A 72,089-nucleotide genomic window follows, 5' to 3' on the forward strand; every position below is an offset into this window, starting at 1 on the left:
GGGGTATTTATACACCCACAGCAGTTACTAAAATATTACACAATAAATACAAGTACTATTATAAACTCAGATTTGTATGTACATATAGTAGCCATTCCATTCAGTGAAAATACAAAACAGACAATTTTAGGTCATGAAGAAAAAAATAAAAGACAGTAGTGCTAACTACATGAAACTGAACTCCAAGGCCTGGGAGTGTAACCTAATAAATGAATAATAAAACCGCCAGACAGATAAGAAGTGCTTTTTTCTTCAGAGTTCTGCAATTCACACAACTTAATCTTTTTAAGGGAGGGAAGTATTGCAAATGCTGCCTAATAGTTTTCTGAAGCTCATGTCCTCTGCAAAAAAACTAGTAACCATGCTGAAATGATTAGAGTGATTGTACCATGAAATGGCTTGGATTTGCTCATCTGGCTTCAAGTTCAGAGGAATGACCAACAAGCTGACTTATGTTCTTAACAGTGTAGACCCAGAAGGGTTCGAGCAGATGTTGCAGGCTTACTCCAGGCAAATACATGAGGTTTTGTGGTTTCTCTTAAGTGTTTGCTAATATCTACCACATTGCAAAGTCAAATGTCCTTTCTCAACAGAGCTGACTATTCATAATACAATACAGATGATTTAATCTGTGGTTAGGACTTTCCATTTCTACTAGAGCTGTATAAAGCCTGAACTGCTCAAACCCGTATTAAATTGACAAAAAAAAAAAAAAAAAAGGGGGCCAAAAATCCCAATCAGTTCCAACCTCTCAAACGCTTAACAGTTCACACCTCTGGCTGGGTTATGTTATTATGCTGTCTATGACCCCATGCATGTCTGTATGCTACTATGACATTTCTCCTTCAAGTCCATAACTGGATGAGTTGAGAAGATTTTTTTAAGAAAATTTTTGAAACAGTTAGAAATTAGTCTATTTTCAGAGCTAAAGACACCAGGATTTTGACTGCAGTTTATTCTGCATTTGCATTAAAATATTGCTCCACACTTCTATCTTGTTTGTGACTTGTCTACAAAAAAAAAAAGGCAAATTTTCACATTGAAGATATTAGATGAATCTCTCTATAAGTTGAACTAGCTTTAATATGACCATTATTTCTTTCAAAGCTAATTTAAATTCTTCTTGAAATCTTGATCACATTAATATCCTGAAGAGATTTGTGTTAGTTTTTGTTTTTGTTGTTCTTGTCCCCAAAAAATAGTTTTATTCCAAAAACGTGAAGTTCCTGAAGAATTAATGTTATTCCCTTTTGAGTTTGGTGAGTGCTTTGGACAAAAACACTGGGGAATAGGAGATTTAGAAAACCCTGAACAATTTGTTTTGACATCTTTAAACAAAGACATTTAATTGTTTTTGCTTGAAAAAACTGTTTTCATTAATAAATGAAGACAGAATCCTTAGAGATTCAAGACTCACAAACAATACACTTTGTGTCAGAAGAAATACCTCTGCTGACAAAAAAAAGTATTATGAGTTTTTGTTGTTTTAGCAAAACAAACAATGGGTTTGGGTCGACTGGAGAAGATTCCACCCCCCACACACACACACACATTTTGGACAGAAGACTAAAAAGAAAAAAAAAGTATTCAGCACTATGCCTGAGTAACTCTCAGATCAAGGTAAAATTAAATAACGTTTATATCTTGGTTGAGATGCTGGCCCCTTTGAAATCAATGGCAGAATTCCCATTAATTTCAGTGGGGTCAGGGTTTCACCTTCATCTTTAACTTACAGCTCAGTTTTCCTTCATTATACATTGCAGAAGTGAAGGAGGCTTCTTTCTGGTCAAATCACTGCTAGTGAATCTGTCCCAAGAGAAACATGCAATACACATTTCTTATTTCTATCCTAAAAGAGCACTGGAAAAAGCACATTTCTCCAAATTTTATAATGTATATGGGCGTTTTCAAATGTATCGTAATGGCTTTGTCTATAGTAAGCCCCGTTTAAGATGCTAATAATTTTTGACAAGCACTTCCCTTGTGTCTGGATTTTGAAAGGAAAACCTAGAGCATAAATTGGCCTTGTTCTAGTCATGCAGTGGATTGAAACCAGCAGAAGCTGATAGCAAACAGCTTTTCTCAAAATGTAAGTTCAGTTTGCTTTCCCATGGATTTATATTTTCCTTTTTGCTGCAAATTGGCAACACTATTTAAAAAGACAGAAACAAAATCAAACTCAGAAAACTCCCTCAAATACCAATCTGTTGTCCAATTTTTTCAGCTATACTTTCTCCCTACATCCAAAGAGTAAGGAAATAAAATTTATCTTGTTAAAAAAAGTCTTTGGATAACTTTGTTTCAAGTGGAGAGCAAAACAGAGGACTCCCAGAGGGGAAGTTTGTGCCCTAGAGTCAGAGCAGTGAATTCCGTGGCAGGGCAGCCCAGCATCATACACCTCCAACTCTTTCTGTTTACTGTGCTAATGGCAAGTCATAGGAAATATTCACTTTTCACCCATGTCAGAGAATAAAGCATCATTAAGTGGATCAGAGCCTTATCTATATGCAACTCCAAAGCTGTGATGAAAGTTTTTGAAAATTCAGATATTTTTGTGACAGGTATGGATGCAATGTATTTCCTAGGACTAAAAAGTCATCATATATTGGCAAGACATGGTAGCTGAGCATGTGCTCAGTCATTGGACCTTGACTGTTTATCTGAGTCCTCAGATTAGTGTTGTGTTTTTTCTATCTTACAAAAACCTGTTGTTGTGGGATAGCAAAACACTTCAGATTCACCTGATTAAGAAAGAGCATTTTTCTTTAATGTGGGCAGGTACATCTGAGAGAGTCACTTCAGTCTTTTGTAAACAGAAGAGCTAGTCAGTGCAGTCAATGGGGAGTAGAGTGGGATTCATCTCGTCACATCCTAAACACCCGTACAAGGTCTCTGGAAGGTGCAAGGCTCTTCCTGGTCTGCAGTGACAATACTGCTGAGATTTTTATCAATAGTGATGGAAACCGAGTCTCCTTGTTCTCATTCAGGAGCCTACCCCTAAGTAATCTCCAGTCTTTCCTCCCTTTCATTTTGGTTGTGGGCATTCTCCAAGGTAAAACTTAAATTAGGTCTAAAAAGCTATTTTATTTTGAATTTGTTATCCATATAACCATGATTTTACCTTTTCTTTTTTTTTTTCTCTGCTGTTATATGTAAATCACACAGGTCTTGCCTGTAGCGAATTTGTTTTTCATTTACTCATGGTAATATGTGTTTAAGTTTTTAAGTAAAATCTCTTGCTGTTTGTGATTGGAGACTCCCCAGGGAGGCAAAGCTGATAACAGCTCTCACCTTAAAACAAATTAGGAGCACAAGTTTCTAAAATGTTGTTAAAAACAACAACAACCAAACAGAACCCAAGGAAAAAAAAGAGTGAAGAAGTGAAGTTTAACTTCCTGTTGAATGAAAAAGATTACAAATTTATTGAAGAAAATACAGGATCATATTCAATCTTCCTGCTATAAATGTTAAGAGGGCACATATCCCACAATAAGAGATAAAATACTTACAAGGCTGAGCAGAATGCTTCTTTAGTGTGGTATACAATTTTAGTTTTGTTAGAAGTCACAAATTAAAATGTACGTGTATGTCTTCTACTGCATATTTCCTCCTCCCTTCCTGCTGAACCAGCCTAGCACTTCTTCGCATGCTTTGCTGCAGCAATGGCTGGGCTTTTCCTTCCCACTTGCTCTGGCAGCTGCAGTCCCACCCTTGTCTCAGTACTGAGCGCACACAGTGATTACATATGTCGATTGCAAATGATCATTTTCCCTTCTGCCTCCCAGCTACAAATTCCCATCACAGTATACCCCTCTTTAAATCTCTTCTTTATTGAGTTTCATCAGCATAAGACCATTGTTAATACATCTGTTTGAAATAAAAAATAATTTCCCTGTGTCTGCCACCTCCTCTCCACTATAGTCTCACCCGATCCCAGGTTCCAGCCATGATTAACTAGCACACATATGTTTCAAATAAAAGCTATCTTCTCTTCACACACACACCCTCCCTCTCTCAGCTGTGGACTTCCCTACTGCGTTATCCTCGTTTGTGACTCTTCTGCCTTGTTTTCTTCTGTGCCCTCTCATCTGCATACTCCCTGTTCTTCATACTTACTTATGGAAGTGTTTAGCATCATTCTTTCAAAAAGAAAGCTCTAGAAAACTAAATAAATATCACAATCTTCATTTTAGATGGGGAAACCAAAGTTTGCAGAGCTGGAGAAATTTGCTGCCTGCTCCAGAGGGGGTATGGCAGGCTCAGAAATGGTGCCTTGGACCAGGTTCTCAACTGGTGTTAACTGGAGCTGTAAATCAACATCTTTGAACTAATGGGTGTGTGCCCTTGTGCTGGATTGATTTTCCTACCTCTTCAAAGATTTTGCTTTTTCTGGAGGTGGGTGTCTTTGGGTAGCATTACCTATCTGTGGGTTATGTACAAGGCTTTCATGGTGCATTCGGGAAGCATTGGGTTTCATCCTACAGACCCAGCTGGGGAAGCCAGCTGGCCCTGGTCTGTTGCCACAGGGTGGTGTGCATCCCGCAGAAAAGTGCAGATGGTTGTAAATAAAACTAACAAGATGGGCAATTTAGATCAGGTTTTCTATTTTTAAATCCTTTCCTCTTCTTGTCCCCTCCTTTCTTTTCTAATGTTTCATTGTGTCCAGAAAAGGGAAGTCTTCTTCGAATATAATACCAAAAGCAGCACCCTCAGCATCAGGCTGCTCAGTGAGTCAGCAGTGCCTGCAGTCCATGGGAGGGGTGGTGGGACAGCTTGAGCCATATCCTGCCCTCAACCTCTGCTAATGTGATGTTCAGCCTGTGACTGTAGAAAAAGTCAAGGGAGACCTGCTGGCTAAAATTAGATAGACTGGTGCTGGCAGAACCCAAATGGAGGAAAAAATGAAGTTCCTAAATCCCAGTCCTAAAACTTCGCAATAAGTCACATGCTGGTTGAGACTTTGAGCCTATGAGCTCCCTTAGAGCTTCAGGGAGGGAGGAAGGAGATCCAGAGCTCAGTGGTTGTATCTCTTTATCAGAGACACAAAATATGGCTCTCTGGGCCCTGAATTCTTAAACGTTTCATCCTTGTTTTTAAACCAAGACTGATTTTGAATAGACGAAAATATCTTTTCAGCTGTGCATGTTATTCAGTGACCAGAGAGAGACTTAAATTTGTGGAAGACTAGGGCACAGGCCCTTTTCTGCTCCCATCTGCACAGCAGATGGCTTGTGCATGTCCCTAGTTTAACCCAGTGGGGCTCTGGGTAATTACCCTGACTGCTTGTGCCTGTTACTGCAATTATTCACACCCAAACTATGTTTCGGTCTACTCTGCAAAAGCTCTCAACACTGAGCTACTTTTCCTTCCTTTGGCTGTGCTGCTGTTAGATACCCAGAATGTGACAGTACAGCCAGTCCTTATGCTTCCTCGTGCTTATATTGTATCCCATAGCTGGCATTGCCAAGCCCAGCTACATAAAAATTATGAGTTATCCTCCAAAGTACTCCCAACACAAAGGAATTAATTAGCAAGCAGTTGTGCTCATTTGTCTGACTTCTTGCCTCTTTATTTGGGTCAATATTTTCAACTTTCCTTTGTGACTGCAGTGCCTAGAAACATAAATCTTTTTTTATTCTTTTTGTAGCTAAAATTCCAGTTTAATCTCTGTCTTTGAGAAGATGGTACTTTAGGAAGGACCCATGTTGTCATGGGTCTTGCTAAATACTTAGAAGAGCTAGGAACATGTTGCAAGACTTAAATGGTTGTTTACAAAGGAAAATTTATATATATACTAGATAACATTCCACCAAAGGTAGAAGTCGACGGTCTTTTGTATTGTGTACATCACTTGATAAATGTCAGGAAGAAAAGTGAAGAAAACCATTCAGAAATTGGTGCTATTTTTCTTTTAAACATTATTTTCAATAAAAATATCTACAGTATTGACAAGTGTTTTATGTATGAAATTATTTATGTATTGTGAAATAAATTTTATGTATTTTTAAAATAATTTCCCAAAGGACAAAGAACTTCAGGGCGGTGAAGTTACCATGGAGTGAGTAGACAGCTGGAAGTACAATATCAGAAAAAAAGGTCTTTCTGACTTTATTGGTAAAATGTATGTAAGTTTTCTGATTTTGCTTTTGTGTATGACCTTTGTTGTTGACAGACTAATAAGAATAAAAATATTTAAATATTAAAGAACTGAATTTAGAAACTATTTAGAATTTCTGAGAGACTGTGTTGATCCACTGCAAAAATACAGTAGCTCAGATATTTTACAATGGTGAAATCTCAGACCTGAACTGATGGAATGTTTGAATGAAGATACATAATTTTTGGTTAAGACTCCAAAGCAAGGCACACTAAAGGAATTATACAAAATGCTGAAGACTGTACATGTTTTCATTGCCAGCTTCTGTATATAACATCTGATTTCTGTAAACATGATAAACCATAAAGTGAAAGAATGTAGAAGGAAATTTTGGATATTACAAAATCCCTTACTTGGATAAGTTGAAACCAAATAATTAACCCAGCTTTCATTTAAAGCCACAGTCCCCAGCCTATGACATCCTGGTAATTTATTTCCTGTAAGACCGTCTTGACATTGCTTGTTCATCAAGAAATAGAAAAAATAAAGCAAGGCTGAGGGAGAGTAAATTGAAAGGCATTTCTTCAACCCAGACCTCTCAAATACATTTTTTACTTAATGTCTGAGACAATCACAACTAACAGTGATAAATGTAACATGGAGGTACATGGAGCAGGAGGAGGTTACTTTTGAGAGAGGGCCAGGCTTGGGATTTTAACAGGCCTGGCACCATTAGTGCATGTGAACTATTGCAGGTCTAGAGAAATGGAAACAGCCCTTGTCTTTATGGCTTCTACTCAGAAAAGAGAAAATAGGAACAATGGCTAACTCCCTGCCCCTTACAAAAAGAGAGAGAGAGAGAGAGAGAAAGAAAGAAATAAGATGTTATTGGGAAGATGGAACTTTGCTTTAACAAATATTTATGACAAAAAAGGGAGTATTTTAAATGTGGAGCCCGACTCAAAGACTTCTTAGACAGGGTCTATCCCTGTGGCCTGAACCAAACTGGGTATAAATCAGCCGCATTTGTCTGAAGCAACAGAACTTGACTTACCTCATCCACACCCTCCCATTCACTTGCCCTAGACTGCTGAAGGTGTCTCAGGGTGCTGAAGGTGTCTCATTATGATGGAAGAGAGGCTGAGCCAAAACCTGAGATTTTTTTGTTTTGTTCTTACCTACAGTAAAAGTGTTTGGACATGAACAACTGATAGGTGGATTTTCAAGAGATAATCCTTTTTTGGATAACTTGTTATTTTCCAAGTTTTGATCAAGATGGACAGTTTAGTCTTAGCTTTAGACTAAGAAATAAAGATGAAGTCAATATTCTCTTTTTCCTTTGCTGCTAGAAAGTAGGACAAAGTGCCATTTCCCTTTTCTGCCTTTTTTTTTTTTTTTTTTTCTGTAGCCTCTTAAAATTCTTTGCATCCACAATGAAGGTTGTGAGGACTTCTTCCACAAACAATCATGTTTTATGGATCTTCCTCTTAAACACTGTTTTCTCACACAATTAGGAAAAGTTTTCAGCCCCAGTATTTGCTCTTGATTCACTGTTCATCCATCCTTCCAGTGACAGGAATGTAAGCAGAAGGCTCTGCAGTCAGCAAGACAGGTCTCTCCCTTCCTGGTCCTGAAAAAATTGGGATAACAGATAAAAACACACAAGCTTTCTGAACTGTGGCTTCAAAGAGAAACATGGATGGATATGCAACATGCTTCCATGTGAAACACACATTCCTTTGCACATGCATGTGCGTGCATTTCCTCAGCTATGCTTATGGAACCAGCACCCATAAGAGGGCTCCTCAGAGCTGCCTTTGTGACACTATAGAAAAGACAATTGTAGTTCTGGCTCATTTGCTGCTAAAAGAATTGTTAACCAAGTTGCAGCAGCAAAGACAAATACTTTTTTGACTTCTCAAAAAAAGAAGCAACCTCTGCAAGGACAGAAGGCTTCTTGGGATCTGATCAAAAGGCAAGAGAGCAACACAAGACTTGAAGAAGTTAGAATTTGCCTCCAACCATCTTTTTTTTCTTTTCTTTTCTTTTTTTTCTTTTTTTTTTTCTTTTTTAAACCACTGGAAATGATGCATCAGCAGGAACCAAAAATAACACAACTGTACAGTCTGACTTTCCAACACCAGCTGAAGTTGCAGGCCTGGCGGTCGAAGTGTTTTATCTCAAATCATTGCTCATAACATTTCCTTGGTTTTGCAGTAGAATTATGAGAAATAAATAAGTGCACACTGCAGGTTTTGCATGATTAGCACACATTTGACAGCCATCAGCCACAACAGCTTCCTTTTCACAAGACTAATGGTGGCCTTTTTTCTTGTATTCCAGCCATAACTGTTAATGTATAAAGAGGTATGACTTGCAACTTGAAGGCATGAATATTTTCATACTGAGTCCTAGATTTGGTTCCCCTCCAATTAGCTCCCATACGGGCAGCTGGTTTCATAGCTGGATTCTTTGCTCTCTAGTAAAGTAGAAATATTTTACAGGATTTTTCTCACAGTTGAGCTGTTCATCTGTGTTCTTCAAAATGTGTGTTCTCTGTCTGGATCCTCTGATAATTAATGAGGGTTGAAATGTTGCTGAAGCCTTTCTGCAACTGGAATTCCTCTACTAATCTATTTTCTTTGCACTAGTACTAGTGCTGCCAATTTCTTTTAAAATTGACCGATAATTCAAAAGCTTGCTAAGGGATAGACACACAGAGAGTATGATTCTTGTTTCTTTGGGAGACTAAACTAAAATTATGTGGTATCTTATTATGCTACTTGAACATCCTTCTCCCTATATAGGAGTGGCTATCATACTCCCTGCACCAGAATCATTCAAGATATGTGCACATCACTGTTAACAACACAACCATGGGGAGGGAACATTTTATGCAATACCAGTGTGGTATTTCACCATAGAGATAGACCTTGTAATTATTTGTCTCTGCAATAGATCCATTTTACAAGTTTCAAGTCTTCTGTGGTTGAAAGCTAAGCAATTCTCATTCATTATAAGATATCTTTGGGCCATTTCGCACCCAGGAGATTTTATTGTCTTTTAGAAATCACTTCACCTTTCTCAATCTGTTTAAAAGTTAGACTTGTAATCTGAGCTAATCAGCCAAGTTTGCTCTATAGCCAAAAAATAAATACCTCCAACAGCCTCTCATCCTAAGAGAAACAAGTAATGCTATGAGCATGCAGTGGTACATTTTTAGACCAGCCAGTCCCGTCTCTCACTGGTTGTAGTGGAAACCTAGAAAACTAACATTTAAGTAGGTGGAATTAGTTGAGATAAAATCTGGACCTTCTTGACTTCACTGGGAATTGCTCACATCATGCAGAGGCAGAGATCTGTCCCCAGGTACTCAGAGAGAGACCACAATATTGAAGTGTTTGGTGGCTGTGCGATACAGATATGTATCCACTAGAGGCTATGATAAGACCACAGAAAATTCCTTTCTGTTTCTGAAGCAAGTATTTTTTTTAAATAGATAGAAACCAAATATTCTTTTCATGTGGTCTAGTCATTTTTCCTCCAGTCAGAAAATTAGGGGTTGTATGGCATTGCTGCAGTCACAGAGGCTTCATTTTGTCTTCACTGCTGGTCTCCAGCTCACTGTCAGAGGTAGGCCAATAACTTAATGTTAACAGCAGAAATTTGTGGGTCATAATTGATCTTGCCATATTTCTCTATATGTTACTATGCATTGATGAGTGTCAAACTGCACAGAAAACATGGTCTCAGTGTTCTCAGTAAAGGACTGCTGAAATATTTGACGAGCTTCAGTCAAACCAAGCTGTTTTCTTCATTTTGTAGCCAACTTGCCAAGCAATCTTTCAACATTTTGTTTTATTTTATGTAGGACTCTTCAGTGTAAGAAAGTGTAAAGTTTAGTGTTAAGTTGTACCAGTCCTCTGCTGTATTGCTGTAACAACACACGATGCTGAGGTTCTCAGCTTTTCAGTAACTTGTCAGAGGAGTTTATCTGTCATAGCTGTGTATTGTAAATATAGATATGACAGATACAAGGCAGTGCCAGCGTATACACTGCATATATTTATCATGTACCTTCTAATACCTTACCTGCACTCCAATGGTTTCGTGTTTGTTTTTTTCCCAAGTACTTTCAAACTACTGGAATGATTGGGGTTTTGTTATTTTTCTGAACAGTCTGTGTTTTTTTTCACCAAGATTCAGCTGACTTAGTCATATATAGTTTTATGATCTAATATCTGCTGGGTCTTGAAATACTGTGAAAAATTTGCAAACAATACTAAACGCACAAGCAAGGATCTCAACTCCACTGAGATCTTTGTTCAGTTTACCAAAAGTCAGGTTCTTATGTCTCCCAAGTTTCACTGCCAAATTTGTAGGCTTCCACAACCTCATCTTACCTGCCCCATTTGCAGCACTCAAATCTTTTGTGTTTCCCCTACCCGCTCATTTCTCCTTCCTTCACTACATTTCTACCCTCTTTTGTCCCATATGTTACTCCAGCAACACCTTCCCATGGTGATCCCAGATGGTCTTCCATGGTCTCCCCATGCCCCTTGCCTGTTTCCTGAAAGCAGCCATCCTTTTCCAGAGGATGCAATTCATAACATTTGATGTGGAACAGCTGTTTCTAGAGCATAAACCAGCTGCCTAGGTCCTACTTTTCACCTTATGAAAAGCACACATTTAAAAATTAACTCCAAGGGGAACACAGTTACACCTTTGCAAATAGCTTTAGTACCACCCAGGACTAGAGAAAAGAGTGCCCTGGCTTTCTAGCACATCACTCCTCTGGGCCTCACAGGACCTTTTAGCTTCCATACAAAAATTGTGTTTCATAAGTGAAAATAAAAGCCTTTCACTGCCTACCTCTAAGAAGGTTTTAATTTAGTCTCTCCCACAATTTTGTGCTGTGATTTGGCCATCAATTCCCTTATTCTCCAAAATGAGGTGAAAAGAATTACTAGCAAAGCTGTTGAAATCTAAGATTTCTGAAATTGCTTCTTAATATTGCTTGCATTTCCAAAACACACGCATGCTATGTTTTATTAGCTTGAATTTGGAAATAGCAGATGGTTTGCTCTTATTTTCATCTTTTGCATATCAGGCAACTCTCCAATACCCAAACCAGCAAGCTCGCTAAATCCTGACCGTAGTTGCACACATGGGTAATGTGGCCATGTTGCACTGAATAGAGAGATGTGAAGGTTTTGTTAGGTGTTGCAATTTGCCTGTAACCAGATGTTTTTTTCTTGCCCTTTATTCAATCTCTCTTTGGGGAGGGGATTAAGGATTGCCCTTTTTGATCCATTTGCACATTATCCATCATCACATGGCCAAGAGCTGCAGTTGAGGGGTAACTTCACTGTGTGGTTGAACGGAAATCATGTTAGAAATCCAGAAATCCAAGTCCCTTTGAGCTCTTTTCTGTGCTGTATGTTCAGACCAAATGGTTATGGACTATATTCTTTTTTGACAGGATTCAAGAGGGGGCAGGATAAGGGGATGAGTGACACTGGGACGAAGGCCAAGATAACAGCAATAGGCAAGACCTTCTCTTTGTGATCCTAGTTTTTACAAATTTAGCTCTGCTTCTTAGAGCACAATAGAGGACGTTTTGCACAAAAGTAGTGTTGTCTTTCAATGATGTCATGGGAGGTATCCTCCAAAGTGTCCCAGAGATCTCCCTGATGCAGAAACAGGAACCTCACTTTTGCCCAGCCTTGGCCCAACTGCTACGAACACCTTATTTCTGCTCTGTCAGCCTTTTCAACAAATACAAAGAGGATTTCCTCTGCAGGCAGCATTTCCTGTTTTGACTATTGACAAGGTCTGCAGATTGCAGTTTCTGAGGATTCTGAAGGAATTCTCTGAACTGGTTGTGTCAGTATGGCCCAGATGCTGGCAAAAGTCAGTATACATTAAAGTTTCAGGTGAAAATGAGTTCATGGTATAATTCATTATTGCAGCAGATAGTCCCATGTCATCCACTCCCATGTTCCTGGATGATTGTCTGCCACAGATTCTGTTTAGGCAGACTCAGTCGTACTGTGGCAGAGCCCATCTCCTTCCCTTGAAGCATGTAGATAATTGCTTACCTACTGCATGATACAATAGCCACGCTTCAGTGAACTTTATAAACATGTTTGCCAATTCACAATGGAGCTAGATACTAACACAGAAGATAATCCTGACTTACATTATCAGTAATGTGAACATTCTCTCCATCACCATTCCTAATTCTTGCTGTTAGTTCTTATTTGACTTGGTCTGTGATTAATATACTCCAGTACACTTCAGGAAGCCCTAATGCCTCCATAGTTTTGCAACACTTGACTGCATTGTTCTGCTGTCAAAAATTAGTATGTACCAGTAACCAATCCAGATATCTTAAAGAATAAAGGCTATTTGTTAACGTTAGTGGTGTTCTGAAACACCAAGTCCTAAGAGTTTCAGTTCAGTCCTGAGGTCTCAAATGCTATGTATTTTTCTGACACATATTAGCTGATAAAGAAACTCTTAAATGGAGCCATTGTGATCAGAAATGCAGAAGGGGTTGCAGTTTGTCAGTAAGTAACACTGATTGGAAGGTGAAACAGACTGGTGGGAAAGGAGATACAGTTTTCTTACGACATAGTACTAAAATGTTTTTAAAGTCATGTCCAATGCAAAGAATAAAATCCAAATGCACAAGGCCTGAATTGATAGCTTGTTACTACTTCAGGCACCTTTGAAAATGTGCTAATTGCTGCCATATTACTCCTGCAGCTAAAGAGATGCAATTTGTAGTTTTTGCTTGGGAATAATGGCCATTAATTGAAAATGGGCCCAATAGCCTTCCAAAACACATTTAGAAATTATGAACACTTGCAGACCAGTTATTTCTATCTATGGAGTAGCCTGGAAACAAGAGATGTTTGTCTTTACGTGAGGCTATGATTTATGTAAAACTGAGGAACTGACTAATGTAAAAACAGGATGCAAAGTCTAGTGAGGGTGGAGGCTGCAGAAGAAAGAAAGAGGCTGTGTGGTGCTATGTGGAAGAGGGACAAACAATTACATTCTAAGAACACAAAAATGACCTATTCATATCTATTTGCCACACTAGGAAGAGTTTTGCTTTCCAGTTACAGTTAGAAATACCAGTGTTCAAACCACTGAGGCACCAGCATCAATAGATCTCTGTGAAATGTCTCATAGACAAGGAGGAACCTTTAGTATGCTTAATATATCTGTGAGCTGTTGACAGTGAAGATGAATTGAGAAGAGGGATGGAGCAGTGTAGACTCACCTTCCAAAACCAATAATTTTATTACATAACTGACTGAGATATCTTCAAGCAAGGCAGCTCGTAGTTGGGCCAAAAAAGAGAAAGCTCCACGTCTTCCTTCTGGAACATGGAGCTACTGTGGTTAGCTTGAACCTATTTGAAGGGAATATATTCTAGGTAAGGGACAGGTGCAAGACAAGGCTCTCAGTAACCAGGTCAGATGTTGAATAGGCAAAAAGGGTAAATAGAAGCCAAGATAGCAAATAATGGTAATTCGGGGGCAAAATGTTCTTCATCTACTCCATGTTGCAGTAGGAAGTGAGCACTCTGGCTTTAGCTGAAGCTGAAAGGCAGAGATGTGGTGTGAACTGTGGACTGTGCTGCTGCTGGAAATGCACACGGGTGCAGTGATGAGTTTGAGAATTAAGGAGCCTGATGATGACAGGGAGGCATCAGCGTGGTGCCGATGGGCTGTTCCTTACACCCACAGAAGGTGGTGACAAACACCAGGACATTTTCTTCCCTCTCTTTTCTCCATCAGGGACAGAAGATATTTTAAGGATTGTGTGAGGGATTTAGGTGACAATGCCAGCCCTGCACATTGTTGTACCTGCAGAGTTGAGAGGATAGTGAGATGCAGCATGTGTGGCTGCAAAAAGGTTGCTTGTGTGGACAAAAGTTCTTCTTCAGCTTAACTAGCTTTGTCACATCTAGTGAAACTGCCCCAAAATGCCACTCATCTCTTCAAGGCCTCATTCTGCAAAGTATCCTTCATGCCAGCTGGCAGCCATAAAGACATGATTTGGAAGGGTACTAGTGTCCAAATGAGAAAAAGTAGCTGGAGTACAAGATCAGTGTGCTACTGCTAAGCTGCTTGTTGACTTGTTTTACGGTGTCGTTGTGCCTTGTTTTCCTCTGCTTTGTCCAGGGGTGAAAGATTCTTTCTTACCATGACTCTACAATATGTTCCATTGTTACAAGTAAAAATATATATTTGAAGGTATTAAAGGACTGAAATCAATGAATCTATGTTAAAATGCTGTAAATTGGGGTGGACAATGCTAGAGATGCAAGAAATACTTCATAAGGCAGCATCTAGATACCTTTAGAGTGTATAGGCTCATCCTAAAGTTATCTGGACATATATCTATGAGAATTACTACTAAAAACACCCCAATATTTTCTCAGGTAGAAAGCAGACAGGCTCACAGGTTCAGGGAAAAAAAGATACTTCAGAGCCTTCAGCAGTTCTGTGTCCTGTGAAAGTGCAGATGTTTGCTGAACTTGACACTAGACAGAAAATCTGTGTGGCTGGGTTGGAGCCTGAGAGGGAGTAAGAGGGACACAGAACCAGTTCCTCCTTACCTCAGTTTATCTCCTCAGCCCCAGAAGGCTCTTTTTGAACTATTTTGTCATATATTATTTTATCCGATATAAATCAATGGGGAATGAGACAGACATGCGGACCTAAGAGAAAGTCTGTTCATTTAATCATTCTCTGGATACAGTCCCAGGTTGTGAACCAAATGGGCTAAAAACAAGGAAGATGAAAGCTGCAGAGCATATCTGTTCAAAAATTAAGTCTTTGTCTGTGGGTTGCTAATGTAAACAGGGTGGACTCAAGGAGAGAGAAATAATCTTCACTTGCAAAGAGTTCAGAGAAGGTCTGTTGTACAGACCCCCCAAAGATTAATCACGTTGGAGTAGCTGGTGTCTGTCTGCTGAGCTCTGAGAGTGAATGAGCAGCCTTGTTTGGACAGATATTTGTTTTCATTTAGAGGTAGTTAGATTTTCTTGCCTGATTCAGGGCTGTAATTCTGTCAAGTTAAAAAGCAAGGAAGTAAAGATACTTTCAGATTGTGGGATTTTCTATTTTTATTTATTTATTTATTGCTCAGGAAAAAACAGCTCCCACTAATAGATCTTTTTTGTGTATATCAAATGCAGCTGTGGCTAAACACTCTTGGCTATGTCTCCTCTACTAAATTCACATGCCCTGGAGAGTGATGGCATAAAACAGAGGTGTTGCAAGATCTGATGTGTGGCAATAGGAGCACATAAAGGCGATGAGGGTGCCAGGTTTTCTCAGACAGTATTGTAAGTACTGTCTACTACTGCATGAAGGCAGGGGAGACCAGCAATGCAAATACATCTGTATGCATCTATATGGATATGTATAAGTTAACTTGCATGAAGGATAGTACAGAAACACATCTTGAGTTTATGGCAGAGGCTATATCTGCGTTAGCATGTAGTGCCCGTCAGTAGTGATGAATCTCCTGATCTCCACTCTGTGCACGTTTCAGGGGGGTTCCCTTAGATTTGTTCTGGACTGAATCCCTATTTGCAGCTGAGGTGTCTGGCATGCACGCTTCCAGTCCAGTTTTACCCAAAACACGAGTGTGCACTGGGAAACTGCTCACTGGTGTAAACCAGAGTACAGCAAACAGGAGCAACTGGGAGACTTGCTTCAAACGTGTGCTTCTAATGTAAACTAGAATATCAGTGTAGACCAATAGGAAAATTGAATGGTTTACTCCTAAAGTGAGCTTGAGACACACATCATCTATACAACACAGATGACTGAGGGATCCAACCCTAGAGTGAGCTGGAAAGCTACAGTTTTTGGCTGTGTGAATTATAAATGTGCATTTGTGGAGGCTGAAATGGTGTATGGCTAGCATCATGTATAGTGGTATCATGCTCTGTAAGTGGAGTAAGGTGTAAGTACTACCCTTGAAATATGGGGAGCATTTTATATTCTCAAAGTACTGATGTTTAATCCTAAAGATAATAGGTGATCTATATGTATCCTTTTATTTGGAATAATTTGGCCGTAATCCAGGAAGTTCAACAATTACTTAACTTGAAGAATATATCATTGGTACAGACATCAATGGAGACTTTCACATTTTTCCATCTACGAAGTGCCATGACTTTAGCAGCTCTCTTTCTCCTTATAGCTAATACAAGAAATCCAACAATAACAAATACGTATTGTGTTCTCCATGTTTCTGCAGCTGACATATACCTTAAATACCTTGATTGGCAGCTACTGGAGAGCTAGTGTCAGGTATGCTGCTAGCTTGAGTTTTGTGAATTTATTTTCCTGTTCTTGAGAATTTAACCATTCTTTTTGCTTAAATAAATGTACATTATTCTCTATCTGCACAATCTCGTATCTCAAATAATAAGTTGGGGAAAACAACAGATCTGGAGTTTCTTACTCCTTTTGTACATCATGAATCCACTCAAGTGATATATACAGATATATAGTGACATATAGAAGTCAATTCTCAAGCTGAATTTAGATGTTTCAGGCGTTAGGGTTTCTCCTTGCCCATCTCGAAGTCGATCATGGGGAGAAGTCTCCCCCGGGTGACACTAAGAACAGTCCTCTTGTGTGGGAGTGTGCCAGCTGCTGTTCAGATCATTAATTCTGAACTGTATTTCTTTTTAAGAAGAACGTTAATTTGTTTATTAGAGAGATTGTCCAGCATGGCTTCTTGTGATAACAGGAGACTGGACATGACCCACCAGGTAACTGTAGTGCCTATGTTCTTGTACACGAATATCTTACTCCTCCTGGTTTTACCTGAGCAGACAGTGATAACAAAAATAGCCTGTGCTATTTTGGAGTTGTTTGTGCCTCTCAGCTACTAGTATTGTTATATTAGAGAAGTACACGGATGTCCTCATTTCAGCTAATATCTGTGTTACAGCAGTCTGTGCAAATACACAGATGTAGTTATTTATCCTTGTAGTTTAAGAGTTTCACCAACTGGTGGTGTTTTATTTCTATGATCATGCCTTCCTTTTATATGACTTTGTATAGGCTCAAGTTTTCAATTGGCAAGTTTCACTTTGTTTTGTGGTCTAGCTATTAGTGTGCTATACCAAAAATCCCTTCCTCCAGGCAACTCCAGCTCCAAAAGATAGTCAATTTATAATCTGTTTTAAAAATATTTAATTTCTACTGTTCTCCTGATTCAGTTAGCAAGAATTCTCAGATACTGGCCACAAAACTTAATAATTTATATGCATACTTAAGTTCTCAAAAAAATGTTCTGGATGCCATCTTCATACTTCTAACTAAAATCAACAGGTTATGATTAGGCTACTTGTGTTGAGAACCTCATATTTTTAAATTCAGCAGTTTGGCCATAAAGTTCACCCTTGTGTGTTACTTCAGCACTACTTGACATAGGTCTCTCCAAGGTGATGAGCAGAATTGGAGGAAGAAAATTAGGTTTAGGAGAGGTGATTAAACCTCACAAAGGTGATTAAACGTCCTCCTATTTGCGTGAGTGACTCCAATCAGAGTTTCTACATATCTTTGAGGATCTAGGCATGAACATTCTGGGTCGGTCATAACTTCTTGCAATTAAGAAAGAACCTGAGCTCTGTTACATCATTTCTTCAACTCTTCCTGCTACAGGGACCACCTCCTGAGAGCCCAGAACTCTCCTAATCCCTCTTCTAGAGTCTTTTCATTTAACTTTTGAGGGAGGGATGGAGGGAAGGAAGGGAGTGACCGATGTGATCAGATCTCCACTGAAATCATGACTGTTTCGATTGAATCGAGTCTCTCATGACTTAATCCAAAATTATTCCATGTGTTACTGAGTGCACCATCCTTCACAGGTTCAACTTATTGTACTTTGTGACAAAACAGATAAGGTGTGAACACTGAACACATTTGGTAACTATACTGATAAATTCCAGAAATTTAGGTCTTCATTTTCAAAAACATGGCTCTGAACCTGCAGGAATGTTCACAGGGTTAAAGAAATAAGAGCTTTACAGACATGTATATATATTTTCAGTACTCAAGGAGAAAAGAAGCCCACATGGAATACAAGTATAGGTGAATTTACTGCAATTTCACTCTAATTTCCTAACCAGCTGTGCACTTTTATGTCATCTTTGGGATTTTTCAAGAAACATCTTGCTTTTTAACAAGTCATTTGTTAAGAAAAACTATTTTTCCATCTCTCCTCTTTTGTACTATTGTGTTGAAGTTTGAGGAATAAGCAAAAGAAGAAAAAAAAAAAAAAGGAAAAAAGTGTCAGTAAATTATTAATCTGTCTTTTGCATGTTGCCAGCAAGTGGGGAGTGCTATATTTTTTTCTAATTTGGTCACCAGCACTTTCTCTTTGCAGGAAGAAGAACAGGAAAGGAAACCCCTCTGAACCTTGTCAACCTCGCAGGGCTCCTCCAGGCTCTGGAGGAGGATCTGAAGGGCTCTGCTGCACTTCTGCCAAGCAGCCGAAGTGCAAAGGTTGCTCTGCTCTCCCTTGGGACTCATCTGTTTCCATCGTGTATGCAGATGAGGCAGAGGAGCCTTTCAGCTTCAGACAAGAGTAGGGAAGCCTGTAGAAAGGAAATGTCAAAAAAAAAAAAAAAAAAAGTCTGAGGCCCTCATCAGAGCCTGGTGCTCTGGTCCAGAGACATGTGAACAGACAGCCTGTATTATCAACGTGTGTCCTGTTGTGTGTCTGGCAGGGTGTTTATAAGGGCTTGGTGTGCTTTCTGCACACTGTGCTTGCAAAAATGTCTTGGTTCCTTTCTGTTCCTTTCATTGGGAAACCCCAACTCCCTGTGCAAATCACCTGCAGTGCGGACAGTCTTGCATGGGTCAGAAATGCCCTGGCTAGTTATTATCTGGATGGGGATGTTATTGTAGCCATGAGGAAGATTTTTCCTGAGTGGTAAAATAGCAGAATATAGCAAAATTCTTCTCCTCTTGAATCAAGAATGGAAAGAAATTCTGGGAAAGCTTAGTGTGCTTAAATAGATTGCTCATTTTTCTTCCCAATGTAAACTTTCACACCATAGACACGATAATTGTTTTTCTTTTCTTGTTTTGCAGAAAATTTAGAGAGATTCCTACCCAAGCCTAAACCTCACAGATCATCTTCAAAATACAGCATTGAATTTTGGCTGAAACAACTTAACTGCTTTTTCCATCAATTTCTGTTCAAGCTCTGGAGTAGGCGCTGATGTTTTATGAAACACAGGGGTTTCCCCTAGCCCCTGACTGGAAGGTCTAAACATACATCCATAATGTCCTCACCAGGAAGGGCTATTTTCTTAGCAGGACACATGAGAGAAGTCAATGAGCCTGATGTAAGATCATAGAATCATAGAATCATAGAATATCCCGAGTTGAAAGGGACCCATAAGGATCATCAAGTCCAACTCCTGGCACCGCACAGGTCTGCCCAAAGTTTAGACCATGTGACTAAGCGTACAGTCCAATCGCTTCTTAAATTCAGACAGTGTTGGTGCAGTGACTACTTCACTGGGGAGCCTGTTCCAGTGTGCAACCACCCTCTCGGTGAAGAACCTCTTCCTGATGTCTAGCCTAAACTTCCCCTGCCTCAGCTTAACACCATTCCTGCTGGTCCTATCACTGGTGATAATGGAGAATAGGTCACCTGCCTCTCCACTCCCCCTCGCGAGGAAGATGACAAATTCTTCTAAAAGATGCCAACATGGGCATCAGATAGGACTGCAAAAACAGAAGGATGGACTTGGCTTATGGTTTAAATATATCCTCACTGTGTGGGCCCCAGGACATTTACATTCACATGTGGCCATATAAATCACAGAGCTACAAATGCCATGTGCCATTGTTCTCAATCCTTGGAAAAGGACACTCGATCAACTAATAAAATATAATTTTAGCTTCAATAAAATTAATTCCATTATTTATCATGTCCTGCAGCAAAATTTCTTGCTGTTTGCAGGGAAAAAAAATACACTTATTTCTTCAAGAGAAGGTCAAAGACTTTTCATGCAGCTTGAATGTCTTCTCATTGTCTAAATACAAACAAAATATACAACTGCTTGCACAACAAGACTTTTAGCTAATAAAAGGTTATAGATCTGTTTGCAACTGGCAGAAATACCCTCATGAGTTCCCCACTTGGAAATAGCAAGGAAAATACCCTGTTCCTCTTTTTGGTAAGCCACATCCCTTTGCTGAGAAAAAGTGCTGACAAGACGTTTGAGATGCATCTAATATCAGAGAACAACGGTCTTGAGGCGTATTTTTATGTCTGTAATAGAAGGTCTCTTCTAAAACCCAAAATGACTTAAACATGCTCCAAACCTAGAAGTTTATTCTCTATCCATCCCAAACAATGGATTAGTTGCAATTTTTTCCTCTACAATTTTCTCGATTAGGTACATAGTTGCCTCTTTCCACCAAAGCACTTGATTTATTGGATGTTTCATAAATTAGATATTATAAGCTATGAACTATAAGGATGCCCATATTTGCCTTGAAGAAACCAGCTGGGATACCAGAGGCAGTCTACCTCTGACAGCATAGAAATCACTGCAGGCTGAATTAGTTCCCCAAGAAACAAGACGAATTATTCAAAGAGGAGAGATACTCCTGGTACCCAAACAAACTTACTAAAAGCAAACAGAGACAACTTCTTGTTGCTGTTCATGTGTATTTTTAAAGAAAAGAAAAAAAAAAAAAAAACACCACCACCACCACCAACAAAAAAAACAGTTCTGAGTTAGGAAAGTTTTTGTTCTTATTCTTATGTTAAATCACTTCTTTATGTGGAGAAAATCTGTGCCTCCATTTCTGTCTTGTAATAAAGTTGAACTCATTTGCAATGACCAGCAACATACATTGTATTTTTCTTTAGTAGGAATTATAACTGATGAATTATTTTACGTGTTAAATGTTTTGAAAAGACAGATCTGATGTGTACCTGCAATTGGCCAAACTACCTTCTTACGTTCATCTAACATGCTCTAGAGGTATGGACAGGTAGAGTGAGAAGACAGCCTGTGAGTTGGTCCTTGTTTGCTAGTGCATGCTAGGAGATCCTTTCCCCTACATAAAGAGGATTTGCAAAGAAGATGGAACCAGTATCTCCTTAGGGAGACAAATAAATGATGGGAGGCAACAGCCACAAGGTACAAGAGGGAAATTCAAACTGGACTTATGGGAAAAGGTTTTCACTGTGAGAGTGAGAGGTTTTCACTGTGAAAGGTTTTCACTGTGAGAGTTCAGCAGTGGAGCAGGTTCCCAGAGAATGCCTTTCTTGGGGGTTCCCATGGCACCCTGGGCATCCAACCTTGGGCAACACTACAGACATCAGAGGTTAGCCCTGCTTTGGGGAGGGGAATGGACTTGTGATCTCTAGAGGTCTCTTCCAACTAAACTGATAATAATAAAGCTGCAGAGTGAATTGTATTAGTAATTTGAAACTCACTAATGCTGAAAAGTTCTGAACATTGTAAACACTGTTTTGAGGGGAGGCTTTTTCTTTATTTTCCCTCAATTCAGTCTCTATTGTAGAACTTTCTTTAACTTCTCTGTTAAGTTTAACTTCTAAGTCTTAGGTACCATGTATTCCTTTAATCCTATAACACTATCCTGTGATAATACTATAATTTGATGGGATGTACATGGATAATGGGGGAGCAGCCTTGGCTGACTGCTGTGTTTGAACTCAGACAGGTAGAAACTCCCCAGAGTTCATCACGTATCCGGGGAAATGGCTGATGGCAGAACTAACATTTGGACAGCAGTTTGATTTTTGTTTTTTAATCTGATCCACTTGACTCAGAAGGGATTTTGCCCCACACAGGACTGGAGCAGACCCACCATCAGACCGTAGTGTTTATCTTTGCACCTCCATGTACGTGTCAGTGAAAGCTGACAGAAGGAGAGGGAAGAAGCAAACGTTATCCTGAGCCTTTTGTCTTCAGCTTTTTCCTTTGTTCCGGGAGCTACTTTTTGAACAGACCCCCCCTCTCTTACAGAGGCTTGTTCCTCTTACAATCTTGCATTTCACTTAGCTGTGCACCCTCCCCATGAGCGAACAGTGACCACCCCAATAAATACATTCATACGGCTAGCCAGGAATCCACAGACGCACTTCACGCTATGATACCAAAACCCTGTGTGTCCGGCAGCACTCAGAGCGAGTCCCTGCGACTCCTTCCCTCCTGGAGGGCTGGGCGTGCAGCCTCCACACCTCGTGCAGCCTCCACACCTCGTGCAGCCTCCACACCTCACATCCCGGCTGTGCCGGGGCCGCGACGGGGCGTGGTTGTGTGCAGAACGGCGGCTGTGCGCTCCCCATGCTCCCCCCTCCAACTTTGTATTTGTATTGCTATGGAAACAGACCAAAGCAAAGGGTAAATACAGGGACAATGGTAAAAGAGGATTTTAATTTTCGGCCCCACTGAAATGTCACAGGTTTCTGGACGCACGCTGCTCTAAGTGGAGCCCATGTCTGCAGTCCGACACAGCGAGCCAGTCCGCGGAGCCCGAGGAATACAAGTCCCTCATTATTGCCAAGTCGGATCACGGCACGTCGGTCTGTTTAGACACTGCGATGCATTGTAAGAGGCCTCGCTTCAGGGATAGCCATAAAAGCCTCCTTTTCCCCCCCTGTTAAAAAAGAGCAGCTGTATTCTTCTAATGTGGACCGCGCTGAAGACCTCCCGTCGCTCCCGCACAGAGGCTCTCTGGGGCAGACAGGAAAAAGCAGGCTTCATTTTAGAGTCTGAACAGGATTTCCTGGTGTGGGCTCATGCTTTGGTGGGAGCTGTGCTCACTTCCACACACATGGCACAGAAAAAACAGTGGGGAAGGTTTTGGAGGCTGTGTGTTCCTTTGCTGACATTCTTGGTGTCTGATAAATATTTTGGCAGCTCTAAGACAGCTTTACAGAATAAGCCTGGGCAGAATCTCACCAATTAATATATTTCAGGCTACTGATTATCCAGTAATGATTGTTCCAAATGCCTTTGACATTAAGGCCATTGCTGGCTAAACAGGAGAGCTAGGTCACCTTACAGTGCCAGTAGTCCCTAATTTTGTAGCTGTGTCCCCGCCTAGGTTTCCCCCTCTAAAGCCCAATGACAAAGTGCTCAATCAGCGATGCAAATAAATAGGACCATATCAGTTATTTTATGGGTGCACGAGCAGTGTCACACTAATTGTAGAGTGCTACAGATGTGAATGGGGTGCTCTGAACTTTTTACCAGCTGGTTCTTGGAAACGAGACTTCCTGAATGACTTTCATATTGAGAAATGCTGCCCCTCCTTGTAAATCCCTCGGTGCTTCCTGCTTCCCAGCAGGAGCAAACTCCCCACTCACGCATGGGATCCTTCCTAGAATTGCCACTGGCATTGCTAGAAATGCTGTGGCCCTGCGGGTGGAAGGTATTGATTGCTCTGCGCAATTTCATGAGCCTGGTCGTGACACACACAGCATCAGGGAATGTGAGCCGTGCTGCTGGTGGCTGGGCAAACCACAGGAGCTCTTGGACTGCTCTGCTGCATCTGGAGCTGGGGAGACCTTCCCTGGAAGGAGGGATTGCCATCAAGTTCAGCTTGGAATCGGCGTGCCACTGGATTTCTGTTAATTGCATTAATTACAGCAGTCTTCCCTCAGCACTGCTGTAGCCCAAAATGTGTGTGTGTAGTTTTTTATGCTCACAGGCAAAAATCTTGGTGTCTGAAGGCTTACTCCAAAACCAGATCTTTTTTCTTTCAGAAAAAACAACAGTCAGTTCTAGTGCTTCCCGGTGTCACAGTTCTGTGTTTTGCAGGGATTCTTGCTACTTATTAGATATTTCACATCCATCTGAAAAAATACAAAAGTCAGGGGGAGGTGAAAAGAAACAGTAACCCACCTGTATAGCAGGGAGCAATCTTGTATTGGCATGGAGAGGATCTAGTTGGTTTAAGTGGTCTCTATCTTCAAATCCTCATGGATTTACATTATTTTACAAGGGCACATTTTAGCTGTACAGTAAGCAAATCTGGTGCTAGCACTAACATCCCTCTCAGACCATATTATGAGTGTAAGTGCACATTCTGACTGTAACTTATCGTAATACATAGCAGTTTGGCCAAATGCCTCATTCATTTATGGTTTCCCAGTTTGGAAAGCACATAGTTGTTCCCAGACATTCCCAGCAGTAAAAATCATAAGGTGAGTTTCTGCAAAAAGGGGTTCTAGGTGAAAGGACTTCCGGAGCTTTTTTGTGAGGCACCTTTTACTCCCTTGCAGACCTGCTTATGACTTATGATAAAAGCAATCAAAGGATATTTTGCTATCTAAGGATAGTAAATTATCTCCAAGATCACAAGGATTTTAGGAGATCATCCAGGAGCCACATTTGTAATTAATATTAGCAAGAATAAAAATTTATTTTAGTAGCTCACTATAGAATCAGGAATCTTTCTGGTAGTCTAGTGTATTGATTTTTTATTTTTTTTATTTTTTTTCCTTCAGAAAATTGCATTGCAGTATTTACTATGAATAAAAAAATAAAAATAATTTTTAAAAGTTTTAAATTCATCTAATATTGCTCTCCTGGTTAAATACTAGGTTGAATTCCTAGTTAAACACCAGATGAGTCCAGCTGTTTTAAAGCACATTAATCCACTTTTGACCAAGACCTTCACATCTTAACTGTGTATCCTGAATGAATGAAGGAGTTGAATTTAGCAGGGGCAAACTGATGTTCCCTTACCCCTCAGAGGATCTCCATCTATTTATGTATGTAACATGACTACTTAGATATTTATTTAGACCTCTTATGTGAAGTGTCCTTCTCTCTGTCTCTCTCAAGCAAGCAAACCTCTGCTTTTAAGGCATAAAATGTATATGTCTGCAGGTTAAACCCTGGTTTCCTGGAAAAAGAAACTGTGTATATACCTCAGAAAGATTTTGGCAAGTAACTGAAATCTTTCCAATTAGGAACTGAATTTGGCAAAATCCCTTGCTAATGTAAACTGAGCTCTCCGGAGGTCAGTGGAAGAACAGGGACCTCCTGCAGCCGGATGTCTGTGCAGTGCTCCTGAGACCACTGAAAAGACACTCAGGAAAATGGAAAAGACTTCTCGGAAAGTGCTCCGCACCCTCCAGCTCCTTACATTTATCAGGAGCTCTGTCGGCATGGGACACCCAGCTGGTGGTGGCAAAACACATGCATCTGAATGGACTTTACTGGACACCTGAGCTCTGAGGTCCCACCGGCCACTTCTTCAGTCTCCGTACACCTCTAAGACAACAGGCTCAGATTTGGTAAATCAGAAGGAGCCAAGCATGCCCTCAGCTTGACATGGCTCAGGCTTCTGGGAGGGAAGGCATTTGACTACCAGGGACACACTCACTCCACAGTATTTCTCCTAATGCGGTCATTGCCATACCAGCACCACTTGTCTTATTTGCACAGCTAAGCCTGTAGTATCCATCGGCCTTTATTTTTTCTCTTTAACCCCCTTAATTCTACCAGCTTCTTCTGAAGCAACTATTTGAATGATTACCGAAGACAGGCATATAGACCTACCAGTTGAGCTTAGCTACACTCTATTCCACATTTTTAAGTAGTTTTTCTCACTGAAATGACTACATCCTAATGAATTACTACATATTTTCATTTCAGCCAAAAGCAAGACTTTGCAGTGTGGCAATGTTGTGTCTACCTGGCATTAGGCCTCTATGTCCTCAGGAATGAGGGGGTGCAAGAACGTTGTTATGTTGTTGCTGCTGGTACTTGCTTTCCCCTTCCCTCGCTCCTTCCAAGCAATTAAGTTCGTAAAGACTTTTTTAAAATTATATTTATTTATTTATTTACTTGCTTCAACAGGTATTTTGGACTCCTCTGCCATGGCAAGTTAAAACCGGTGCTTCCTTCAGAAGTCTGTCAGTTTGTTTCCAAAAGTTTGGCTCCATCTCTGCAAAGAAATTATTTTTGCTGGCATCCAGCTACCTTTGCTAATTTTCAATAGACTTGATGTCTCTTTCACTCGGTATGGGGGCTTTTGAATGCCTGCCGTTGCAAGAATTTGCTGGTTTTGTTGTTGTTGATATTTCTGCCTTTCATCTGGTGCAGCACCCTCACAAACCTCTGAAATCTCACACCCACAGATCTCAGCAATTGGTCCTCCTGGCTTCTCTGCTTCTGTAAATTGTGGCTTCATGGATGGCAATTTCACAGATTGCTTTTGTCACTTTTGGTGTTAGCTTGTCTGGAGGACTATATCCACTACCATGAAATAAACTTCTCTGATGAATTAAGATCAGTGTCCTCTCAGAATTTCCACAGATACCAGGATAATGTGCTTTACATTGGTCCCTTTGTTTGCTTGCTCCAAAGGGCTTTAGCCTGTATGTACCATAACAAAGTATTCCTCTGAGATGACCAAACTGCTATCAGCTGCTAGCAGTTCTACTTTTCATTTACTAAAACACTGCTGCCATGTATATATGTATACAAATATCTATATGCATATGTACATTACATGCATACATGTAAAAAGCAAATATTAATCTCTCTTACTGCAGCAACCTATTTCTTCCCATTCAGTAAATTCCCCCATACCTCCTGCAAACTTTGCTGAGTGCAGGAGGGAGGGACACCTTGTTTCAGAGGTATTTTGAACATTCTTTTTGTGCACACCCCTGCTAGGATCATTCTTCTGCCTGTTGAAATTTTCAGCTCCTCAGTGTTTGTAATTCTGAAGTACCAGTAAGGCTCAGCCACGTATTGTGACACATGGACTGCATATTAATCAGTGTTTCATTCATGCTGAGTTGCTCTACGTTAACTTTGCCATGGGTTTCTGCCATGGTACGCTGGAGGCAGTTTGCTTCACTTCTTTCAAGCCCATTGTCAAAATGACAGCCAGCTCCTAAGAGCTACATCTATATAACAAAACAAAGCAATGCCAGGGAACGCTCCCAGACACCAGAGCTTGACTGTCTCTACCACTAAATCCCACGTTTAATTCACCAGGATGGATGCATCTCTCTGCAAGCCCATCCCTGGACATCCTGCCACCCCTGGCTCCAAGCTCTGCTCCCCCTGCACCAGCCGTGGCTGTGCCTGGGTGCAGCTCCTCATCCCCACTGCAGCCCTGGTGTTGTGAATTGGGCAGCTGAACATTTAACACCAGTGGTTTGATTATTTGCTGCATGTAACATATATATACATATGTACATATATATATTTTTTTAATCAAGGTATTTACTTTTCAAAAGAAGATCATTGTTTTAGCCATGATAACCATAGTGTCCTTGTAGCCAGCAAACACTTAATATGTGGGTGGGCGGTTTGGATGGCCTTGAATATGTAATTAAATTTGTTTTTCCTTTCAGTTCCCTGTGGTGTGTTATGTTTTTATATTTAAAAGTTATCCCATCTTGAAGACAACTGTTTTTTATTATTAAAAGAACAACTTAAATGCATTTAGTAAAAGCAAGTTTCATTACTTTTATGTCTCTATCTTTTTTCTAATTAAAGTCCTTTAGTGCCTACGATCAACTTCCTGTAGCCAAAATGTTTCTCTAAACATTTTCTTAAAGGTCTAGATGCTTTGTGTACTTAATGGAATAAGCTCCACATTTCCTGAGCGTTAAAAAGTTCAGCATTAGCTTGGATGTTTTATACTGCATCAGAAAAATGAAGGATTTGGAGTGGTTCCCCAGCTGTAGAAAGAAGCAGCTCCTGGTGCAGGTGAATGCATGTAAAGGACCACCCCTGGGTTGAATTGCACTTCTGCAGTCCCTGGCGGATGCACCAGTCTTCAGACCATGACTTGGTGGTGGACAGGGTGGGAATTTGAAGTCTGTCAAATTGGGTAGATGAACAAGTATGATAAGTACTATTAAGGGAGAGGATCAAACCCACAAATGCAGGGCTGGAGCAATTGGCAATGCAAGCAGTTAAGCAAAGTGAGTTTGGAGATTATGACAGAGCTAAAATTAAATATGAATTGAGAATATCATTTACTTGTGAAACATCACCTTTCTCATTCTAAATATTTCTCTCTGTTTGTTGCCTGATTTTCATTAGGAGTGATACAGCAAGGCTTAGTGTATGTGAGCTGGTGAAGCTCAAGCCTGGTGAGTAGGGGTATAGAGCACATAAATGGAAAGTCTGAAGGAATTGAGTTTGTTTAATACCTAAAAAAATAAAAAAAATAATAAAAAAAAATATTAAGGAGAACAGAGCATGCTTCTTGTATACTAGTATTGCTACAGGGAGTTCAAAGAACCATTGTTTTCTGTGTTTGGTTGTGTAGAGAATAAGTCTAGTTGTATCCAAAAGTTTTATATTGGAAAAGAAGAAAACTTTAAAAATATAAAGGCTCTGAAACACTGGCTGGCAAGTGATGTATGGAAGCATTTTACTGAACATTTTCAAGACCAGGCAGATGACCCTCTTCTCAGGAGGGTTTACTCTACTTGATCCTGCCTCTGTGCAGGTTATTGGGCTAGGTTTGTGTGTGTGTTTCTTTTTAGCCATACAACCCTGTAATGTACACGCTCCATGGACAATCTGGGAGAAATTAGGGTTGAATGCAAACAATCAGGCTGGGACTGATACTCATGTCTAGATGAAACAACCCAAATACGAAGGCGGAAACTCAACAAAGTAGCTACTATTAAAAAGGAACTATAAATAAATTGCCTGGAGTTTCAGATGGATCCATTACTGTGGGAAACCATAAAAAAAAATAGTTATTTTTTAACTCTGCTGTTGGCTTTGCCATAGCAGTTGATCTGGTGATTTATTGAAACACGTTTGTAATTATTTCACTAATATACACAAGACATGATGAAAAATGCTGCATTTAATGAGTTTTACGTGATTCATAACAAACTACAGATTGTAAAAGCCTGATGACATTTTTAAATACTGTGGAACAAGTAAAATTTTAATTTTAAAAGTGGGAAGCTAAATTCTGAGAAGTGTTCCCTCCCTAATTTCCCATTAAATGAAGAGAGACATAATCATTTTAAAAGGATCTAAAATTAAATGGTAGTCTATTGTAGGCAGAGGAATTGAAAGTCGGTTGGGATAAAACAAAAACAGGCAACTATGTGGAATCTGTTGTTCACTGTTTCTTAGTCTGTGCCAAGCATACTTCACTTTTACATGGCTTTTGTGTTTGGTTAAAATTAGTTCTCACATAACTAAATAACATTATAGCAGAAAGGAATAAAATTAGCGACTGTAATGCTCTCGTTCTGGAATGCCATATTATGCTGTGAGAGGTATTTAATTTTAAATTGTAAGAGCTAATTACAAAAGCTAAAGAAAAATAAAATTCCTTTGCAGTCAGAGCCTTTGCCCACGTTGGTCCCAACTATAAACCTACACAAGTAACTCACTCTGCTAATTGCCCAGCCATTTGCTCATCTCTACTAAAATATCTCAAAACTGATAAAAATAGATACAAGTGGGCAACCCTTTTAAGGTCTGGGTTTTTTGTCTTTGCATGTTTAACAGCGGGCTTTTGAGCTTTTCCAAGTAAGAAGAAAAGAAGCTGAATCTCCAGTGACTAGCTTACTACAGCTTTAATTCAAATTAAATTTAATTCAAATCTGAAGCTCCCATTAAGGTCATCTCCGCAGTGGTTCGGAGTTTTCCTATTCGTTAACCGCTGCGTTGAACTGAATATGCCTCAGATTCCCTAATTAGTTACAGTCGGAGCTTTAATAACTTTCAAGACTTTCTTCTTTGAGCTAGAAAGAGAAAGGTTCAAACAATGGTCAGGAAACCCTAAAACCTCTTATCTCTCAGCAGCTCGATTAGACAAGAAGAGTACTGTCTTGATGGATTGAAAGCGCTCTCTACCAGATAAGAGCAGGGATGATAAGAACATTAGAGGTCTCATTTTTTTCAGAAGAAAAGACTGCTTTCCTTTTAAGCACTATCTTTTCTTCATTTACACATTGCAGGATAAACAGAATGTGTTTGCAATTACTATTTCTGCTTACACACTCATTGTGCCTTAATTTTTTAACAGACACAACAGAAGGATAGAAGATTAAATGATTGTTGAAGCAGCTGAAACTTACTGAACTCCGTACTACATGTTGTGCTGCCATAGTAATCCAGGAAAGGAAATAGGGAAGATGATGTTATGAAAATAAGCAAAAAATCTATCTGTTCAATGTACTCACTTTTAGATAGCATTATAAAGTAAAGATAGCTGTGAGAAACATTTTAGCTGCCCTGGAAAGACAGTTGTGCAAATGTTCTGCTTGTTTTGCTCCGTTCAGTTGGTTGGTTGTTGCTTTTCTTCCAGTTGCTTTCCATTAATCACTTTGGTTCTAAAAGACTTAGAAGGAAATTGTTTACAGATATTTTCCTTTGCTCTGACAGAAATATGAAGCCATTTCCAATCAGCTCCCTCTCAGCTCCCTCCCGTCCTGCATTCGTGTCCCAGCCATTTCCCTGTTTAAGTCAATCAGGACGTAACCATCAACTTAAACTGGAGCAGATGAAGTTCCTTACCTAGCAGTGGCAAAAAGGCCAGAGAGCTGAATGTTTTCTATAAGCCAAAGGGTATTTTAATAGCTTTTTTTTTTTTTTTCCAGTGCCATTATAGCAACTAGACCTCAGAGCCTCCTTTTAAGGAGCCTCAGCGCTGCGTTTGTTCTCAGGCTCACTTTGGACGCTTCCTGCATTAAACAGTTTCACCCAACGTTTTCCTAAGATCTTATAGTCATACCCTGATCTACACCATTTCAAAAGCAATAACATCCTGATGCACTATATAATGCTTTTAGCCATATAGGGTGTATATATATATATTTGCTGGTTATTGTTTAAGAGCTACTCTCTGGAGATTTCTCTAGCAGATTTTATGGGAATCTATTTGTCATTACAAAATGTTAATTCAAATGTTTTCATTGAGGCTACATAATTCTTGCCTCTACATTTATAATTGCACAAATTTATGGTGCTGTAAAGTTCAGAAACTCAGGCCATCTAGTACAGATGATACTGGGGCCAAAGCAGCAGATTGCAGTCATCATTTCTAGTAGCTTTTCCTGTAACTTTAAACATACTAAACCAAACAGAGGAGATTGTCTGGGTTCTATAGCATCAAACTATTTACACATGAACAAAATCAACTTGAAAGCTCAGAAAGATAGGCCTATTTAGAGGAAATGGGCTAAAATGTATGCTTGATTCCATAATCACATCTTAATTGAACTTCACTCATCAGCTACTGCTGGCCTTTGATGAATCCAGTGGAGGAGCTGGTTCGCACGCATGTCTTCCTTTCCCCACAGAAGAGCTAATGGGAAATCATCAAAACCCTTCGGGGGAAATCTGGCTCGGCTGAAGTCAATGGCAGGACTCCTGCATGCTTCAGCAGAGTCAAGTCTGGGATCCTGCCCGCAGGCAGTTATAACAACGACACAGAAAAATGGTTTGGCTAATGAGAGGTGGGGAGGAAGGAGCTGGAGGAGATTTCTGGGAGGTGATGGAGGAGAAGTGGCAGTGATGAGTATGAGGAGGCAGAAAAGCTCAGGACAAGGAGGAGGCAGAGCATGGAAAAGAGGCAAAGGGAGAGCAGTAAGAGGAGCCACAGGTGTGGATAACCCAGAAAGGAGCTGAAATAAGGGGTGCTGACTTTCAGTCTGAATAAAAGAGTGAGTTTTAAATCAGTTCCTTAAAGAGAGAAAAATATTGTGGTGTGAGTGAGCTGACAGGATTAAAAGCCTTCAGAAGGAAAACACACATCAAAGACCTTGCACTGAATATAGGTCCAAAACAGCCCTGCCAGAACTGTTCATCCCACCTCTAGCCTGCACCCAGGGAAAATTTCTTTAGTAACCTTCACAGCTGGACTGGGGTTGGGCCGTGAGGCAGACAAACAGAGAGGGACAACCCTTAGCACAGTTCCTCCAGGCCTCTTTCTAAGGACCACACGGCATATGTCACATGACCCACCACATCCTGTGACCAAAATGCAGTTTTCCCCTGTAAGAGGGAAAAGAGGGCCAGTAATGGGGGGCCCACCTGTTTGTGACAGCACTGTTGTAAAATAAAGAGTACCTGCATGGTGGATATGAAATAGATGTGCCCCTGATCGTAGAGAGAAGAGCTAGATTTCTGCAAGCTGCTGTGAGGCTTCCTGCTACAGCAACAAGTGGCTGGGCACCACAGCCCTGTACTGTTGTTTGAAACCAGACATTTAGGCTGTATTTGTCATCCTGAGTGATATGGGCTTGGGACTGTCCTTGGGCATTGAGCCAGCTGGTGTGCAACGCCTTGCACATATAATTTCTTATCTTTATAAACCTACATAGAAGCTTATAAAAGAGAGACAAAGGGAATTCTCCTGTTTCCCAAAGCAGTGGTGTGCACCCAGGCTGGGCCACCAATGCTCCCAGGCCTGTATTAGCTTCTCCTCTGATTTTTCCTCCCCTGGCAAAAATCTAGATGGCCAGGCAAAAGCCATGCCAAGAACTAGTCTAGTGAGTGGCTGAACATCATGATGGCTGAGTCACTGAGTCACTAAGCCAGGGAATATTGCCTGATGCTGTTCAGCTCGCTGTTATAGAAGTATTGATGTTATTTTTCTATGAGGTATTCGTATTGATTTACTTTGGCATAATAAGAGGATCGTTCCCAGGTTATTTTAAGTACTCGTAGTTGTAGTAATACACACATACTGGCAACCACTGATCTCATGTTAGCTCAGAGCTGCTTGGTCTGCATGCTGTAGTAATCAGCTCTGTGACTTCAGGAACTCCAAGACTCCCCATCACTTCTCTCGGGCACCAGGGAAAGCCTTAGTTCAGCTTGGCTCTGCGTTCACAGCTGGAGAGCTGGCAATTACCTTCCTTTCTTGGCTGTTATCCAAAGCTAAATCAGATGGGGAACTAAGAAATACCACTTTGCACACAATTCTGTGACTGCCTTTCCATTCACAAATGTAAAAACATCCTTGATTTTTTCTGACAAAAATGTAAATAAGGAGACTAGCTGGCCTGGGGGATCTGTAACAGGATCCAGGGCCTTTCACCTCTGTGTTATGAGCAAAACACCCTTTCCCCTCTGATGCATGTTCTGTGGCTTGTGAGAAGAGAGCTGGTGGTCTGACTCCAGTGTCATGTGTCTGTGTCAGGAAGCCACTAGATTTGGGACTAATTAGCCTTTGTCAGCAGCCCCTGCAAAGGGGCCACTGATGGGCGGGTACCTCCTGCTCAGGAGGTACGAGGGAAACCAGCCTAGCTGATGCTGGTGCTGTGTTCATCTCCTGACTAGTATCTGGTCTTCAGACATCTGTAGGAAAGCCAGTCACAAACACAAACTCACTTACAAGACTGTAATGAAAGACAACACTGTAAATTGTACGTATGCTGACAAATTTTTGTATGAAAGTGCTTGGTGACTCAGATATACAATAAAATATCTGGCAATATATGTGTTATGGAGTAAGAAAGCAGCCTGAATGTAATGGGTTTTAAAACCTGATGTTGCATCACCTAGCTGTGAACTGTCCTTGCTGGGCCTGAACTCGGAGACCTGCTGTCTGCTGGTCTCAGCACCCGGGTGAAGGGGTCCAATCTGCCTTGTGCTCACATGTCAATGAGATGAAAGGCCTGTGCCTGCCCTCTGCAAGCTGCAGGGCAAGCCCCTTCCACACTGTACAGGAGAAATGCCTCCAGCCGCAAGATTTCTGCTCTTATAGCCTGGAGGCATAATGCATCCATCATGTGAGGGGAGCGAATTCCCAAACTCAGCAGTACTGCTAGGTTACATGGGAGCCCTTTGCTTCCAGCTGCTAAGTACATGAATAATAACTGTAAATGCTTCTTCTCGTGTTATTCCATTAAAGCTGAGTACTCAGCCTCAGACTCCTGTTGGTGTAGCGGTGTCATTGAATACTGCCTCTGAGCTCTGCCCTGCCTGCAGTCTGCTTCCACTTGGGTGCAATTGCACTGAATTTGGTTGGATTCTGGCACCTGTTTACATGTGTGCTTATCTACACTGGGCACTGTGGTGCCCCTTTACATGTGCAAATGCCTTGAAGTAGGGCTAGGTATACTTCTATGGGTACTTTTGCTTAATAATGGTAGAGGATTCTCCCTTTCCAAACCAACCAACCAAAAAAAAATAATAATAATAATTGTAGGAGAAAAGACTTCGAGACAATTTTGCCATGAGCTGTGGTGGTGGTTCAGGCAGCTCCTTCACTGCCCAGTTTTGCTTTTCTGTTGGAGACTGCTGCCCTGAGGACAGAGTCCCCAGAGCAGAACAGGCAAAAGGTCCTCAGCTACTTCAGCAGAGGATGGGATGGCTCACCTCCAGCTGCCTCCTGCAGAAGCTCAAGCTGAGCTCTCAGGGTTGAACAAGCTGTGGGGGAGAGAGGAGTAATAACTTGAGCCACATCATCTGTTTGCTGAATGAGTGTATCTAGACCCCAAATTCGTCAGGAACTCAAAGAAAAACAATGTGCTAAGGAGGACGTAAAAATAGACAGATTATTCTCAGTAAGTCCGGGATTGCAGCTCCTCTGTGGGTTGAGTTCCAATACATCCTCCTATGATTCCCCGCCTTCTTTCCCTGGTCACAGCAGGAATTTGCCCTCATTTATCCAGATGTCAGGTCTTGTCTTCTGCTGTGTGCAAGGAAGCAGCAAAGACCAAATAAAACTGAGCACAGCAGCGTGCAGAGGTAAGCAAGATCTTCCATCAAAGCTAGGAAGAGGCTGGTAGTAAAAAGTGGCCGATGTAGGAGTATTCAGGCTGTGTGGCTCATCATACACAGGACAGATGTATTTTGCTTTTAGTGGTGGGAGTGAGCACTGGTTGGATGCATTACATGATTACTGATGGACCAGATGCGCTGATAAAATAACCACCAGCTAGCCACTGGCTCTGACAAGCTGATTGAACTGAACTCCTCTGGAACCTTGAAACAGTGCAGCAAAGGATTGCCCAAAGCACCCATGTCCACTCTGCAGGCTCTGTGAGTTCTGTTCTTCCCAGTCTGATGGAAGTAGACAACCCAAAATTGTGTGAGAACAGCACCTCCTGTGCTGTCAGCTGCCTACCTGTCAAAGCCCACTAAAAATCCCAGTCCTCTAGTGATTTCCATCTCATTTCTTCAGACAAGTCATTGTGATCAGTTTGCTTCCTAACCATCTGCAAACTTAAAAAAAGAAGTTTGACATTCAGGCTCTTTCATATTTATTTAGTCTGAGTCCTTTCTTACTGCCCACAATGTAGTTATCAGGAACTTGACTTAAGCAAGTAAAGTAAACATTTGTAGGTATTTAATTGCAGTAAAAATCCCTGGGATCATTTTTATCATTTTGGAGAAAGCAACATAGTCAGAAGAGAAATGATCAGATCTAAGAAAGTTCTCAACAACCAAAGTCCCAGAGTGCATCTTTTGGTGGCCACTTGTGCATAGAAATACTTAAACCACCCTGAGGACCTCCCTGTTCAGCCTGAATGTGGAACATTTCATACCAAACGCTCTGGAAAAGAAGCCTCTTTCATTGTGGGACGCAATGTACTTTATTCTCTTCTTTATTAGGGCACAGATCCCACTGGGAAGTGCTGGGAAACTTATCTAGCCAGACAGTTTAGTTTTTTTCTTCTAGGCAAAGCTATGGATCTGAGTCCCTTCAACATGAACCACATCAAGTGTTAGTGTCCTATATATATCTGTGATAGAAGACATGGATGGATCACCAAGGCTGGAAATTTCCATGTCTTGAACCTTCAGACTTAGCGAGAGAGGGCTGTGGTGCATCTTTCCCAAACTGATTCAGGAGGCAGTCTTAATTTCCATCAAAGAGTGAGGATGCAGTCATTCTTTTTGTGTGGCGTTTCACGCTGGTTAGCTCTAGGTGCTGTCTGAACCTCACTCTGCTCAAGCACCCCTGTGCTTACGGGCACTGAAAATGTATTTGAAGGAATTTGTTTAAGGTGTTGCTGTTCTCTGCCACTATTGCTCCTCCTCAGTGCTTAATGAGCAAATCCAAGCTGTAAAATCAGTACCTGCTTGGATCTCATTCATTTCAGTGAAAATTGCTCAGTTTATTTGAACACATCTTTTTGGCACAGAGGTGGGTTGTTAATTCCAGGAATGAGGCAGAGAGGAGGACTTGTTCTTAAACCGCAATAGCTGGATTTGTTAACCTGTTATTATCTGCTCCTCACCTCTCTCCAGGTCTCTTCAAGGTTTAGAGCCTGAGGGTCTAGTGCTTAAATATGACATTGCAGTGCCTACCTTGTACTCTATACAGCAAGATCAGATAGTCACCAACATATTGCATAAAATTTCATCATCAAGTTTTCCACTAACACAGAAAACAAGATAAGCATTGTCTGTAATTCCTTGAAATGCTCTGAGAGGGATAAATAAAATGTCATTCTGCCTTCCCAACAGATTCCACAAACCTGGCTGGCCTTAGCATTGTTTACCTCGAGTTGGTTTCCACCATGTCTCTCCAGCTGCCTTTTCTTCCAAGACTCAGATCCACTCACTGAGTTTGGGGCTCACAGATGTAAGGGCAGAATATATGGCAAAAATCAGAGAGGTTGGATGCGTGAGTCTGTGCCTGGCAGGACAGCTCTTCCCCTGTGCATCTCAGTGTGAGTGTCACAACAGTTATGGACTCCTGCAGCTCTTTGGGAAATATGAAGTTTCACTTTATTAGGGTATTCAAAGCTTTGGGAGGTGTTAATTGATTGCTCAAGCACAGCAATGCTTCGAGCCTTGTATCTGCCACCCATCTGTTTCGCCTCCTGTTTGTTAACACAGCTGGAAGAATTGATATGCAAGAACCCGCTTCATCCCAAAAGTCTTTAAAATCTAATCACTGCTCCTGGACATCCAGTTAAAACAATTAGGGAATGTGCTGTTAAAGCAACAAAAGTCGTAAAGCATCCTTCAGAATGGCAATGCTAACTGGTGTGCTTTTGTGACACAGACTGATTTATTTGGATATACTGTGATGATAAGATAAAATTGTAATGGGCCTGGCAGGGAACCCAGAGGTCATGATCCCTAAAGTACTGCTGGATTTAGCTGATCTATATCATGAGGTCTTAATGGCAACCGTTGTTGTTTTTTAAACAATGGCTTTTGTTCTCAGTTAATGTACTTCATGTTGGCTTGGGCAGAAATCTAAACAGTCATAACCACCTGATGATAATTGTTGGCAAGGTGATAATCAGTTTCTTTGCCTTTTAACCCCTACAGTAATAGATGGATTTAAAAAATAATAATAATCCTAAAGTATGTTATAAATTACAGTTGGAGTAATAATATTTCTTCAATTGCTTGTGATGAGAGACAAGCTTTGTAGAGAGAGAATTTTTTTTTACCAGACTGACTGGTAGACTTGCAAAAAATGGAGACGTTTTCTGGCTCACACCCTTGTATCTTTTGCTCCTTTTCCCCTGGAAGCATGGAACCTTTTCTATGTTGGAGCAGAAGGAATTTGTTTTCTGTCTCTCTGATGAATATTTTGAGCTTCCTGGACATCAGCCAGTCCCTCTCAAACCGTCAAAGACAACACAGGCACAAGTTTGTTTTTCTCTTGGGAGAGTTTATTACTCTCACTATTTCACATGACTGTTTCATAGAAATGAAGCCTAAGGTGGCCCTGCAGCTGGCTGATTCTTCTGAGCTCTGAATGAAGGATTTCCCATTGATGACAGTCTGATGCTTTTGTTCTCCTGACTCCAGCCCTGGAGAACAAAGTGCTTTGATCCTAACGTGAAGGTTTCAGCAGTTTTTTCCTGTACTCTGCCATGGCCAATTCTCATGTAAAATAACAAACAATTGCATGTCTAGTTGACCCTGGATTAGAAGTCTTTGCCTCTTATGTTTATTTTCTGTGTTAATTAGCAAAAGCAATTTTTGCATATTTCTTCATTGCACACGTGCTGGATGACTGAAACACACTGCCAGAAGTCGATGTGTGGTAGCTCCTGCCATGTTAGGGCAGCTGGAGAATGAGACACAGAAAAGGAGTTGTTAATTGTCACCTGAAATCTAAACCTTGCAAGCTACAAATCTGTGTCTGAACATGGCTGAATTTCCTGTGACTACAGTTCAAACACTTTTACTTCACTGAGTTGTCCTCAACCCCAGCATAGCCAAAACCACCTCCTTCGCTATTTGAACTTCCCACTGAACATGATCTTTCCTCATAGAGGAGTCAGTTCCAGTCTTTCATCATCTTTCTTGATCTCTCTCATTCTTTTCCATTACACTATATCCTTTATTTTTTTTTTTTTGAGATGAGTGAATCTTCTCTGAGATGAGCACAGTTGTCATGGTGAGGACTAATTATGGCTATACAGCATAGAATAATGATATTCTGTCCTTTGATTTCTAGTTCTTCTGATAATTTCTAGCTTTTATCATGCTTTTTGACTTCTACTGAGGTCTACCAATCACAACCCAAGATCCCACTGCTGAGTAATAACAGTCAGCTCAATTTACATGCAGAGTTATGATTGTCTTACCCCACAGTGGTTACTTTATCTTTTAGCTTCTCTTAATTTATTTCCATAATTTATCACTCAGTCACTGAGGGCTCAGTGCAGTTGGGCTGTGCCAGTGTCAGTACTGGAGGCCATCCCAGCCTCTAGCCTCTGCTCCAGAATGGCTTCTGCATTTCCTGGGTCATATCTGCATCCCACGGGTCAGTTCCTGGTTTGTTCCCTGCCTGTGACGGGGGACTGGAACTAGATGATATTTAAATTCCCTTCTAACTCAAGACATTCTATGATTCTGTAATTCTATGATTTGTCAGAGCTGTTGAGCTCTGCTCAAACACGTCACTTAGGAATATATGCACATTGTAAGCACTTGCTTTAAGCATCACTTTGGAGAGGACTGGAAATTCTGTTTGTCCGATCATTTTTAAAGATACCAGACTATTGTTTTCTACATTTCCAGTCCTTTAAAACAAAATAACCTCTATGCATTTTAATAAATGAATAAGGTTTATTCTTGCAAATAAAATCCAGATTTCTCCTTGATAATGGGTGTTAGTGACTTTTATTATCTTACACTGGAAGACATTCATATCTCTGCCTAGATCTCTGTCATTTCTTTATGTTAACATGTCAAAGCAAGGAAGGTGTGAAACAATTCCTTTCAATTGCATGGACAGAAGTATTTGACATGCTATTCAGCAACAAGAACTGGAGTTCCTTCACACCGAATTTTCTGATACAAAAAGATCTTTGGCCTCTTAAGGACGCGATGGTGTCACTCAGAGTTTAAAATGTCACTGTGTAAGACCAGTTACTTGTACAGTCATAATGGAGAACTAGCTGTATAAGGAGGTTTTCAGTATCAAAGAATCCCTTCCATTGATGGAAGAGCATAATTTTAGGATTTCTAGAATAAAAACATTTTTTATAAGGATAAGCTTGTGTTTACCAAAGCTTTGCAATACTTCGGAGACAGGAAATTTAGGTCATTCAGGAAGAAAGTAATACACTAGGTTGCCTTCCATTATTTCTTATAAATTCTGCATTCAAATTCAGCCCTGGAGCAGGAAGCTGGATTAAATAACTTCTTGAGATGCCTTTACATTTATTTCCTGTGATGGTTGTGCAAGGCTTATGAGAAATGAAGGTATAATGAAAGGAACTCTCCCCAGTTGTGTTTCTTCCAGACAGTGCCTGAAATTTCTTATTCTATTTATTAGTCTCCAGGTGATGAACAGGTGAAGTTGGGGTTAGTGAGCAGGTGATGGTTTAAGAAAAAAATGCTATTGAATCCAAAATACTAATCACAGCAATAGCCTGAATTGCAACAAGTAATTTCATTATCAAACTAATAAAAAATGGCATAGACAGCCTTTCTAGTTACTTTGCTATGCAATAACATACAACAAATTGCACTATTGATGTGAACTGTAAATAAATGTGTTGAGCGATGTACCAGGAACAGACATAGTAACAGTATAAAATCTGCTAAAGAAATTAACATTTTGCCCAAAATATTTGAAGGACAGGAAGCAATGAGCTAAACTGCAGACTTGACAGCAGCAGTGATATTCTGAGGGTGAGAATGCTTAAGAACTGGAACAGTCTGCTTGGAGTATAAAGGAGAGGGGATCACTGTCAAAGAGGAGGCATATATTTGAGGAATCACATACATGTTTGAAGTTATGCTGGCACAAGAGGGTGAGATGGACGACTCCTTCAAGCCCATGTAACAGTATTTTCTATGATGGCAGCTCAGACGCCCACTCTTCTCTTCTTGCCTCCAAACTATGATCTGTGAGGTTTCTTTGCCTTGAAATTGTAACTGCAAAAGTTGCAGGAAAAGTTGCTGGTGTTACTGACGTTTCCTGTTGGACAATGAACACAAGTCTTAGACTCCTGTGCAGGCTCCAGTGAGGTGTTAACAGTGCCTTATGTGTGTGAACATGGCCAGCCAAGATTAAACACAGTAGGTGCAGAAAGTTTCATGAGCCTTACACATGCTGTATCTTCCTCGTGATTTATTTTCAAATTGTTCAGTATTTCTTCTGACTCTGGAAGACCTAGGCATGAACCCACCCCTAGATGATACTGTCTGCAGTGGTGCATTTCCATGTCTGTGCAAAGTCATCTCTTCTATGAGGAACCTGCTGCTACTCCTCACAGAGCTGAGCAAGTACAAAATGGGCTGCTCAGGGTGGCGTGGGCACTGTGTCTGGGCTCTGTTTCTGACTCTGTAGCTCATTTACTGACTGACCTTGGGCTGATCTCTAGGCTTTCTGTACCTTGATTTTGTTAGCTGTAAATTGAGGACAGGGGTGGTGTTGATCTGTCTTAATCATTTTTCAGTTTAGGAAGAGAAGTGACTATGTAAGAGCTAATTTCTGTAATGCAGCAATGCTTTGAGCTTCTATTTCATTAATTAAGCATTGTCTACTGGGCATCTATGGAGCAGCTCTGCCCCATGGGAGGACACTACCCCTCAGCAAACTGAGAGCACCTTCCCCCAATTTCCTGGTTTTCAGCAGGAATGGTGAAATACACTATAGCAAGGCTGCTATGGTAGGAGAAAGGAAAAGTCGATGACAGCTTGCTGCTCAGCTGTCCTTTAGGCTGGCAGGAACTTTGAGAGGATCAGTCCCCAGGCATATGCCTGATACCTCTGGGGGCCTGAGATCCTCTTTATCCCATCAGTGTTTTGTTATCAGTGCTTTGTTCTGTCTATGCTAGAGACGCATAAAATAGGTGTCTAGAATAGGTGTCCTCAGCCTGGCATCTGGCTCATAACATCCAAAAACTGAATCACTCTTAAGGGCAAGAGGGACAGAAAGCAGACCCAATAATGGTAGCAGAAATGGTGTTACCTGCACTGTATTCCAGGCTGGAAGAGAGGCAAACTAATTTAGAGATACATGCCTGCAGGAGTGGAATAGACTATTCTATGGAAAAATGAAGCTGTAGACTCAGATTGCAACTTCAGTGTATAAAAGTAGACCAATTCAGACAAGAAGTCAAGAACACTGAGAGAAAAAACTAGTTTTGCAGGATGACTGCTAGCAACATGAAAATACCCTTTAATGTTAAACAATTAAAGCCAAATTAAATATGTGCTGCACTAAATGTCTGCAGAAATAATGAATGCTGTCACAAATTTGAGGTATACCACAGCAAAAACAGAGCAAATGTGTTAATCCCAGAATCTAACCTGCTTTATTTACTATACTGAATGCTTCTGCTTGTAAGACCCCTAGAAAGGTGATATGTAACAAAATAGACTGCATTTCAGCACCATGTCAAGAGCAAACTCAGGTGTGGTGGCTTCACGCATCAGAATGTTCTCCCTGCTAATTGAAAACAAAACGTTTTATTTATGAGGTTTAAGAGAAAGAAATCAAACACAGGGCTGTGTTTAAAAGAGACAGTACATCTCTGAGGAAGAAAAGCACAAGTGAACTCAGCTGAGCAGTGTCAGAAACCAGAGTGAGACCTGCTGCTGGTTGGACACATGGGGCACCTCTGTCTGCTTTGGGAGTCCACCTGTGTGCTGAGGATATCTCCAGCCAAGGTCTGGCCTCCTTTTAAGACTTGACCATCCCCTCCTGTATTGTCTGCTAGTTTGAATCCTTGAAATGCTCTTATATAGCAGTAGCAGTAGCAACTCTTTTGAAGGTTAGCCTGAGTGACATAGCCTAGCCCAGCTCTGCAGGACCGCTGTGAAAGCTGCAAGTGAAGAAAGGCATCAAAAATGGAGAATGGGATATTTTGTCTGGGAGATCCATCATTTTTATCCTGCTGTACCTGATCTCATAAGAGAGCTGGGAGCTCCTTTACATAGGGGAATTGTGGACTGGAGGAGACCAACCTGGTGATTCAAAGTCTTCCTGTCTCTATCCAACAGCAAGAATAGACCAGGGGACATGGAAGGGGCATTTGGAGCTTGTTTCTCCACACTACCATATACCAGAAGCGTGGCTATGATTTAAGAGAAATAAAGAAATTTTAATTGGTGCTGGGGGATAAAACTGTGACTGTCACCTTAACATCACAGGAGTTCAAAGATGAGGGCTACAACCTGCCCAGAACCAAGGATTTAACCGTAGCTTGCCAATTCATGATGGTATGAGGAATGAAGGAGCAATGGCCAATATTTCCTAAGCAATTCTTGCTATGTTCCCTCCGGGTCTGCAAGGGATGTGTGCTTCGTGTGGCAGGGGCGGGGGGAGAGGTTGGGGAGGGGGTTTCCCCTTGCCCAGGCACCTTCCCAAGGAAGGTAGCATTTGTGCTGCACTGGAGATGAACTCGAGGAGGCCTGGGAGCACTGAGAGGTTCCAGATGCTGTGCCGCAGGGCGATTTGGGGCCGCCACGCAGGCGGCTGCCTCTTGCTTTCGGCAAAAACCAAGAGAGCAAAGGCAGCCTGACTGCACGAAAATGTTTTCTCATGCCGTAGCAAACCTTTCTAAGTAGCAGCCTGGCTTCTTGTGGCCTTTGCGAGGTTAGTTCGCTGATGTGTATTTTAGGTTTTGCTCCATTCTTAGTCCGTGTTTCAGGACTATCAGCGTGTTGTGCCTTATCTCTGTCAGTGTGAAGAGGGGCCAGCCAGCACAGCGGTGAGCAGAGCTGTTTGGTCCCAGACTGCTTTAAACCTTGGCATTCACTTGAGACGAGGTCAGGGTGGTCCTCCCTCAGTGAGCTCCAAGTGGGCAGCGAGTGAGGTGATGAGGCAATGACCCATTCCCTGCAGAAATATTTCCAGGAGTGCAAGTGATGAAGTGCCCAATTGCTGCCAAAAGTGCTTGCCATTTCACCTCCAGATATCTGGACTTCAGTTCCCTCACACCGTGGCTCCATCTCCCCTTGTCAGGTGCTTTGCTTGCTGCTCCTGCAGCACTACGAGCACACGTCCGTGTTGCAGTCAGCACAGCGTGCAGTTAGGTGTCATAGTGTATTAATGCCCTGCTCTCAGCAGAGATCAGGACTTGTGGCTGAACAGTCTGACCCCGATCCTCCTCTGTGGCAGGCTCACCCTGACATTTTAGCTGGTCCAAATGGCTTCAGTGCATGTAAGAGCTTAACAAGCAGGTGTGCACTCATGACATTCACTGAATAATCTGAGTTTCTGAGCTTTTTGTGTGATAGTTTTTTGGAAAACTCAACCTCATGGAAGATGGTTTGAGCTCTACTCACAGCTCCCTGAGTTCAAGTCAGGTATGGCTGTACAAGGTCGCTGCAGCATTTATACACAGAGCAAATTCATCACCGAATGCGTAATGAGCCAGGCCTGGGAAATGAAGGACACCGGCTCCTTTCTTCTGCATCCTGCCCGGTCTGCATCTGACGTGCTCCAGCCAAATAGGCACCATCATGAGCATTCACACACTGGGCAGCAGCAGCAAAAAACCAACAAAGTGGCATTTCACAGCCTGAGCTGCTGCCATTGTTCTGTGCAAGATCTATAAATTAAATAAGGTCTCAAAGCTCCTCAGCAAATAAAGGCTTCTAAATAAATGAAGTCAATAAAAGAGGGTCTCTGAAATGAGCAAATTTAGCTTTCTGTGAGAGTCCTACTGTATGTTGGCCATGAAAAATATCTTTGTTTCAGCCCTTGCTGGTTTACAGATTGATTTCTATGTGGAAACTTGTGCCAATGAGTATTTGAGATGTTCTATTTTGGGAAGTCTACAGGGAAGGCCAGTTTAGGTAAATGAGGGATTCATCTTGAGATTTCAGAGAAGAAAAAACTGGAGGGGCCTGCAGACTGAAAGCATCAACCCTATGCCTGTGCTATTTTTCAGAAAAACCTCAGCTACCCCAGCTGTGGGTAGACTTGAGAAGATTTAAATGAGGTCTGTATTTGGGATGAGTCCAGGATGACAAGTTTTGGCTCCTCCAGTTCGGTGCAGCAGGAAGAGGTGGGAAAGGTGTTGATAAACAGAAATGAACAGAAATGAAAAGGCTGCCACAACTTGTTGATGTTTAAAAGCTCTGATCCTCACTTGTTTTACTTCAGACTCCCAGTGATGAGGAGCTTCAGGAGCCAGATTCTCATACCAGCCATAGTGAACCAAACGGGAAGTTTACACCATGAGGCAGATGTGAACCTGGCACTGAGACGAGAGCCAGACAGACCGTCACACTGGGTAATGGCACAATATATCCGAGTTGGAATCAGGCTCCAGGCACTGCAGAGAGGACCAGAGGCTCTCATGTGTCCTCTCTGTATGCGTTCAGGATCTGCTGATTTTGCTCTGCATGTCTTCAGTTGGTTTCCTCACCTGTCGAGGAAATCCTCCTCCCTTGCCCCTGTTCCCATCCATACGAGGCTGAGATGTTCACCCACTGACCCGCGGTGCTGAGCTGGCTTTGCAGCCGCTGTGTGTGGGAACAGGTTTTTGAACTGCCCAGGAATAGAGGCGAGCTTCCCTACCCACACAGGCAAATCCAACACCATATGCCCAACATTGCATTCCTTTGGGCTGGGAGTCCTCATTTATGCCTTCACAATTTTATTGCATGCTTTTTTTTTTTTTTTCAACTAAAGCAGCCATTGCTTCTTCTCACAGAACCATTAGGTATGTGACATTTCCACTAAAACAATAATGTTTTCAAATGGTGCCAGTGAAATGCTGGAGGTTTGGTTTAAAATGAGAAAAGAGAGCTGTGAGCAACTAATAGCCTATTTCTCCATCCCCAGATAATTAAACTAACCTCTCAAGAAGCTTGAAAATGAACTTTTGAGTGTCTCTATAAATACTCCTCGAAATACTTCTAAGAGAATATATGTAAATTTATTAGTGCAATTTATGGTGCCTTGTTTCACGCTGAAAATAATAAGCTGATGTTGTAGTCAGCTGAAAGAGCTTTTTTTCTACATGCGTGGGAATGTGTAATGCAAATATAAATAGTTTCTTCTTTGTGGATTGCTCATTTTCCTAGGGCTCATTCTCACAGCACTAACTCTGATCTTCCCCATGTCCTGGTGGCTGTCTTTATGACATTATGGGCTTAAGGAGTAGCCCAGACAGAATAATTGCTCTGTGTGTGAGCTATGTCCAAATGACCAAAATAGTACAAAATAAAATGAACCAAGTAAGTTGCTGGCTTGCCAGAGCTAAGAGGTTTAAAACTCACAGCCTAGCTCATTTCCTCAGCAGGATTATTATGGCAGCAAAGAGTTGAGTAGTGCTGGAGTCACCTCTTCAAGCTCCTGGGCAGAGCAGAAGTAAGCCTCCAACTCCTGAGAGTGAGAAATGCTACTGATGCATTTCTGCTTGGTTTTGGGGCCAGGAAGGTGTAAGCTTATCTGAGCACCTTTTAGACCCTGAAGACTTGATTTAGTTGCCAGACTGTAGATATCTGGAGTCATATAATATGCCCTATTACACTCAGTGGAAGATAGGACAGCGGCTACATGGAATTGGAGCAGGTGATGGGGCCAACATCGCCTTGGGACTTCTCAGGCTCAGGCAGACAAATCCCATCAATTCCCCCATTCCCATTCAGGCAGTCTGATGAAATCAGTCTTAGCACTTTTATAGGGATTTAGTTCACATTGATGATACTGAAATTACAGCCAGCAAAAGCTCAAAAAAAAAAAAAAAAAGTAAAAATCATACATATACAATTACACTAAAGTTTTAAGATCACCTCATCTAAAATCCATTACACGAGCCATAGAGTTTCAACACAATTGTATGAAGCTCCTAAATTTGTCTTTAGCTAAGGAATGTCCTTCGGTCAGGCATCGGACTGAAGACTTGAAGTGTTGGAAGAGCTATCACTTCCCCTGCTAATTTGCTCCAGTAATTAATCATGCTCACAGTTAAAAAATAATAATAATAATGCTCATTTGAATCTCATTTACCTATTATCAAAAATAAGGTTATGCCTCTGGCTTGTTTGGTGAAGATGTTGAAAATTGCTTCAATTATCCTTGCTTATCTAAGTGTAGCCCCTAAAGTGTCAGATAAATGGAGCTGCGAGGTAGTCTGTTGGCGCTGAGCCTGCAGAATGAATGATGTTTATCCACAGTCCAGGGTAAGATCTTTCCTTCTCGCTTATTTACTGCTAAGTCAGCAGTGTTTTGTTTAATCCATTCACCTTGATATAGAAAGAGATGTGCTGGAAACAGAAAAAAAAAATGTCATTAGACAAGAGAGGTAGGAATGACAGAAATACTGTGTATTCTTTAAAATTTATAGGTATACATCTCTGATGGTCTGATTTACTGTCTCCAAAGAGTTATGCCGCATAGAAATATTTCATGCAGCCTAGGGGTGTGTGAGATTTCAAAATTGCTATGTGTAAAAATGTCCTGGATTAATGCCATGTAAAAAAAAGGAGAAAAAAAAGAAAAAGAAAAAAAAAAGCCCAACTGTAAAAAGCACTTTAATAAAGTTGGCTGGAATTCGGAAGTGAACCCCAGAATATCTGTACTGAAGTTATTAATTTCTTGCTTCCAGTTTACCTGTCCTTTGCTACAGGTCCTCCAGCGGCCCCTCAGGGGGGAAGATGTGCGTGCTGCAGTATCTGCTCTGTTTGACTGTACTGACATGTAAAAAGGTTGTGGTCTCTTTTTTGAAGGCAGTCTGCTAAATCTGGAATCTCCTGGATCTGTTTATACTTCTGCCCTCTTACACATTATATTTCATAGCTCTCTGACAAAGCAGACACACTTTTGTCTTATTTCTTACAATTTTCTCACACTCACTTTAGATTAATAAGCCTGGGCTGAAAAAACAAGTCTCCAGCCCTAAAGACAAATGACCAAGCAGGAAAACAGCCTGCCAGTGATTCAGTAACATTTCTTTTGCATTTGTTATGGAATTTAATGGTAAGTGACTTGGATTTGAACATTCGTGCTGCATTTTGCCCACGTCTTACACTTATCCAAGCTGATTGTGCTAAGCCTTCATCACAGGAAAGCTCTCCTTTCTCCCCTGCCTCCTGCTCTGGGGAGTCCACTGCCTGCTAGTTTTGTGGTGTTATATGTGGAAACAAAAAGGTCTCAAAGGGGACAGAAGGGAAACAAGAGTCCCTGAGAAACCCCCAGCACGGCTTACACCACAGGAGCATTTCGATCAGCATCCCACTGTGCATCGGTTCCCTACCCAGCCTGGCCTCGGCACAAAGGAGTTAATCATGAACTCATCATCCTGAAAAAGATCAACACAAACGACTCTTGCTTACACATTTCTGGGGTTGTGCTAACATACATTTCCAGGCTGGGCTCCCCAGGGTTGGGTCCAGCTGTGTTAATCCACTTCGACCCAATGCAGCCAGAAGCAAGTTAATCTTTTCTGTCTGACTGGTTTTTAAAGACAGTGCAAGAGAAAAGCAAGAGAAGCTTTTAGGCAAGAGCTAAACAGCTTCGAAAGGAGCTGAAAGGAGCCCGTTTTGTATGATAGCTAATTTGAGTTTCCCATTTTTCAGTGCTCAGCTTGCTGTACTTGTGGTGGCAGAGGCTGAAGGAAGCACTGTGGAGTCCTGGGGACAGATGTGGGGAAAGGCAGTGACTGAGTCTGCAGAAAGAAACTGTAAATGTGTTGGCTTCCGCAGTAAAGACCGTTTAATAGAAGTTAAGGACAACAAAGGGAATGTGGGGGGGCACAGGTAGCTGTGGGATGCTTTCATTGACCCTCAGAGGAAGCAAGGCAGGACGTATTTGACATAAGAGTCCCAGCTGCTTGAAGCAGCCACGCACATGTAGAAAAACATAGTCTGCAACATCTTGCAAAAAAAAATAATATTTTTTTTCAAAAAATATTAATGCAAACCTTTTCTTTTTTATTTTTTCCCCATTGCAAGTTTCTCTCTCTGCATTCCTTTACCTTCTACTTTCCTTTGTTAAGTATGGGCATGCATCAGGCTGAAAAGTATTTCTATGCAGAAATCCACTAGTTATCTATGTACTGCTTAAATCTGACATAACGGCACAAATTAGAAGTCAGCTTGTTCAGAGAATTGTTTGCAGAGGAGATTTTCATCCTTTCTCCATCTGACAGGCTGAATAAGTCAAGGAACCCTTCAAGAGTGTGCAAAGTGTCATTTTATGAAACACCTTCAGTTACTCAGGGAAGGGTAGATGTATTTTAAATCAATCCATGTCAATTCTGACCCTTCTGGAGAAGTTGTGTGCCCAAACAAACCCCACTGGAAGTGTTTGGACTGGATGACAGCATTATCTACCCACTCCCACAAGCGCACAGGGCAGCTGTGGGATCTTGTGTGCCGGTACCTGTTCCTGACACGTAGCCATGGGCTTGGTGGTTCCCCGCCTGGTGTTCACATAAACTGAGAGGTCCGAAATGAGATAAGCCTTCAACCCTCCCAGTTCTGCCTGCATCTTGTGTGGTTTGTATCTTTGGAAATGAGTCAGCTTAAAAAAAAAAAAAAAAAGAGGAAAAAAAAAAAGAAAAGGGCACCCCAAGTCCTCTGATGTTGTTCTGTGCAGTGTTGGTAGAAAGCCATGCATTGAGACCAAAGCGAGGGTCTGTCCTGCTCCTCCAAGCTGGACTCTGCTCCCCACTATGGCGGTGTCTGGAGGCACGTGGGGCTGTGGCTCAGCATGTGAGCATGTGAGCAGGATGCAGGCAGGAGAACAAAAAGAGCCATTTATCTCACAGGTTTTAGAGTTTAACGGGGGAAGGTCTAGAGAAACCACAACACTTCTCGACACCGGGGGAGATGTGTTTATGGTAGCACGTAATGAGTAACGTCCTTGTGATTGGGACTCCCTGAGATGGCAGACGGGAAGATATTTCTAAAAAGCATATTTGGCAAGAGCCTGCAAGCTAAATCCTATTGTAAGCAGAAGGAAAGAGTGACAAAGGGCAAGTTAGTTAGATAGGGATATAAGAGTCGCTTTGAGGCTTTTAAGAAATATAAACAATCAAGAAACAAGAAGCATTGGGAGATCTGTTGAAAACAGGCCAAAGGAAGGTAAAAATGATTTAATATTTAGAGTAGCAAAAAGAAATAGTGAACATGGAATTTTAGTGAACATTTCAACCAACTGTAACTGTATCTTCGAAAAATATTTGCAGTGGACCGGGTAGGGTGGGGTGCGGGGAGAAAAAATAAGTTCAGTTATAAAATGGGAAAAGAGAAGACAATTGAGGGCTGAGCAATGAGAGAAGGAAATGAGACATATTAAATTATTCGTTTGACTTCTTTATTTACTTACAAAACTGGAGAGCTGCTTAAGACATTGGCAAGCAGCAGGAGAGGAAGCAGGAGGAAGGATGGAGAATTAAAAGTCTGCCAGGTTCAGCAGACAAGACTGCCTCTCCAGACACACATTTCTTATGTAACAAAGAGCTTAATTTCATGAGCATTTCTTTCCTCAGCAGGGTCAATGTAAGCAACCAGGATCTCTGGCCGTGCATTGCTGTCTCTGCTGGATCCTTGAGATGGAGCAGCTCCCACAAGGGTGTTTTAAGACCCCATTAGGCTGGGAAGGAGCTGGATGAGGGAGATACAAGAGTGATCTATGAAACAGGAAGTGGAACAAGAAAGGTGAATGGGATGAATGACTGTTCTCTTCCAGTATGAAAACCAAAGGATGTGAAATTAAACTACTGGGTATGACTTTCAAAACAAACCAAAAGAGGTACTCCATTGACTACATACTGCATAGTTAGGCTGCAGCATGTTGGACTGTGGGGTTGCAAAATTTTCTGCGAATTAAAAAAAAAATGATAATAGCATTAATAATCAAGAGAAACTCATGAAGGAAAAATCCAGCTAGGATAATTACATTGAAAAGAATTAACTTTGACTCATGATATCCTTGAGTCACAAGTCACAGGAGGCCGGTAAAGCATTCCTGGGAGGCATTCCTGTGTGCTTGCCCTGTCCTTAAGTCCTTCCCTGGGTAACATCTGCTGGGCTGCTCTGCTGCTGGGGGCAGGACAGCAGAGCAAGCGGACCTGTGCTCCAATCCAGTACAGATGTTCTTGTATTTTAAGTTTGTGTATTGCTCTGTGAAATAACTGGGGAATTGATCTGGGTTAAAAATAAGCCAGCAGGTTTTGCTTTTTGTTTTTTTTTTTTTTAACCCTGATCAGTTCCTTGACCTGGTCCACTGAGTGGCCAAACAAATGGTTGGATGGGCTGTGTTGAGGGAGTGATGGGAAGAAGGTTGAGCAGCCAGGCTTTGGTGAGGGGATGGAGGAGCAGGGTGAAACAGAAAGAAATTGAAAAAAAATGAAAGAAATTCTTGTGCAGGCATGGCCAAAAATACTGCCAGAGAGCTGGTGTGAGTCACAACCTGCACAATTTCTGTGTGGATGGTGCATGGTCAATAAAGCCAATTGTCTCCCTGTGCTATTTTAATGGTGATACAGGAAAGAAGGGAGTATAAGATCCTCCCTTATGTTGCTGGAAGGACTAGCCCATGCAAGAATCGTGGTCTTCCCTCCTGCTCCTCTCAGTGGCAGCACTGTGTTAACCAGCTGGCAACAGAGCCCAACAGAGGTGATCTTTGCCCTTGCCAGAGCTGGGGCTGAGAGAGGCAGAGCAGGACTTCTGAGCACTGCTTTCTGTGCGAGAGATGGAGTAAAAGGCAGTACAGTCGGTGTGCCAGATCTAAGCTCCTTTTCTTCTTTTTTGTGCAGAGCATTAAGGATAATTTTGGCTCTGCATTTAAATAAAATATATATATATTTATTTATTTTAATAAAAATTATGAGAAATATACTGTACAAGAAGTGCAGCATTTCATCGCAGTTCGTGACGTGTGCTAGTGTATCCAGGCAAAGCAGTATGAGGAAAGAAGGACAGAAGTAGAGATGGCCATAGCTTTGGAACTAAATCTCAGGGCACTTTCTCCTTTCACTGAGATTTCATGGGAACACTAAAAACAGAGACAGCCCCAATCTGTACATTTTACAGATGTGGTCTTCCCTACCGAGAGATCCCTGCTGACTGCCCTCTCTTTGGTTGAACACTGGTGTGATCCAGGGGGGAAATTTTCCCTAATTTCCCTATTTTCCCAATTTTGTAAAGGATAAGACTATGCTTCACAGAATCATAGAATCACAGAATCATCTAGGTTGTAAGAGACCTCCAATATCACCTAGTCCAACCTCTGACCTAACACTAACAAGTCCTCCACTAAACTATATCACTAAGCTCTACATCTGAAAGTCTTTTAAAGACCTCCAGGGATGGTGACTCAACCACTTCCCTGGGCAGCCCATTCAGGTACTAAGAGCAGGAAACTGAGAAGTCTTTATCAGTCTCAGTACCAAAATCTTACAATCTGCAGGATAAGAACAAGAAAGGCTCATCTCTCACAGCTTTTGTAGTAACATGAGTCATCATCACCCCAGCTGCAGTTAAATTTCCTTTGTGTCTCTTTACATGAAAACTTAGCTTTACTTCTCTGCCACAGATTGAGTGGCCCTACTCAAGATGCTTATTCTTTCTTCATTTTTTTTTGTAATTAGACAGCAAAGTTATCATGAAGAAATTAACTCTTCCTATATGTCTATATGCTGCATCTCACATGATGAGGTCCCGATCTCACTTTCTATCTTCAGGTGCTACTAATATTCAGACAATGAATCCTGTTAATTCTTGTACTGTTAGTAATAGCCATCCAGTTGTAATATTTGACAGCTTTAATTGAAAATGAAAAGTGTAACAGTTTAAAGATAACTGTGTGCTTAAGTCAAAAGAAATAGAAAATAATTTAGAAAGTGAATTTGTCCTAGAAAAATCTCATATTTTTGGCATTAATACAGATCTGTTCCTTGGTGTGCAGCAGAGCTAGCACATGAATCATGACTATGACCTTTTCATCTTCCTGTCTTTTGCCTCACTAAGCTGTCTGTAAAGTGGACAAGACTTAGGCTGTAAGATTTGGAGCATTACTTCCCATCTGAAGCTGATCTTTTCTGACTGGGTTCCTAGCCCAGAGGGTTCCTCTTTCAGACCTGCTGGATGGCACCTGCCACTTGTGTGGAACCTCTCTTGCTCCTGTTAGCAGCAGTCATCTCAACATTTGTAGCAGAATACCTAGGGAAGGCACAGGTCTTCTTGTTCCCTCTTCTGAATTGTGAATTCTTACCAAACGAATTCAGAGGCCAGAGGATGTACTTCAGTATCCTCTCACTTCTCACAGCTCAGTAAGTTTTTCTGGTATCAAGAAGGACGAGCTAATCTGACAGGAACCGTGAGATTAAATTCAGTTATTCCAGAGAGACATCTTTACCAAATTCATCAGAAACCTCTATCAAAACTAATTTGGAATTAGGAAGTAGGTCTGGAAAGAACCCTGGGAGATCCCCCAGTTCATAACCCTCTTCTGGGCAGAGCCTGCCAGTCCTGATTCACTCAAGTGCAATGTTTATGTGACCCCTTCCTAAAATCCTCTAGTAAATGAGGCTCCACAACTTTCCAGGAGAACCTACTCAAGGCTCTACCATCTCTACTATTAAAAATATTTTCCAGTGCCTAACATAAACTTGCATTGCCTGATTTAAGTTCATGATTCCCATCCGTCCCCAGCAGGCATGGAGAAAAGAATCCCTCCCTTTTCACAGTCATCTTCCATACTGGAAAATATCACATATCCTGCAAACCTCTCTTATCTGGAAAAGGGTTTGACTAAGTTTCCACAATTTGCTGTGCTACCATGTGTCTGCTGAACTGTGGCATTTAAGCATGTGTGCATGCTGAGCCCACCTTACAGAAAAGTGAAGTGCTTTGGCTTCTCCCAGCCTTGGAGGTGCCGCCCCTGCAGACAGTGATTTGTATACATCTGTATCCTCAGCCTTGAGCTCAGAAACAGGACTGAGTTTTTTTGGCTGAAATTTTGCCAAAGCCACTCAGCCTGGGCTTCATTGGATCACTGCTACAGAAAATTCACGTTAACAAATGGTTTAAGTTTGACAATATTGTAATCAAAATGTGGAATTATGTAAGACTGTTGATAAAAGTGCTGTTGCGTCTGCTTGATTTCTGTAGGCACATGTGTACATGTGTGCCCAGGCAAACGCACAGACACTAGCCTTCTCTGCACTTAAAAAAATCCCTGCCTCTTATTTTTTACTGGAATATTCTTGAAGTGTACATATCAGATAAACAAAAAAGCAGAGAAATGAACTTTTGTTTTACTAGCTTGGCCTTGAATCTGTGATAGCATGGCTGTGAATCATACAAATGTAGGCTACAAGCTTTTATGATTAATGCCTCAGTAAAATATTTTCTGTTGGCATTAGAGACATTTTAGGAAGCTTTACTGGCTGTAATGTAACCCCTAAAATTTTGTTTTGGCTTGACATAAATCAGCTTATGTTATTGTTCTATAATAATACATAAGACGTAACAGTTTTATTAATGTAAATGGTAATAGCTACAGCCATTTGTTTCTCTACAACTTCAGAGAAAAAAAATAAATCTTCATTGGAACAAGGCTTTCTAAATTGTAGATTTAATTTTCTGTTGACTTTGGAACTTCTATCGTATTCAGCTCAGTCCTTGCACAGAAAGCAGTAATATTAAATGCTGCAATCAGGTGTGTGCTGAAGTTGGTGAGAAACACAATGTGCACTGTTGATTGGAGAAAGATATGAACAGCCAGCTTACTAGACAGAAAGCTACTGCACTGTTGTTTTAATTGTAATATCAACTTAATCTAGTTTAAACCTCAAAGCTTTTAATATTCACAGCAAATACAGTTGAGATTGGAACAAGGAAATTGCTTGATTTATGACTTGGGGCTACATCTGGTTGGTGGATGGCCACAAGCGGTGTTCTCCAGGGCTCAAATGTAGGCCAGTTCTGTTCAATATTTTTATTAATAACCTGGATGCAGGAGTGGCATCCACAGCAAGTTCACTAACCATACCAAATTAGGAGGTGCTGTTGATTCTCTGGAGGCACGAGAGGCCTTGCAGAGGGATCTAGATAGATTGGAGCACTGGACAATCATCAGTGTGATGAAGTTCAACAAAGGAAAAAGCCTTGTTCTGCACCTGGGATGGAGTAACCCTGGACACAGGTACAGAATGGGAGATGAGTGCCTGGAGGGCAGCCCCGCAGAAAGGGATCTGAGGGTGCTGGCTGACAACAGGCTCGATGTGAGCCAGCAGCGTGCCCTGCAGCCAAGAGGGCAAGCCGCATTTTGGGGTGCATTAAACACAGCATAGCAGTGGTCAAAAGAGGTGATTCTCCCACACTATTTAGCATTGGTGCAGCCTCACCTTGAATATTGTGCACTCTTCTGGGCTCCACAATATAAAAAGGATGTTAAGGTTCTTGAAAGCACCCAGAGGAGGGCAACAGAGCTGGTAAAAGGGCTGGAGGGCATGTCCTGTGAGGAGAGGCTGAGGACACTCATGTTGTCCAGTATGGAGAAGAGGAGGCTCAGAGGTGACCTCGCTGCTCCCTGCAGCTCCCTGAAGAGGTGGGGAGAGAGGTGCTGGTGATGGTAGGACATGTGGGAATGGCACAAAGCTGAGCCAAGGGAGCTTCAGGCTGGACTTTGGGAACAATTTCTGTACCATGAGGGTGGTCAAACACTGGAACAGGCTTCTGAAAGAGATGGTTGATGCCCCGTGCCTGCCAGTGTTCAAGAGATATCTGGATAATGCCCTCATAAATATGCTTTGACTTTTGGTTAGCCTTGAAGAGGTCAGGCAGTGGGACTAGATGATCTTTGTAGGTCCCTTCCAACCATTCCATTCCATTCCATTCCATTCCATTCCATTCCATTCCATTCCATTCCACTCCATTCCATTCCATTCCATTCCATTTTATTTCATATTATTCCATTTCATTTTATGTATTTACATCTGTAGAAACACAATTACTTGAGTACAAAATGCACTTTGCAACTATTTTTCTATTTGATATATGACACTTCTTTCCATACCTAGATTTAATCCTACCCCCACCTCCCCCCAGGTTTTTTTTTTGTGTTTGTTTGTTTGTTTGTTTTTGTTTTTACATAGCATAGTTAAGACATTTTTTAAGTGACCCAGACTGTTTTCAGTTTAGACAGGAATTATCTAGGCACAGCCCCGTCCGTACACTGCCCACAGCACCACCTTCCTGTGCCAGTGTGGAAGTCAGCATTGACCTACGTGGTTCTGATTCCCAGCTGTAGCTGGGGGACACAGGTGGACAAGTCCAGCACTTATTTCTCACATTTGGAGCATTTGGTGTCATATCTTAACATCCACAGCACACTTATAAGGAAACAATAGTTCATTATTGAGGAAGCTTTTTATAAAGGCAGTATGCAAATAGCTATATTCCAGCCAAGTGATTGCAGACTGGCTTACTGACCTTTCCTTTAGAGCCTTGATTCTTCCCTCCAGGTTCAGCCAGTCTGCTACAGATGGGCACAATCACATCTTTTTTTTTAACAAACACTCTTTTCTATTACACCCTCCTTTGTTTTTAGTGGAGTTAAGATAAAATTTATTCTCAGGACAAATACAAATGCATGCTGAAGCTCAGCATACCTACCACTGTAAGCAAACTCATTGGAAAGCAAACTTTAAACCACAAAGGACTGGGAATAATAGTGTGTTTTATTTTTTAGAGATTAAACTAACCCACTTCTAAATCCTGATTCTCCAAGTAAAATAAAGTGGATTCTTAGATAAATCTTTTCTGGTAAAAGTTTTGTGGTTACTCTAATGTCCAGTGTGAGATAAATACAAAAACTCATAATATACCTGCTTTCCAGTGTATTTTTTTCCCAGTACGGTAGGATTTAAGAAGGATTTCAGGGAGCTTTATCTGGTGCTTGAATCCTATGCTACCATTTCATGTAGGAGAGGTGATTGCCCTGTATGAACTCAAGTCTTCAATGAATTCCTCTTGTATTTTGTAATAGTTCTGCAGCAGGAGTTTACTGAATTCTTAATTATGCCCTGGATTGAGGAGAGAAGCAGTGCCACCACTACTAACCTTGAAAGATTTGGTGGGAAAAGATATGCTTACTCATTGTTTGCTCATTTTTACAATTTTCTTTTTCTTTTTTTCCTTTTTTTTTTTTTTCTCAGTAATGTGCACATACCAATGTAGATGCATAAAGTAGATGCATACAACCAAATACTAAAGTTTAAATGCTTCTGTTGATTCACTCTACTTTGAAGAACAAGGCTGTAGCATCATGATCATCTTAGGTCAATGTAATTCAGCCATGCTGCTAGAATATCTACAGGGCCCCTGCTACATCCCTATGGGAAGCTGACCCAGGTTAGCATTAAATTGGCAAATAAGAAATGTATTTGCAGTGGGGATCGTCGCTCTGATCTTCCTCATGTGGCTAAATCAACGTTTGTGCTGGGACATGGAGGGAGCAGCACAGGGATGTGCAGTAGGGAAGGGGATGCAGGGCTGTCAGTGCCAGCTTGCAGGGGACTTCACCACCTGCACTTTTACAGCACAAGGAGAATTTTGAGAGGCTGGTTTCTCAGCTGGAATATAGCTTCCTTGCATAACATGGTCTGATTTTCTACTGAGCAACCCTGAGTGTTGCGTAGGTGCATAGTACCTCCAAACATCATGAACTTTCACACAGATACCAAAAAACAGTTGAAAGGGAATCACCCAATTTGATCCCCCAAGTTTAAAAAAAAAATCCAAGCTTAACTTTTGCCTAAGGTAATAGGGTTTATTAAATAAAAGAAGTGGGGCCTGTAGGAACCATTCTTAGCATAAGAACATAAAAATGCATTATAAAGTTCAGCACCTTATTTTTATGATTCCCATAAAGTCCACGAGATAACAGTGTTTGCCTACTGAATTAATTTTCATCAGGCTTCATTGCACAGTCTGTTCTTCCAGTGTTTCCCAGGGGCAGCTGCTTAAAGTTCTTGATTTAAATCATTAAATGCTTGATTTATGGTGCATGCTTCCTGAGCCTTAGCGCTTTTCCAACTGTATCACAGTGCATCCTTATCCTAATCATGTTACTCTTTTAAGAAATTTGGATGATGGGGTGTTAAAGTGGACCACCTTGTTCATTTTCCTACAAAGGAACAAGATTGTTTCTCTGACAGTTCCTGTATCAGGCATAGAGTGTAACATGGAGCAGGCTTGTTAGCAAGCTGGAGGCAGGCTTACTGCTTCATTGGTGTTTGGATATCATTAGCTGGTGCAGTCTTGCTTCTAAAACGCATTCCCTTTGAATAAGATCCTTATCTGCAGTGAAAATAGTTGACTATTTGGATGGAAGAATAAGTGTATCTCTCCCTCTCTCTCTCTCTCTCTCTCTCTCTCTCTCTCTCTCTCTCTCTCTCTCTCTCTCTCTTTTTTTAATAGTAGTAGTATTCTTGCCTGAAACAGGAGGGAAATAATTCAATGCCTCCAGGCTTGGAAGATATGGAGCACAGGACTGGGAGGCACACTTTTTTCTAGACATTTCTCTAACCTCCACCTCCTGCTCAGACCAACCACTCACCTTTGATTTATGTTTAAAAACATAGAGGAATTACATGTTCTTTTGCAGTTGGAAAAAAGAAAATCCAAAGCCTTGAAATCAGCAAAGACCCAAACTGAGCTATTAAAAGGGGTTTTGCATCATACATAAAATTAGTCCTCAACTGTAAACTAAAAAACAAGCAGCAGAATTAAATAGTACTTTTAAATGTTATTTCTGTCATGGTAGACTGAATTCAAACCCATTGAAGGTAGTCAAGATGCAACTGGGGACAGCTGATATAACCTTCTGTAGCTTAGACTGGGATGGAAAAAGTTTTTCTGACTACTGATTAATTCAAAGCAATAAATCTTACTTTTTTTCAGTTTTGTTTTGTAGAGTGTCATATTTCCAACAATCTTCTTCAAAGACAGAGAACAGTGAAAGAGGGACCATGAGCAAAACCATCCAAATGTAAAAAGTACTTCTCAGTCCAACTGTGTTTGTGATATTTTGTACTCAGTTCTGTGAATATTTCAACTCTGCAGCATTGCTGGTGAGAATACTGGTGCAAAGTCTATTTAAAACTGGAATGCTTAGAAATTTGCCGAAAGCAAGTATCAAATTATTCACAGATGGAAGTTGGTGGTGTTCTTGCAAGTCTCTTCTCATTGTTTTCTGTTTTCAGAAAACAGAATTGAATACAGTGGTGCAACTTTAAAAAGAGCACACTAAGGGTGGAAATAAATAACACTGTCCCCCTCCCCCCAGCAAACACCACTTCTTTTAGCCAGCTGAACAATCCCAATACTCTGTTTATGTCTCACATCAATTGTTTATTTGGATTTACAAGAAGAAGGGAATGATGGGTACTGACAAGAAAACTGGGAATTATGCTGGGGTGATTTTGGACGTTATGAGTCAGGGTTACTGCCCCATTGCTTTGCCAGATGTGAGCAGCCCCTTTGGCTAGAGTAGCAGCAGTTAACTGTGTGCTTCAGCCCAGCTGCTGTGCTTCATAGCTTGATGTGTTAACCTCCCCTTTGATTTTTTTGCATTGATTTATAGGGTTCAGTTGCATCCCATTTACAGGATGAATAGGATTCAGTTTCATCTGAAAGGAGACTGGGTCATTCAGACTACACCACAGTGAGAACCAAAGCACAGAAAATGGGAACCATTGGAAGGTTTGCCTCGAAAGCACCTAAAACCCTAACTACAACCGTGATGGAGACACACTCCCAGCGGGTCACAATAAATACGCAGTGACAGTGGAGACAAGTGGGTAAGGTATACGATCTCCTGGAGGTAATATAATGAAACTGAATTCTTTCCTTACACAAAACATGGAATAAACACTAAATCAAAGTCTCCGTTAAGGTCCCTTCTGCGAAGATACTCCTTTCAGTTTTTGATAATCATTATAAATGGAGCAATTTGGAAAAACTCAAATGAAAGATACTAGATTCAATATGAAATGCCTCTCTGCCTCCAGTCACTGCTGGGGGAAGAGGAAACCAGATCCATTCACCTCCAAACTCACCTTTGTCTTCCTACACCGTATATAATGCCCTGTAAACACAGCCCTGTAGATCCTTCTCAATCTCATGTCTCCTTTTCTCAGAAAAGTTGCGCAGGGCTGAAACTCCCTTCATCTTCCTTCCTTCCTTCCTTCCTTCATCTTCAACTTCCCTTCATCTGGAAATGCATCCTGGAAATGTATTGTTTGAAACACTGGGGCCTGAGCTTTGCTCCTATGAAATTATTCTGCCGTCTCCCAGGAGACGAAAGAAGTAAATCAGGCTTTTGCAGTCACCTGTCTGATCTCATATCATGTATTTAAATTCATCATCCCTGCCTTCCTGCCTGTTCTGCCAAGTCATGTTCTGAGACGTAGTATCCTGCTTTTTTTTTTTTTTTTTTTTTTTTTTTTTTATGTCAATGGTCTTTCATGGAAAAGGAGGGGTACAAAAGCCAGAGGTTAAAAAACACACCTCTTATCCAGGATGCCTAATTTAGCAATCAGAATTCCCACTTAGCTATACTACATGATATTCTGAATGCTGTTTGTCACCTGTAGTTTTCAGATTGCCTTAGGAAGGAAGCAACCAACACTGAAACACACATAGAAAACCAGAATTTCTTTGAGGTAGTGATAATTAGCTGAAAACATAAAAATGAGCAGTGGCCAGGCCAGAGAAGAGAAGTCAGATCTTGATGGTCAGGCCACACAACACTGCTGCAATCATTAAAAAAAATAAGTAAAACCAAACCAACAAACAAACAAACAAAAACCTTTTAGTTGGCTAGAGAGTTGGATGTTTGCAACTGGAATTCCTTTTTTTTCTTTAAAATCTTCCTTGTCTATCCATTTAATTTACTATGAGGAAGGATGGGACTCTGTGGCATTCTGCCATATGGCTTCCCTTAGAAATATGACACTGGAGAGACTAGCTTTGCTATAGGGCTAGTAAGAAAACTGTGGCTGCTTCTTCTTTTATTCAGTGGAAATTTGTAGCAATATTTTAGTATTTTCCTTTTTTTACCTGTTTGCCACAATATCTAAGCTGTGCACGAGAGATCCTGCCCAGTAGCTGAGAAGATACTTCACAGAGACCAGCTTCAGTGTGCAAGCTCCGGTCTCCTTGATTCAAAGCTGGAAATCCCCTTCTCGCCTCAGAAAGTTGGTGCTTTTTATTATGTATTTGGATAGTGTTGTGGTTGTTACTTACTTCTGCCCTTTCTACTGAAACTCCCAGATTTCTGTACTGTGAGGTTTGCATTATTTTTAGGATACCAAGTAGGAAATTTTTCTGTTTCAGTTTTGAGTTCTTCCTTGTTACCTCAAAAATTCACACCGTTTTTTTTTCTCAGCCTTTCCCCTTTTGGAAGCCACGCTGATAAAGTTCCTGTTTTTTTGCCCCTTCTTCTTTTTCTTTTAAAACACAAAGAAACAAAACATTCTCCAGATGTTTTGTGATCTCATCCCTTATTAACTTCGGAAAGATCTTTTCTACCGCAGAGATCAGATTCACTAATCTATGGCTTCCTGGCTCCTCCTTAGTTCCTTTCCTACAATACTTCCAGGAATGCACAGATACCTATTTTGGCATGAAATCTGGATTCCATGAGCATAAACCTTCAAATATATCTACTTACCAAACCTTTTATTGTGTCTGTTTCTCAATCAGAGAATTTAATTTCCAGTCAAAATAGCCACAAAAATTAGGCAGCCAGTTAATCAGTGATTAACCAAATAATCTCCTCTTACGTGAAATTTGGAGTGTCCAGAGATCTTGTGTAGGCTGCCTGGAAAAAGTGACATGTCTGTATTATAATTAATTTTACAGTGGATGCCAAGAACATTGGCACCTCCTTTTTTCATGTGTTTCAGTTTCACAGCTGGGAAACTCAGCTCAGACTGAGAAATATCCATAGACTGAAGATAGTTATGGGATTTCTGGTTGTATGTGGTGAGTCTGCTTTGCAGAATGGAGTTCTCTGATTGTGCCTCTCAAAGGGCTTGGGACTAAGAGTAAGTGGTTTCATGCCCTTTTACAAGCTACCTGCCAGGAGGGTAATTTCATTCTTACAAATCATAAAGACAACAACAACATTAATAATATTAATAATAACAAAAGCTTTGAGTTTTGTTAGTGTCAGATGCTACTGCTACTCCAAAAATATCTCAGAAGGGCTGCTTTTCAACTATTCCCTCTGGCAAATCTTCAGACAACGTCATCCTTTCTGCTTTTCTTGTCAGAACTTGAGAGTTTACTAAAACTTTGTAGTCTGGCTGCATTTGGGGTTTCTGCTTTGGAAATACCCAGTTGCTCAGCACTCCAAAGAAATCTTCTTGCTTTATTTTGTTATGGTCACTCGAGGAAGCAGAGTTTCCAAACTGCAGACCTGATAGGGGAGTTACAGCTAGAAATGCAGTTGGGAGTATATTTGCACATGACTGTAGACCCACACCTGTGCATTTGCTCATTAGTGCAGAGATGGTTCACAGGCTCAGTGGAGAAATTCAGACTTCCAAGGACTTTAAAAAAAAAAAAAAAAAAAGTTTCCCTGCACTTAAAAAGTCACTTCTGGTTTGCGTAGAGGGCGTTGCTGAATGAAGGGTCCATCCTCTTCTTCTCCTTCCAGTTTCTTAGAATAAAGCTGCTGCCATCACTTTTCAGCACTTTTTTGTAATTGCAGCGTAGCAAGCATGGCAGAGAGGGAACGACCCTGGTGTTATCACTGCCATCTCCAGCCTCAGCAGAGGAAAGGGACTCAGCTCAAAACACTTTGTTAAAGAAGGTGCCCATCGAGATAGGTTTGCCACCTTTTAGCCCTGGGCAAGGAAATACCATATTGTTTTGGCTTGCTAGAACAAAGATTTTCAAAATACTTCCAGCAAAACCTGTTACTGAGGTTGACTCCGGCAAAATGATGAAATTCACAAACCTGACAACTCTCCCCTTGTCAGGGGTGGGATCATATGCCAGTCCTGTTGGCACGGGGTCACCTTGCCTCTCCCCCAGTTCCCTTTGGCAGCTTTGCTCCACAATCTCCAGCTTACTGAAATGCCTGCCAGGAAATGTGCTCATTCCTGTGTCTGGATCACCATAGCTCTGACTTATGATGCTGGCATCTCCCTTCTGCAGGAAAACGTTGGTTTTACAAACCTTAGTGGGGATGGCAAGAAAAAAAAAAAGAAAAAAAACGAAAAAAAAAAGAAAAAAAACTTTTTAAGCAATATATCATTATAGCCTTCCCCTTTACAAACTGTTGACTGTGACTTAGCTAAAGACTTTTGTCTTTTTTGGGTCATTCTGAAGGACTTTACTAGGTGCCTGTTGTTTTTAGGAAGGAACTGGATATATGTAAACAGAGTGTTAGCAGATCATAACTTAAATAGCACCACCTCCCTCCTACTAAGCCATTTGCTTTCCTAACTAAAACCCAGTGGTTTGTGATTCTTCACATTATTCTTTTAATGTCATGACCTGTGTGTCAAAGTGAGAGGTTGCTTGTGGATTTTTCTTGTCTTTGAAAGCAATACTTTCTCCAGAGACAAAGAGGCTCTTTTACAACACTCTTAGCAATTGCCATGAGGTGGGAGCTACGCATCGGGCAAGCTTGGGCAGTTGCATGCTGACATTTTTCATTCCTCATGTCCCACAAGTATTTCTCTTTCAACAAGGCTTCTGTGTAAGTGAAAAGGAACTTTTTTGTTTCCTTGATTTAGTTATATTATGTTTGAAAATTCCTCCTTGGCTCCAATTTCCCTCTGGAAGCTGCCCTGGCCATAAAAAAATTCACACATCCCTTTTAATTTTTAAAACTGCAAATTTGCATTGTTCCTCCATGCCTATCAACAAATGTGGGACAAATTTACCTCATATCATTTGCATCTGCAAAGCCTGCGTAAGCTGTTTACCACAACAGACCACTCATAGTTTTGCACCTCAGAAATGAAAAAGTAGGCAGATTTGGCCCTTGGAAAGAAACGTTTTCCATTTTTTGGTAAACAGTAATGACCTATTCGTAAAGAAAAGGGCAGATGAGATATTCTAGATGAGATATAATGACCTATTCATAAAGAAGAAGGCACAGAGATATTAGAATATTGAGAAAAAAAAACACTGAAGTCTGTTGGAGAAATAAATGATGGTGACAGGTTTGAGCAGACTCTTCGTGAAAGAAAGAGAGCTACAAATAGACAACTAATAGAACAAATTCAATTTTATGATAAGATTAAGATGTTTCCATTGATGTTTGGTGATTTTCAGACATATGTAATATAAGAACAGGAGAATGACTACACTGCACCAAACATTAAAAATGTCTTGGTAGCTCAGTATTCTGTCTCTGACAGTGTCAGTAGTGGTTGTTTTTGGAAGAGTACCCAAGCGGACCAGGGAGGCAGTGGTACCTCCCTGGCAAGTAAGCCTGTTTCCTGTGACGGGCAACTGCCAGACTGCCTGGGCCACCAGAGTGTCTTTGCATTTCTTCCAGGCATATCTCCAACTGTGTTCTGACCTTATGTATACCACAATGTCTTGTGGCAGGAGGTTCCACAGTTTAACAGCATGCTGTGTGAAAAATTTGGGTTGAATTTATGACATATTAGCATCAGTTAATGTCCTCCTTCTCAATCTTCTACTGAGAGTAACAGTAACGAGTCATCCCTTATGTCCTGTTCAGCTTTTCCATTCTAGTTATGATTTTATAGTCTTCTGTCATGTTCACTTTTAGTTGTTTTTTTTTTTTTTTTCTGCAAAATTAAGGAATCCTCATCTATACAGCTGTTCATCATATGGAAGCTGTTTGCTATCTTTGATCTTTTTTCTTGTCGTTTTCTATATCATTCTTGTTCTTCTATATGTGTGCATGGAAGAAGAAGCCTTCATATCCTTTTGCCTTAAAAATATGCTGGTTACCTATCCTATGATGGAAATGTGGTGTAGAGAAAACTCTGACAACTACTGCTATTTTAGGCCACCATTCAGAAAAGTGCTACATGCTGTTGCCTTCTACGAGGGACAGATGTTAGTCATGCTTCATAATGCTAGGAGCTTGGCTCAGATCCAGTCAGGCATTTAAGTTTCCAACTCCTGTTTGGGCTTCTAACATCTCACTGATTTAACAGAAAGCCGAATACTTGGTTAGATGTGGTTATGATAGGAACCTTAACAATATTAAGTGCTCAGTGGGGCTTGAACTTGCAGGATCAGGGTATAATCCCTGACAGAAATTAAATGTCACTGTGATGATAAACTCTCCCTTTTTGGTCAAAATCTTGATATTCCCATAATAGCTGGTATCACTATTGAAGAATTTTAGAGGTGTTATAAACAAGAAGCCCTTGGTACACTATCAGGGATTACACGGAAATACTTTTTCTCCCTAATGGTACACATGGATGCTGATTCAGGACAGCTTTGCTCTTTGTGTAGTAAATTGTCACCTTCCTGAGCAGGGAGTACAGGGAGGTGATACTAGATGAATGTAAACATCAGGAAATCAGTATGAATGCTCTGCTGTGTTTACTGATATTTAACATGGTGCTCTGCAATACAGAAAACTGAGATATGTGGGATTTATGGCTTTATACAAATGAAAATAATAATAATAAAGGAAAGCTGGATTTGTTATTACATTTTCGTGGAAGAGGGCACAATTAATGATGACATCTTCCTGTAAGAGAAAAGGAGCAGCAGATGAGACCTACCTTTCCCAGCAGTCTTACTTCTAGTTTGTGCTCCAACAGTAAAGCCCTTTTGGTTACATGCACATTTAAAATCAATTGACAGGTACAGTGCCTTGGGCAACCAGGGCACAATTTTTGTCTGATTCAATATTTGTTTTCAATGGGAACTCTTGTGTGGGCAGAGTCTGTGTGATCAGCCTATCCCTCCAGCAATATACTCTCTAAGATAATCATCCAAGATAAAGGCCTTGTGTTCATTTATCTTACAAAAAATGAAATTACTCATAGACAACAAATGCACCATTTTTTTTTCTTTTAGGTTTCAGATTCCTATTTGGAACCCCTCATTATTTCATTTATCTGTTTCTACCAGATCATACCGGATGAGTGTCTCTTTTTACAGTATGCAATTCAGATTTATGAATGCAGTTCATGTAAATTGGACATTAGTTGTGTTTCCAGATACGATGATTCAGCTCTAGAGTATTTGCTTTCTCTTTTCCATCATTTGAAATGTCATGCCCCGTAAGTACTGTCTCCTCAAACACCAGTGTTGGAAAACACCCTGAAGAACAGCGCTGGTACTGGTACTGCTCTGAGCACGGGGGATTTCATTGTCATCTTCCCCTCCTCTAACCAGTCTGTGTTCCTAGTCTTTCATTGGAATAACTAAATGACTAAGGGGCAAAAATTAGAGCTAAATTAAAGATGGAATTAGGCACCCAAAAGTGTGCCAGTTAGGCACATGAGTTACATCTTCTGCTATGGTCCTGCTCAGAAAAGTGAGTTAAGTGTTTTTTTACCTGACGTAAGGTTGTACTTGCAAGGTCAGGAGAGCTGTGAAGGTTGAGCATCAACTGATGAGTCCTGAGATAAACCCCAAGATCACAGAAAATACGAACTTTTTTGTGAATGACTCTAGGCAGAAGGATTTCTTCATAAATTGTGAAAGATGAAGATTGAAAGCTCATTTTAATCCTTGCGAAATGACTTACTGCTCTCTAGTAGAGGTAGGGAAAGACTGAAGAAAGAAATTGAGGGCGGAATGAAAAAAAGAAAAAAAAAAAAAGACTGATGTGGCATGTTTCACAGTTGCAAAACAGCTTGATGCAACCAATTGTTGGAAGTGCAAATAGTTCCATGACCTCAGGTCCAAAGCATACAACAGTGCTGTAGAGAAGTCTGGCAGGCTATCTGACCTGACTTCAGATGATGATAAATGCTATAACCATGAGTCGCTATAGCTTGCTTAAAAAAAAAAAAAAAAAAAAAAAAAAAAAAAAAAAAAAAGAGGCAAAATATGGCAGGTGAGGCATGAAGCAATGCCAACAACTTGTCAGAGCTATATATAGAGATAGTAGGTGTATGGAGGGTGTCATAACCACAAAGCCATACTTTTGGAAACTGGTAATGAGCAAAGAGTATTTAGGTAGCTTTGCCTAAGTCAGTGAGTAATCTTGCCCTCCTCTGCAAGCAGCCTGCATTGTCCCAACCTTGGCAGTGGGCAGGAACTAGATGGAAGCATGGTGCATCCCACCATGCACACACAGTGCTGCCCCATGGACGGCACGGACTTTTCCCAAAGCAGCTGGCATGACTTTAAGTGCCCCCATACTCCCAGGCATGTGGAGCTGTATGCCATCCAGAGGGTAATTCTGGTGTGTACTGGAGACATGCTTAAAGACTTGCCACTGTTGACCCACATTGAGGCCAGCCTTGGGCACTGCTGAAAAGATGATGACAAACTATTAGATATAGGTGCATTTTTCCCTAAACTATATATGTGCATTTTTCCCTAATCTCAATTTAAATTCCTATCCCAAGTGTAAATTAGCTTCCTGTAGGTTTCTCACTTAGTTTCCATTAAGATATATAATAATTCAAAATTAAATAAATTTTATCCTCTCTGCAAAGTCATATTATCAGCTTCCACTTTATTAAACATGTAAAGGTACTGTGCTCAGTGACTCGATTCTCATGTTGATCTGAACTGAACCAGGAGGTCTTAATTCCACTACAATTTAGCTTTACTTTTTAATAATATGGATACATACATATGTATACTATACACACTCTATGTGAACTGAATACATTAAACATATTAGAGAATAGAAGATTAGCAGATGTAACTTGTAGAACAGTTTTCTTCTTCTTCCTATTTTACAGAAAATATTTATTTCATTTTATATAAGTCTTGAGGGGTACAGCTATACAGCTAATGTAGGACCTTAAAAAAATTCCAACTCTGAGATTTGGGGAACGCTTGGCAACCACCAGTACTTCTATACATTTTTAACCTATTTTATCTTTTCCTTTCCTTTCCTTTCCTTTCCTTTCCTTTCCTTTCCTTTCCTTTCCTTTCCTTTCCTTTCCTTTCCTTTCCTTTCCTTTCCTTTCCTTTCCTTTCCTTTCCTTTCCTTTCCTTTCCTTTCCTTTCCTTTCCTTTCCTTTCCTTTCCTTTCCTTTCCTTTCCTTTCCTTTTTTTTTTTCTTTTTTTTTTATTTTATTTTTTTCAGGTAGACTTTTTGAAGCAGGCAGATCAGTTGGGAAGTTCTGGGATACACTTGAAAGATACCAATTAAGACTTGACATCTGGGATAAGCATTAGATTTCAGAAAATCTGAACACAGCACACAAATTTTATCTTAGAAAAAAAAATTATGTATACAAACATGTATTTGTGTGTTTGTATATTTATGTGCATACATTTGTGAGTATAAATCTGTTCTTTGCATATGAAAAGCAGGTACAGTGAAAGCTACTTTTTTAGGAGACCAATACTGGGGGCCAGTTAAAGCCATGGAAACTTGCCATGGCCTCCACAGCCTGGGGCTTGGCTCCTGTTTTCCCATTGTCTGCTCTGCTTTGTGTCAAGCCTTGTTTCAAGTAAGGCAATAGCAAAACCCCCACTGACTGTAACGAAAGTGAGGTTTGGCCCTTGGTGCACCATAAAAGCCCTGTGGAGCCAGGGGGCCAGAGCTTGCTGTGGCTCCTGAGAGGCTGACGTATGCCACCGAGGTCAGCTCACACCCCACCCCTCAAGCCCGTTCCAGCTCAGAGATTTATAGGGCTCCATGGAAAAGCTCCAATAGAAATCCCTGACATTGTATTACATGGTATACTTAGTCACTGCTGAACTTTTAATCACATTGGCTCATGGCTTTGAAGAAAACAGCCTTGATGTCATTGCACAGATCAAATAAATTATTACCTTCTGTACTCTTTCTGTTATGTTATTTACCTGACTATTTGGACAGCTTCACAAATGCTGTTGGTAGTGACAGTCATCTTCAGGAGATAGCAAATGAAATACAGTGGCCTCCTCCCTGGACAGAATTGCCCTTTTATGCCAGGAAATGGTGTAGGAACAATCTTCCCCATCCTCAGGTAGGTGCTTCTGACGCAGCCCTCCCGGTGCCTAGAACCTTGTGCCTAGACCCCCAGATTCAGCACACTGGGAAGGGGTGGGATGGGGAACTGCAGCTCAGACAAGTGTATAAAGACCTGCCTGTGTGGAAAAAAATCCATTTCTTAGGGTTTCCAGAGACTCTGAGTATCCCATACATGATGGAAGGCTCTTGAGACAATGAAGCTCTCCATGCCTCTGTCATGTGTGAGCCTTGGTAGAAATTATAAAGTAGGAATTTCTGCCGTTTCCCCAACAGGCTCCATCACATATGCTTAGAACTTTAGCAACTGGGACAACTGAGAATTGTTTCAGGCCCCAGGGTGAAGAAAACGCCCAAGTCCTTTCACTGCTGTTGCTTTGGCCATGGTCAGCACGCCCCCTCCTAGCTGCCCATGTCCCAACTCCAGCACCCCACAAGCACTTCCATCAATGTATCAAACTAACTCAGTTGGTAAGTCCCAACAGCAATGGATGAACACAAATGGCCTGAGCAGGCAGGGTGGAATGGTGGAATGGAATGAAGAAAATGGTATGGGGATTGAGGTTTCTCTTAGTTTATCAGGGCTTCCAGTGACGTCCTGGTCAGTAGCCCAAGGCAGAACTGACCTGGCGGTCGCACCCTTCTGCAGCCCTCCAGGTAATGCCCATTGCCAGGTCTGGGCAGTGCCAAACATTTTCTTTGAAAACGTGTTCAGCATCCTGGCCTGTATAAGAAGCAGTGTGGCCAGCAGGTCTAGGGAAGTGATTGTCCCCCTGTACTCGGCTCTGGTGAGGCCGCACCTCGAGTACTGTGTTCAGTTTTGGGCCCCTCGCTACAGGAAGGACATGGACGTGCTTGAGAGAGTCCAGAGAAGGGCGACCAAGCTGGTGAGGGGTCTGGAGAACAAGTCTTACGAGGAGCGGCTGAGGGAGCTGGGCTTGTTCAGCCTGGAGAAGAGGAGGCTCAGGGGCGACCTTATCGCTCTCTACAGTTACCTTAAAGGAGGCTGTAGTGAGGTGGGGGTTGGTCTGTTCTCCCACGTGCCTGGTGACAGGACGAGGGGGAATGGGCTAAAGTTGCGACAGGGGAGTTTTAGGTTGGATGTTAGGAAGTACTTCTTTACCGAAAGGGTTATTAAGCATTGGAACGGGCTGCCCAGGGAGGTGGTGGAGTCACCATCCCTGGAGGTCTTTAAAAGACATTTAGATGTAGAGCTTAGCGATATGGTTTAGTGGAGTGCTTAGTGTTAGGTCGGAGGTTGGACTCGATGATCTTGAGGTCTCTTCCAACCTAGAAATCTGTGTCTGTGTCTGTGTCTGTGTCTGTGCTCAGGGGGTTAGGACATGGCACATCAAAGGGTTGCAGAGAAGAACAGAAGGGCTCAATTTCTGTTCCTCTTACCTCCCCACTGCAGAGATTTTGTATTTCCTTGAATCAGTGCCTGCCCCTGCCACAAACTTGTCAGTCACCTAGTTTCTTGTCTGACTAATGGCTTACATTTATTGTTTACAATTTCTAATATTTCACTATTAGGGAGTAAGTCAATATTTTCATCTTGAACCTGATAAATTCTGGAATGGGCAGGGGAGATATACATGGTTTTGCTTGAATAATAGATTTGCAATATTTGAAATTCAGTTTAAGTCACCAGGAGAAATAAATGGTCATAACACAGGCAAATGATATACAGACATCACTGTATCATAGGACACATTCCACTGGCGTTAGCGACTCCCAGCTTGCAAGGTGAAAAGAAGATAAATCAGTCAACACTTGGTTCAAACATACTATGGGGACAATACTGTAGAAAGACCAATTCTAGATGAAGATGCAGTTGAATAAAATCCATTGTAGCTTTCACTGCTTTTCACATTTATTTTCATTCTCTTGTGGAGGATGGCATGACTGAAATATTGTTCACACATGAAAGGGAGGAGGACATGTGCCTGTCAGGCTTGTTTGAAAATGGCAGCATATATAACAAACATTTTCTAAATGTTCAAGTGAGGGAGGGAATACTGTGCAGCAACAATTTTTTGTACTTATAAATGTAGAATTGTTGGGATGAGTGTAGAATAACCATTGCTTGCCAGTTGTGTGATTGATCTTGGTCCCTCCTCAAAAACTCACCCACCCTTTTGGTTGATACATAACAGTGAATAATTTATGTTATGACTTTTTTCTTTTGATTCTAAAGGGATCTGGTGTTTACTCTAAAATTTAGCATATATGTCCTGTTTGTGTGAAAATCTTCAACATAATTGGCATAGATGTATACAGATTGTACTGACAGAACTTTAATTTCCAGCCAGAAAAAGAAATCTGCTAATGTTGAGTACACTTTTGGATATAACAGTCTTCCTAGCTCTCAGAGCTCCCGATCAAAAAGCTGCAAACAAAGGCACCTGCTGGATATGGAGCCTGCTAAAATGAGACAGTGAAAGAGTGGATGAGACTCAGAATGTGGACCATAGGAAAGGCTTTTCTGTATGCTGGCAAAGTTATTGCAACAGAAATCCACTGCTGTCATTATTGTGGAGCTTGTAAAATGGTATAGGCAAGCTTGGAGTCAGAACAACAGCTTACTTGGTGTTGTGTAAAACCCTTGGCTGCTACACTTGGGCAGAAGAAATTAGTCTAGATTCCAGCCATCTGGAAATGTTACAGCTTGAAGGAAAATATCTTTCCAATTTCATTGGGGGAGAGGTCTTGTCATTAACTTAAAGATATGGGGGGAAAACAGATTTGCTGATGACAATTGTCAGGCACATGTCAAATGTCAGCTTTCAACATTTTTTTAAAGACTACAGGAAAGATCCTGAAAATAAATACTTTCCCTGCTACAGAGTCTGTTGATAGCCTGTTTCTTTTATTTAATTAAATAAGTTGCTGACAGTTCTGCACACCTCTAGATAGGGTGTATTATAGGGGTTATACAGGTATTTTCTTTCACCTTACACAGGGGACCTGATCCTGCAAACATGTCTGTGCTGGTTTGAACATTCAGGATGAATATGCGGGAGCATCTGTCTTATTGAAGAATAGTTTTGGATGTGGATCATCCTGGGATTTGAATTGAGCATACTGAATTATTAACCTCCGTCTTTTGTTGAGTATTGGAAAAAGGTTAAAGACGTCGCTGGCATGGGATCAATAATATTATCAGGGAAATTGCAGCGCAGCATCCAGCATTAAGATATAGCTAGTAGACATGCTTCTGTTTCACGGGCATTCTTGTACTGCACATTACTGAGACGTGAGTGTTGTCTCTGCTGTTGGACGTGGTGCACTCAAGGAAGCTGAGGATAAGGTACTTGTGAGCTGTCAGAGGGCTGTCACAGTTTTGGGTACATACTATTACAACCCTACTACTGTCATGATTTTAATGCAGCTTATTTTATTTAATATTGAAAAAAATGTAACTTCTGCATTTGTGAGTAACAAACTCCAGCAGAGACAACTGTAGCTGC

General features: G+C 41.1%; 2 long non-coding RNA genes across 2 annotated transcripts; one reads left to right on the forward strand and one right to left on the reverse strand.

Annotated features, from left to right (window-relative positions):
* Positions 1 to 34,747: 34,747 nt before the first annotated feature.
* LOC121066294 lies at positions 34,748 to 45,716 on the forward strand. The gene is made up of 3 exons (XR_005817642.1): positions 34,748 to 34,856; positions 44,441 to 44,557; positions 44,656 to 45,716. It is a non-coding gene; the product is annotated as an uncharacterized LOC121066294 (long non-coding RNA).
* A 446-nt stretch (positions 45,717 to 46,162) lies between these two features.
* Positions 46,163 to 48,962, reverse strand: LOC121066295. The gene is made up of 2 exons (XR_005817643.1): positions 48,883 to 48,962; positions 46,163 to 46,766 (listed from the first exon to the last, which is right to left on the reverse strand). It is a non-coding gene; the product is annotated as an uncharacterized LOC121066295 (long non-coding RNA).
* Between the last annotated feature and the right edge of the window lie 23,127 nt (positions 48,963 to 72,089).

This window comes from Cygnus olor, chromosome 2 (assembly GCF_009769625.2).
Source record: "Cygnus olor isolate bCygOlo1 chromosome 2, bCygOlo1.pri.v2, whole genome shotgun sequence".
Lineage (NCBI taxonomy): Eukaryota > Metazoa > Chordata > Aves > Anseriformes > Anatidae > Cygnus > Cygnus olor.